Source organism: Humulus lupulus, chromosome 1, assembly GCF_963169125.1.
Source record: "Humulus lupulus chromosome 1, drHumLupu1.1, whole genome shotgun sequence".
Lineage (NCBI taxonomy): Eukaryota > Viridiplantae > Streptophyta > Magnoliopsida > Rosales > Cannabaceae > Humulus > Humulus lupulus.
The window spans coordinates 23,555,483-23,627,571 of record NC_084793.1 but is presented as its reverse complement, the minus strand read 5'-3'; the positions used below and the strand labels follow the sequence as shown (position 1 = coordinate 23,627,571).

The window sequence follows — 72,089 nt, the reverse complement described above, 5'->3', positions numbered from 1 at the left end:
GATTTGCTTGATTCACAAGAACAAATCTAGACATGATTATGTGCTTGATTTAATCGCTTAAATATCAAGCAGATTTTTTCATTAATGTTGAAAATAAATGCACTGTCCCCCTTTGAAGGCTATAAATAGAAGGTTTCATCTCATTGTTTAGCACACCATTCGAAAATCATTATCTCAATTTTTGAAAATTCTCTCTTCCTTCTCTTGTTTTGGTTTTGGGTTGAATCTCTTTTTGAGTTCATACCATGTGGTGTCGAAGCTCTCTTAGTCCTCCGTTAGATCTTGGTGGTACTATTAGACATTAGTACGTTTGTTGGGAGTAAAAGTAAGGTGTTTAGTTGTTGTTGACCATTTTATCCTGGTAGATGTTGTAGCAATCCTCTAGCACCCGCGTAATTATTTTGAAGACATGGTGTGATACACTATACTCAATTTGACTACAAAAGTAGTATTTATATTATATATTTTATTTTGTAACTATTATTACTAATAATATTTTCATAATATTACAGTTGATTTCCTTATTCATTTTCACACTATATGTTTCCGTCATTTTCTCTAATAAGCAATATTTCATGCATATTTTCTAATTTTAGCTCGAATTTTGGGGTACAACTATTTTGCATTTTATATCTTTTCTAATTTTTGTGATTAGTTACATATGAAGTTAAAATTTTAATTGAAAGGTTTTTTAAAGCAAATAATAAAGGATAATCACAAATATTTTTATAGAAGATAAAGTTTTACCGAAATCGATGGATGAATTTCTACTGGGCTTGTTGGTTCCCCTCGTTTAGTCTCTTTTTTGTTATTTAGTTTGACTACAATACTTGAGTACTGTTCATTGGTCTATTTCTGTATTGGTGCGACTAGCTAGGTACATGTTTCTTTTTTCTCTTCATAAATCTTTTTTCAATTATGGAATTTTAAAATTTAATACATAAAAATATGGCATTACCATAAATTTAACTTTAAGAAAATTAACTTTCAAAAATCAATAATTTTTTCTTCAAAATGCCATTAAAAAATATTACTTATTTGTACTATGGTACTCAAAGTTGGCTTAGATGAAAAACACATATGGTATATAAGTAAAATATTTTTATTAAAAAAAAATATACCAAATAACAAAACATATATACCACACCATAAAAAACTATATGCTATACATAAATGTTTACATACTAGTCAAATTATATATACCAAACAATATAATTAATAAAAAAATAAAGTTTAGGGAAATAGGTTTATAGGACAATTTTTCTATATGAGCTTCACTTTAAGCCCTATTGGTGGGCTCTCAGTGTTTCTCGACCCGTCAACAGTTTTTAGCGTGATTTATTTTATGACTGTATATTGTAACTATTTAGAGCATCCTGCAAATTTTCAAAAAATTCTGAATAATTTATAGTACTGAAAACTAAGTTCAAATATGTTTTCCACGCGCATAAAAAAAATTAGTCAAGCGTGCAACAACATGTTTGAACTTAGTTTTCGGTACTGTAAATTATTCGGAATTTTTTGAAAATTTGTAGGATACTCTAAATAGCTACAATATACACGATCATAAAAAAAAATCACGCCGAAAATTCTTGACGAGTCAAGAACACTGAGAGCCCCACCAGTAGGGCTTAAAGTGAAGTCCTTATAGAAGAATTCCCCTGTATTCATATATACTAATAGCCTTCACCAACTGAGAAGATTAACTAACTTTTTTTTTAAGAACATATACTAATACTCAAATAAAGTTTTATACATAGTATAAGATATAGTTTAAATATTTATATAAGTGGCATCAATCCAAGTCTTTTAATAATACCACCCCAAAATAAAACACAATCAATTAGAAACTCATGATATTCATAGCTGCACATAGCCACATACACACAACTGATGAGAAACTTTTTTTTTTTAAAATAAGGAATATATATGCCGAAATATCAAAGAAAAGGGGTAAGGGTCATTTGCGTAATTTTCATATTCAAAGTTTTAGTTGGGATATTTATTTAATTAATGACTAACTTTAGGGCCACTTGGCTTGTCCACCCTTTTACTTCTTGGATAATTTAATGTGAATGCCTTTTCCAAATCCTAAAATAGGATTTCGAGAAATAGTTCCTTCTTTGATTTTTGTCCACCTACATAAGTTTATTTAAACAAAAAAAAAAGAAATTACTAAAAGGTTCATAATAAGGTTGTTTAGTGTTTGTGTAACTACTCTCCTTAATCTAGAGAAGAAGAAAAAAGCAATTACCGAAGGAAAAATGTACCTATATTTGGTGAGCAAGACATGGAAAAAGGTTGCCATAAACACCCTACTATATTCTGCTCCTGCACATTGTCTCATTCCTCCCCCAAAAGGCATGAAATTCTTCGATACAACCTCAGAATCGAGTTCCTGATTTCCATCAAATATAGCAACTATATGAATACATTATTCTTTTAGTTTTTACCAGCCAAGGCTGAAATCAAGTTTATTTGAGAAAACTAAACATCATTGAAACAAAACCTTCCAACGCCATGGATTGAACTCAAGCGGATTGTGGAATGTGTTGGGGCTTAACTGCTGAGCAGAGGTGACCAGCATAATGGTCCAACCAGCTGGAATAGTAAATCCTATAAAACCATTTTGATCCAAAAAATTTCATCATAAATTAAACACTACAAAACTATATATATACATATACATGGAAAAGTGTATATCATCTACAAAACCTTTTACTGGGATATCTTTGATTGCTTTACGCAATAATCCTGGTGTAACATTTCCCAGCCTAAGAATTTCATTGATAACCTGTATATGTTTCCCCAAAATGAAAAACATGTCAAACTTAGGGCAGTTGAAACACTAATTTATCATATAACTTTGTCTTGATTTCTTTTGATTGTAAGACACACATGAAGAGTAAAAGGCATCGATTTGTATTCGTCCCATGTGAGTGAAGAGTTTGGATTTGGTCTGTTTTTGAGAATTGCTTCATGCTCTGCCTGATATTAAGAACATAATTAGCCATCATAAGTCATATATGAGTAATGCAAAAATGAGTATGTCAGTGGCTCAAGATGTAGTCACTACTTTTTATTCATTGTTTTGAAATATTTTATTCATTGTTGTTAAAATAAGTACATAGTCTAAAATGTTACACTTAAGTCAGTAAGATTTTTTTTTTGCGGCAAAGTAGTCAGAAATGTTACATTTAAGTCACTAAATAGTTTTTTTGGTTGCAAAAGTTATATGTTATACCAATTTTGTCTTGATTTTAATTAATTAATAAAAATCTAAAATATTACATTTTTAACTTTAAAAAATTATTAAAAATCTGCTTTAAAAATAAAAAATAATTTATAATTCTCACATGAAAAAATTATACAATTTAAATTGAATTAAAACTTAGTTTAATTAAAATTAAATATTTCTTTCATGTCAAAACTTTTAAAATATTTTTTATTTTTAAAAGAGATTTTAAATAATTTTTCAATATTAGAATTATATATATTTTTAGGATTTTATTAATTGAAATTAAGACAAAATTAGTGCAATCAAAACATTACTTAGTGATTTAAGTACAATAGGTTATACTACTTACTAATTTTTGTCACTAAAAAAATTACTTAGTGAATTAAGTTAAACCTTTTAGACCACTTCTTAACTTTTGCCACAAAAGAAAAAAAGAACTACTTGGGTGTTTGACTCCATAATTCAAAAACTGATTTTTGTTTTTAAAACCTAAAAATTATTTTTGGAAAATAAGTAGGGGTGTTTAGCATTATTTTCATAAAACAATTTTTAAAAACAAAGAGGGTGTTTGACACCTTAATTAATTATTTTTTTTAAAAGCTAAAAACTGTTTTTTGAGAAACAAAAAGTTGTTTTTGTTGTTCTCAAATTTTTTTTTGTCTATTTTTTTTTTCTCATATCACTTTTTTAATTATTATTATATAACATTATTTGTTGTCACATCATTTTCCCTCTTATTAGTTTCTCTCTCTTTACTTTCTCTCATATCACTTTCTATCTCCTTATTTTCTCTCTCATCACTTTCTCTCTCTTTACATTTTCTCTCTTCACTTTATCGATATTTTTTCTCTTCTCACTTTCTATCTTTGCATTTATCCTTATTTTGTCTTGCATCACTTATTATGTCATCATTCTCTTTCACCACTTAATTACTATATCCTCACTTTCTCTCTCATCACTGAATATATCCTCATTTTCTCTCTCATCATTTTTTTTCTCTCGCCATTTCCTCTCTTATAATTTTTTCTCTACTCACTTCTCTCTCTTCACTTTTTTTCTCATCACCTTCTCTCTCATTTTTTCTTGGATCAATTTCTTTCTTCTCAATTTCTATTTCTTCAAATTTTGTCTCCGTACTTTCTCACTCCTTATTTTTCATCATTTTTTCTTTCAAATTATTTATCTCATTATTTATTACAAACTTTTAAAAGATTTTTCTCTTTGTAAATATATTTGTTAATTTTTTATTTAAGATTTTTTAAAAATAAAACTAAAAAATAGTTTTTAGAAAACATTAACCAAACAGCTTTTGTTTTTTGGAAGGGAATTTTTAAAAAATATGGCTTTTATACCATCAATGTGCAAAAATATGAGAATTATACTTTTCTTAATTTGTATGGAAAATTTATTAAAGAAAAAGTTAAAGTATGGGAAATACAATTAGTAGCTAACTAAAATATGGAAATGTCACATTTTTTTTATCATAGTTATGTTTTCTTTGAGTTTGAAGGTAATTTTATTTTTATTTTTTTCCATCATTTTTTATTATTTTTCTTTTTTTTTCCTTACTTGTTTTTTCTTCCATTATTTCCTTTTTGTTTTTTTTTTCTACCAATTTTTTCCTTCATCTTTTTTTCTTTCCATTTTTTCATTTTTTTTTTCAGTTTTATTCATTTATCTATTTTTTTTCTTTCATTTGTATTGTTTTTTTTCTTCATATTTTTTATGTTTTTTTTTTATTCTATTTTTTCTTCATTTTTGTATTTATTATTTCTCCTTCCAGTTTTTTTTTTTTTTCACACATATGAGCTTTTTTTTTTCATTTGTTTTCTTCTTCCATTTTTTTTTTCATTTTTTTTCTACCAATTTTTTTATTCATATTTTTTTTCTTTTCATTTTTCCATTATTTTTCTTCTACTTATTTTCATTCTTATTTATTCATCTATTTTTTTTCATTCATCATTTCTTGTGTTTTTTTTTTCATTTTTGTACATATTCTTTTCTCATTCTATTTTTTTTTCACACATATATTTTAACATTACATAATTATTCCACTATTTTATTTATTTATTATCTTTTATTATTGTAATTTTTTTTATAGTTTTTTCCAGTATATGTAAAAAAAATTCAAATCAATTTGTTCAGCATTTTCTTTTTACTGTAACACTTATAGGAATACCAAAATTTGGAAAGAAAACTAATAAAAATATGAAAACGTGAATGGGTAACTGGTTACCTTCACATTCTTTGTGTGTATATTTTTTAGGGTAACTGATTACTTTCACGTTCTGGTGCGTGTATATTTATGGTTTCTTTATGGTAACTAGTTACTTATGTTCCTAAAATCATAGTTATTTCTTCATTTTTAAATGAAGTGTTCTTCCATTTTTTCCTTCAAATTGATGTTTCTTTTCATATTTAATATGACTAACTCGTCACCCCTCTTCGGTAACTGGTTACCCTTCTTATGGCAGAAAGTTACTCATATCAGGATAACTGGTTACCCCTCCTGATGCATGTTATTTAACCTAGCTCTAGGATATTTTTTTAAGATCAATCAAGTAACTGGTTACCCTACCCAAGATTTGAAAAAAAAAACGTACAATCTTAAAAAAAGCATGTTTATAATGAATAAATAATAATTTTAAAAACAATTCATATTACAAAATTTTTTTGCAAAACAACCAAAGAAAAATTTAATATAAAATTAGTAATATAAAAACAATATAAAAAAACAAATAACCTAAAAAAATAATAATCAAATTACAAACACACCCTTCCAAATTTAATTAAGAGTAAAACTATGGCATAAACCAACTTTTATACAAAAATATGGGAAAATAAACCCATAAAATTGAAAATTCTTAGAAAAAGCCATAGATTAACTTTTTTTTGAAAAAAAGCCATATTTTTGCACACTCTATTAAAAATCCCATATAAAATGTAATTTCCTCTTTTTGAAAATTACAAAAACTGTTTTCTGTTTTCATTTCTGAGAACACAACTTTGAAAACAAAAAACAGAAAACAATGCCAACCAGGCCCAAAGTTACAAAAAACAAAATATTTTGAGAACAACAAAAAATTATTTTTAGTTGTTCTCAATTTTTTTTGTCAATTTTTTTCTCACATAACATTTTAATTATTATTATCTCACATCACTTTCTCTCTCATTAATTTATCTCTCCTCATTTTTTCTCTCTTCACTTTCTCTAACATCACTTTCTCCCTCATCACTTCATATAATCTCATTTTTTCTTCCTCATTTTTTCTATCTTACAATTTTCTGTTATTTTTTTTTCTTGCATCAATTTCTCTCTTCACAATTTTTCTTCCTCAAAATTTCTTTCATTAGATGGTGTTTGACTCTTTAACCAAAAAACTATTTTTTGTTTTTAAAACCTATAAGCTGTTTTCTAAAAACAAATAAAGATGTTTGACATTGTTTTCATAAAATAATTTTTAAAAACAAAGTTACAAAAAACATAAAATTTTGAGAACAACAAAAAATTGTTTTTAGTTGTTCTCAAATTTTTTTTTTGTCAATTTTTTTTATCACACAACTTTTTTAATTATTATTATATCACATCACTTTCTCTCTCATTAATTTATCTCTCCTCACTTTTCTTTAACATCACTTTCTCTCTCATCACTTTTGATCTTCTTATTCTCTCTCATAACTTATTATTTCATTATTTTTCTCTCTCATCACTTCCTATATCCTCATTTTCTCATTCATTTTTTTTTTCTTGCATCAATTTCTCTCATCTCAATTTTTCTTTCTCAAAATTTCTCACCTTACTTTTTCTCCCATTATTTTTCATCATTTTTTCTTTCACATTACTTTATCTCATTATTTATTACAAACTTTTAAAAGCTTTTTCTCTTTGTAAATATATTTATTAACTTTTTATTTAAGATTTAAAAAAAATATAACTAAAATATTATTTTTAGAAAACATTAACCAAACACTTGTTATTTTTTGATAACTACAAAAATTGTTTTCTCTTCTTATTTTTTAAAACACAATTTTGAAAAAAAAGAACAAATACTTTTTAGATTACTTAATCATTTTTGCTCCTTAAAAATTTGGTATTGTAGAAAAAGAAAATTAAACTCAAACTCAAACTTTGTGTGCTTACCATCATCTCCTCCAATACTAAAGGATGGTGTGGAAGCAGCGAGAAAGCTAATGCAATCACAGCCGAAATTGACTCAAATGTAGCAAACAGGCCCCCAAAAATCAGCTGACTAATGAAATCTTCTGATAAGAACTTCTCCTTTTCCATGTCCTTACAAATCTGATCCAAGAAATCACCGTGATTCAACTCGGTCGAGTTCTGTCTCTCCTTTAGCATATCCTTCAACATGGATACTACTTTGTTTTGGTTCTGGTTATTCAAAACCAAGCCCAATAAATTAATACAAATGCTGCTATGTATAAATAACTACTGGTACAAAAAAGAAGAGAAAACTTGATTCTTACCTTTAGACATTGATGGTATGCTGTGCCGGGTATGTTCACAGGAAAAGACATGAAACCATTTATGATTCTACTATATGCGTCAGTTATATTTATAGGTGAAGTTTCAGCATCGTAACTTAAAATTTGCTTGGCACTAAATTCTAAAACCATCTGTGACAGAAAACAGGTTTGGTTATATATATCTAACACCATGAATATGAAGCCTAGTAAGACAAAATTTTGAGTGAATATATAGCATAGTAAAGCTTGAAACTTACAGCTGAAGCAACTCGTTTGATGTCAACAGAATCTTGAGTTGAGCATGAACTGAGAGTTTTGTAGACCACTTGTTCAATCTGAGGTAGTAGCTTTTCCTTTAGGCTACTAGCACCAAAGTGATTGAGAAATATGCTCCTCCCGTACTTGTGTACTGCGCCAACTGCGCTGGTTCGAGATTCACCTTCTTGTGCAAAGATCTTTGAAAAGGTGTCCATATACCAGAGCTCAACTAGCTTCCCTTCTTGTAGTAAAAGAAAATTGTTGAGTTCGGGATCGGCTGACATTATAACTGGTCGACCTGCTATGCTTGTTCGAAAAATAGTCCCATATCTGAAATAAGATGAAATTATTAACACTACACATGTTAAATCAATGACTATTATTAACTGATTAAGCTAGCTAGATTATTTGAAGCAAATTAATTATATATAACAACGACAGCCATTCCAACAACTTGGCTCACCTTTGAATTCTTGTTTTGATGAAGGGATGAAGGTCAAGAGAGTAACTGGGAATAATGAGAGGGAGAGTTTCTCCAATCAAAGGGAATCCCATTGAGCCTGGAGGCAGAATCCCATTACACTTAGGATTCCTCCATCTCCTAATCCAATGACCAACATATATTACCAGCAACCCTACTAGGCCAAATGCTGCAGTATTAATCCACATCTTAATTAATGTGTAAGCTCTATGACAAGTTAATTAAAGGAGGATAATTTCCTCAATAATATAATAAATATAGGGTAACTAATAATAGTATATATGTAGTTAGTTGATTAAATAGTTATACATTAATCAAGGAAAACCAATCAATCAATACATTATATATATAGAATTGTCACCATAATTTTCTTGCTACAACGAGGTTTTCTATAATTGGGATATATTGTCAACAATATATTACATTTTCAAAGTTAGTGTTCGATGTTATCACTTTATTTCAAAATTGTTATTTATTTCTTGTTCTTTTCATCTTCTTCCAATTTGAAAATGGATTTGTTTTAAATTTTGTTTATATATCTATATGTAGAATTGTATTGAATGGTATACTATGGGTTTTCCTTGGTTGTTGTAAGAAAATTATAATCGAGCATATGGTTTTATGTTGAGATTCATGATGCTTCAATTTAAAACCTAATAACAATGAATTTAAGTAACTTATAAATATGTTGATATTCTAGATATGAGACATTCTTGTATACCTTTCAAGATGGTGACTTTTTTCGAGAATTAGTATTGAGCCGGATCTTTAGGGATTATTTTGGAACCGAATGCTCATTTGAGTTATTAGACTTTTTTTTAGCTTGTTTGAGTTTCCCACATGAGCTTTTCAATCATGACATTGTCAATCAATGAGGTATGTGTTATATTATTTTAAATAATATAATGTTAGATTAAATAATGTGATTACAAAATATGATTTGTTGAACCTTGCAACATATTATTGAAAGTTACAAAATTGGACACATGTGTGTGCTCAAATGTAATATATTTTGGAGTTACAAAATAGTTATGAATTTGTAACTCCAAAATATTACCCAATAATGTGTAGATTATATATTACACATTTTAGGTTTGAATTTCTCAAAGTCATAAGTGATATGACTGTTATAGACATGATTTTAGCTATCATAATGTGTATGAATGTTACAAATAAGTCATGTGGGAAGATGATTGAATTGTTTGGAAATATAGAAGTTGAGTTTTGCTTAAATTGGAGCTATGGCCGCGACCAGGAACATCTCTAGGTGCGACCTGGGACGCTGGTAGCCAACTCCAACATTTTTTTTCTTCCCATAAACATCTAATTAAACACTGGTAACAACCATGGGAGTTGGTGTATTTTGAAATTCAAATAGTGTCTCAAAACTCTATAAATAAGAGTCTAATGATCACATGTAAGACACACAATTTTCTATTCACAAAAACACTTGGCAAGAAAATACACTATAGATGCTTAATAATTCCATATAACTATTTTATTGTGAGATCTCTTAGTGCTTAGAGAAAATGGGAAAATAAGCTTTTAGACTAAGGTTTTGAATATTTTTCAAGCTGGTAATTCCTACTACTCTACACTTTAGTTGTGTGAGAGTTTGTGTTCATTCATTTGTTCTTATTTACTTATATTATTATTGTTTTGAGCTTATAATATTCTGTTTATCTTTTTATTTGCATGTATTTTGAGCAATTAAGTTATAATATTACTTTTATCAAATATTTTATCTATTGTATACTTGCTTAGAGTTGTATTTTGTTTTTTCATATTTCCATCTAATATATTATATTCTCAAACAAAAAGCTCTAGAATTGGTTTGGAGATTTCTCACTCATGTTTCAACTTTTTCAACACATCAAGCTCGTTGAGAAAGGCTTTCGTATATTTCAGCTAGAGTTTATCAATATCATTTGGAATTTGGTTGGCGTTGAGGACAAAGAGTATTGAAAGTTTGTGGAAAAATTCTATTAAATTCATTGAAATCTTTCTCTAGTTTTAGCTCTCTGGTTAGGAGTTGGAGTGTTCTACTTTATCATTTAAAATGTTTTTTCAAAACACATAATTTTTTATTTTTACCTCTAACTTTTATATTATACTATATATAAACTTTTTTATTTTTTTTCTATATTATTTAAATATTATATTTTAAAATATTTTTTATAACTATCAATAATATCCATATATCTTTTAATATTTCTAATATCTACCCATATATAATATCACATAATTATATTATAATTTAAATTTATAAGAAAAATTAAAATATCAATTAATCTAAAAAAATTATAAATAAAAAATTTTATTATTCTCAAAGTATATTTTAAGAGTATTAATTGAATATATATATATATATAGAATATTTTGAAGATATTCTTTGGTAGAAGAAGGGAGGAGAAGTGAAAAATTAATATAATAATATTTTGAAGGATGAATAGTAGACACCTAGTTTTGTATTGTAGCTCTATGTAAATATATATGTAAAATGAATTATCCATTGGATGACCCTTTCACCCATTTTTAGCTATTTTTTTTCCAAATTAAGGTAATATAGTTCACTCATTGGGAGTGTTCTTCAAGCTTTTGTGTTACATGAGGTAAATTGAAATGTATGATTTATAATTTCTATTTATATATGCATACTCACATTAAATTGAAAATTTTTGAGGCCAAAATAAAACAAAATTTTTAATTTGGGGATTGTTTACTGAGTTTTTCGGAAACTAGAAACATGTTAAGAAACAAGAGCTGAAGAGAAAGAATTAGATATGAGCAATTTGAGTTTTTTACGTGGTTGGGGCATTAATGAGCTTTAGTCAACGAGTTAATAGTATTAGATTTTAGAGAACTTTTGACAATGAAGTTTTTTACAAGTTTTAGCAGAGTAATTGCTTGCAAGAGAAAATCTAGGATCTCTGCTATAGCGCACAATTGACCTTATTTTATAGGCAGTTAAACGTAGTGGGCTTGGGCCTGACTAATCTTGACCCAATAAGGATATAATCACAGTTTGCTCGCTTATGTAGTCATAATACAAAGAATGTTACATAATAACATATAGTTAATCTGGGCCCATTGGGCCGGCTTAGGCGTGGCCAAGTCTTACAGCTGTCCATTGTATGTTAGCTCGGATTGGTCCGCGTGGGCTTCTAAGGGGCCAGGATCTATCAGAGTAGTGGCATTACTGTCTCCTAGGAACAGTGTACGTTCCGTGCGTACCCTCTTCTGCAGGTTAGTTGAGGAGATCAACTGCCATATTTCATGGGGACAGGTCAACATTGGGGGTAGCTAGGCTTGCCCTATCTGGAAGTCCGGTCTGGGTAAGTTTATTAATGTCCCGGTTCACTTACTAGAGTCCTGCTTCGTTCACCAGGACTCAGGTGCATTTGCCAAGGTGGACATCGTGACACTGAGTATCTCCCCTGGATTCTTGATAAGGTCTAGCTCTATCGACTAGTTAGTCTGCCACCTCAGTTGGCATCCCGGAGGATATAGGTAGGTCGGGACTGGGAAGATGAGTCGGGCCTGCATCTTAGTCCCGGTTCCTTCATTATGCTTGCACCCATCGAACATTGTTGGGATCGATGATGATTGGGCTATCAGGGTTTCTTCCTTCCCCATTCATTGGGCTCAGGATAGGCCTGGACCTCTTTAAAATGGCCCACGGACCCATTGGGTCATGCCACATGTTACGGGTGGCAAACAGGGATAACAGAGATATTTATAAAACAACTTTATTTTTATTAAGGGTGTTTATTCAGTTCAATTACTTCTATCATTATAATTTAATATTTATTATCCAATAACCTTTATCAAAATTCATCTCAGATTCAATTTTATTTGTGTTTACAAATAATTTGGGATAAGTTTTTTAATTGGAGTTTAATAGAATTAATACTTCGTGTCAATTTACATGAATTAAAAATTAATCAAACAATCTATAGATTATATAATATTAAATATTGATTATTATAGATATGTTTTGCCCCAATATGCTAGAATATTTCATAATAAAATTCTATAATTTATAAAAAATATTTACGTATTTTTTATTAAAATTAAATTTAATAGATTCTAATAATATTTTTTAGAATGTCATTTATCAACGGATTTAATTCAATTAGAATTCAATTTTTTCATCCATTCTAAATATAGTTATATCTAATTTTTATTAATTGAATTGGATTAAATTATATAGGTTAGATATATTGATTTTATTTTTAGCCCCTGTAATTTTGATGTTAAAAGTCCACAAAAATTTGAGAAATTTGCATTTTTTTGGGTTAGAAAATGATATTTTTGATGGCATTTGTTATTTATTATGTTTTTGAAATCAGACAAAGATATCTTATTTTTTGAAATATATAATTTTTGAGACCGTACAAAAAAACATATAAAAAAGTTTATTTTTGAAAAGATCTCATGAAATTATGACATCAAAATGGGCCTCTTGTTCGTTGAGCCAGCCCGGCCCAATGAACCCAAACACAAATACCCTAATTCCTTAGAAATACTTAAGCCCCCCCTGCGTCTCACTCCGCCCTCTCACAGCCGCACCGTCATTCTCCTCTCCGGCCACCACCGTTAATCATCGTCGGTCTCTCTCTTCCTCTCAACGGGCACCACCATTCCTTCCTCCTAGCAGACACTTGGTACGACGCTGTAGCATAGTTCGAAGTTTTACAAAATCTTCCACCATAGCCGTTTTATGAATATTCCAACTCATTGTTATGTTATGCATACGAAAATCTGTACACATTTCCTCGTTTCAGAATGATTTTGTAGGTTGAATTAAGAAAGTGTAAATTTCTGTAATTGGTCTGTGTAAGCATTTGATTTTGTGTTGGAAATTGTAGATACATTCAACCTACATTTCGGGAGTCAAAATATGGGTTGGAAAGCAGCTGAAAAGCTTATCAGACATTGGAGGATCCTCAGAGGAGATAATGTATGGTAAATCCATGGTTTTTTATTGGGAAATAGTTAATTGGGTTTTTAAGCAGCTTCTAACATAGCTATAAGGGCTTGATCCTTGTTGTGTTGGTCTTTATCAGGTGATGGTAATTAGGGGTAAAGATAAAGGCGAGACTGGTGTTGTTAAGCGTGTTGTTCGTTCTCAGAATCGTGTTATTGTTGAAGGCAAGAATCTGGTGAGAATAGATGGGTGGTCATTTTCAGTCTTCTGCGAAACTTTATTTCTTCGGTGGTTGTTTTTCTTTTTGTCATCTGGGTATACATGTCTGATAAATGTTACTAAATGGGGTTGTGCTTGTTCTTATAGTTTTATTTATATTAGTATATAATAGGTTTCAGCACTCTTAAATTTCTAGAGTTTTTTAGCAAGAATAGTTGGATTAAGGTTTGAAGCAATCTTTTGAGTTGAAACATGCCAATTTTTAGTACACATGTTGGCTATACCTTCCATTTTTCTTTTCTTGGCTGTTCACTTATATCTGGATATTAAGGGAATGGTCAGGAAGATTAATTTGTTGGATTTTTACTTTTCAGAACCAATCCTCAATTAATTTTGTTTTTTGCTGAATGATTTATACTGTAGCTAACGGAAGAAGTTTGCTTGCTTATTTGTGTTTCATGTTTGTTTTCGTTGGTATTTGGAACTTTAAAGTGAGCTACCATTCAGTTTATATTTGACATTACTATGAAATTCTTTATACTGTGTTGTAGGAATTTATGAAATAATGCAAATTACATTCCTTGGTTGAAGATGATGCTGCATAATATGAAATGTTAATTTTTAATACGTAATGCTTGTTTGTGGTCATTTGATCTGTGTGGTGATGTTGTCTGAGTGAAGTTTGTGGATAAGACTACAGTGTTTGATGATGATGAACTTCTCTTGTCTGCAGGTTAAGAAGCATATCAAGCAAGGCCAAGGTCATGAAGGTGGGATCTTTACGGTTGAAGCTCCTCTTCATGTTTCAAATGTTCAAGTTATTGATCCAGTCACAGGGTATGTGACTGCCTTCAATTCTGTTTGAAGAATACTTCGGTTTTCGCTCTTCCATGTTTGTAAGTGGAGATTAGTGGTTTCTTTGCAGGAAGCCTTGTAAAGTTGGGATTAAGTATCTTGAAGATGGAACCAAAGTAAGAGTGTCCAGAGGCCTGGGTGCATCAGGATCCATTATTCCTCGTCCTGAGATATTGAAGATAAGGACTACGCCAAGGCCTACAGTTGGTACTTACTCAAATCTTTGACGCTCTTCTTTTTCTTTTTCCCTATAGTAAAATATAACTCTCCTCTTGATATTTTCCGTGTCACGAGGCATTTGAGCATGGATTCACTGCCTCAATTTTGCAATTGCTAAGATGTTGCATACTAAAAATATGATAGACTCAGGGCTGATATGGTTATCACTCTGCACATAAGCTTAGATTTAGAGCAAGTTAGCCAAAGTGTTTGCTGTCTATATATACGCATATATAATAAGTATCGAACTAATGTATCCTGTAATCAAAAGCTGAATTAAAGATGTCTAGATTGCTCCACGTGATCTTGTAGTAATTTATCATTCCAATTGACTTTGCCAGATTGTGACTCCAAGTTTGTTTCAAAGACCTCCAATTCATATCCTGCTGTTGACAATTTCTTTAACTTGTTTTTCAGCTGGTCCAAAGGATACTCCAATGGATGTTGTGATGGAGAAGACTTATGATACAAAAACAGGGCGAGGCATGCCTGAACTTTGAAAGACCTGTATTCTTATATAGTTTTGTCATGGAATGGAACCAGGGTAAAGATATTGCAGAAAAGTGGCCATCTCAAATCTCAGTTGTCGCCAAGTGACAAAGAAATTATCCAAATTTGTACTCTGCTTCCTTTATACCTATTCTTTAGTTGATGTTCCAGACAAGTGAATAATCAGATTGCTAATTTGGTGTCTGACCTTTTTTGGTTCAATGTGCTACATTCGCTTGCATATATGCTTTTACTGTGCTCTTCAGTAAATTGTATTTCCTATAAAAGTCATCAGCAAAGATTGCAGAGCGTAGGGTTTGTTTGCATTAATATGTTCTGTTCTATGGATAAGATTGGCTGGGTTATATTTTTAGGTCTATTTTTATAGATAGAAAATTCTCCATACATTAATACTAGTAAACTGAAATTATTTTACAAGTTATTTGGTTTACTAGTTTTGTTTTGTACGACTTAATATGTTTTTTTTTTATCAAGAAAAAGGAATTTTATTGATCAACACACAGATTACAGCCAAAAAAAAAACCAGAGCAAAACAGCCCTCAATCAATACAAATTAGGCAAAAATTGAGTCATTTGATTTGCTCTAGAAGCCATAGACTTAGATCTAAGCTTTAAGCCAAGTATTCTAGCTGAGACAGAGGATTTAATCAAACTGGTTACAGAAGAAACCATAAGACAACTACTGTCAAAATGGCATCTGTTCCGAGTATACCATATGTAATAAACTGAAGCTGCTAGTGCTACTAGAGTGATCCGGTCTTTGAAGTTCTTCCTGTCTGCCTCCAGCCAAATGCACCAATCTGAAAAGTTAGAAGGCCAACAAAGTCCTTGCAACCAATCAAAAACAGACTGCACTACTCTCCTAGAAAAAACACACTCAAAAAATAAATGAGAGTGATTTTCAGGCAATAGATCACAGATCGGGCACAACAAGGAGGGAAGAGAAATATGACAGTTGCTTAACAGATCCCTGGTTGCCAACTTTTGAAGAACAGCTTGCCAAAGAATGAACTTATGATTAGGCACTGAAATAGAACACCAAACTGATTTCATGATAGGCTTTGGGCTGCTAGACAAAAACAGTTGATACAGTCTAGACAAAACCAGATTTCCATTAGCTGATGCAGAAACCAGCAAAGAAAAAGAGAGATCTTTGCTAATCTTGATCAATTTTTTCCAATACCAACTGGCATCCGGATGCAACTTGTAATCCCAAATCTGAGTCCCCTTCAAGTAAATACAGTTAACCCATTTAACCCAGAGCAAATCCTGTTTAGAAGAGATAGCCCAAATGAATTTAGATAACAACAATCTATTCCAAAGAGGCCCCTCCTTGAAACCTAACCCACCATGACTCTTTGGGCAGCAAACTAGCTCCCAAGATGTAAGATGAAACTTACTCCTATTTCCTTTACCTCCCCAAAGAAATAATCTGCAAAGATGATCAATCTCCTTTAGGGCACTCTGAGGTAAGAGGAAGATGCTCATCTAGTAGTTCCTGATACCCAACAAAACAGATTGGATCAACTGGACCCGTCCTGCATAAGAAAGGTTCCTACTAGCCCAAACACAAAGTCTCTGTCTAATCTTCTTTAGAATTAAGTCACAATCCATTGCCTTCCACTTCGTTGGTCTCAAAGGCAGACCAAGATAAGTCAGGGGAAACTCACCTTCTTTCAGCTGAAAGATATGCAGCAAACCAGATTTTTCTTGGTCCGAAACCCCACCAAAATAAGCTCTAGATTTGCTTTTATTGATAAGCAGACCTGAAGCACCTGAAAACTCCTCTATTGTACGTTGAATAATTTGAATGGAGCTAGTATTGGCTTTACACACAATAAGTAGATCATCAGCAAAACATAGACTAATTAGATTTAAAGATTTACATAGTGGGTGAAATTTGAAACATTTTCCTTTAGCTGCTTGAAATAAGGATCGAGTAAGGTACTCCATAACTATAGCAAACAGTAACGGAGAAATGGGATCGCCTTGGCGAAGACCTTTGCCTCCTTGAAAGTTACCATGAAGGCGACCATTCAACATAAGGCAATAAGAGGCACCTCTCATACAAATCATGATCCATTTTATGAAGCGATCATGAAATTTTAAAGCTTTCAGCAAGTTTTCAAGAAAGTCCCAATCGATTGAGTCATAGGCTTTGCTCAAGTCATTCTTCAATAAGCACCGAGGAGAGCTATACTTCCTTTTGTAACCCTTTAAGAGATCTTGGAGAATTAAGACATTATGAGCAAGAGTTCTATCTTTTATAAACGCCCATTGGTTTTGGTTAACCAACTTTGGAAGAATACCAATCACTCTATGACAAAGCATTTTAGAAATGCATTTATAAAGAGAAGTGTAGCAGGCGATTGGCCTAAAATCAGCAGCTGTATTCGGGTGATCCATCTTAGGGATAAGGGTTAGAATAGTACTATTCATTGCTTTAGGAATATTCCCAGATTCAAAAAATTCAAGGATAGCCTTAGAAACCTCCTTCCTTATGTCTTTCCATAAGCTTTTGAAAAACCCAGCCCCAAAACCATCTAGTCCAGGACTCTTTATAGAGTTGATACTAAACAAAGCTACTTTAACATCTTTGTTTGAGAAAGGTTTGATGAGAGCCAGCTGGTCTTCAATACTCAAAACAGGACCCAAATCTGTTATAGCATAATCAACATTCCCTGTAGCCTTATTAGGACAACCCATGACTGATTTAAAATGGTTAATAAAGTGACTAATTACCTTAGGATAACTGTCCTCTACTCTACCATCTTCTGTTACATAAGAAGCAATCCTATTAGCTCTCTTCCGTTGCTTTATATAGGCATGAAAGCAGGAGGAATTTTCATTGCCGAATTGGATCCACTCTATCTTACATTTTTGCCTAAGGTAGCTGCCATAAATCTTCTCTTGCTGTTTAAATCTCTGAAATGATACTCTCTCTGCTGAAGCTAAAGTCTGATTCTGCGGATCAGAGAAAAGATCAGACCGAGCCTTTTGAAACTTAGCTTTACTGTCTTCAAAGTTCCTAGCCACATCCTCAATAATCTTCCAATTAAACTTCTTCAATTCATGTTTCAGTCGCAAAAGTTTCCAAGAAACTTGATCTAACCCACAACCCTTTAGTCTAAGAGCTTTGTTCCAATTAGTTAAGACAGTAGATCTGAATTGAGGGTCGCTTGTCCACATATTATAGAATCGAAAAGGAGCAAAACCCTCAATTGAAATACCAGATTGCTTCAGAATAACAGCACAATGATCAGAAGACACTTCCCAACGAGCAACAGCTATAACAGACAGGAAAATGTCCAGCCAGTCCTCATTGACAAAGACTCTATCTAGTTTAGAGTATATTCGATTATCCCCTTCTTGATTATTAGACCATGTGTAAAAGGTACCCAGTAAATTCATTTCTTCCACCAGACCAAGATCAAGCCAACTCCTAGCATCTTCAAGCACTTTTTTCAAAATACACCTGCCACCTTTTCTGTCATTTGGGTCAAAAGAAGCGTTAAAATCTCCCATGATAAGCCAAGGTTTAATTGGAAGAGGCATAGTAGACAATTCTGACCAGAGCAGCTTCCTAGTATCCAATTGATTTGAACCATAAACCACAGTAAAGCAAAACTCCTGGCCAGTGATACAAAATCTTACTCTACAGTGCAGAAATTGATAATGGTCTTTGATAACTTCCACTTTGACCCAACTTTCCTTCCATATCAAAAGAATTCGGCCCTCCACCCTTATGCTGTTATGATAGTTCCAACCCTGAAAACAAGTTTCCATTGCATCCTTCAGTTTATCGCCCTTTATTTTTGTTTCTAGGAAAGCTCCAATACCAATCTTATTTATCCGGCAGACATCCAAAACAGCTATCTGCTTATTCTTCTTATTTATGCCCCTAACATTCCAACTCATTATATTGAAATTGTCCATTCAAGTTCAATAATAATGAAGGGTCATTGAGAAATTTCTTCTGTTCTTGAAGAACACTGAAAGTATTCTTACTATTCTGGTCTATAACAGGGGACTTCGACTTCACTGTACCTGGGTTTTTCGGGGTAGACCAGCCTTGATCCTTAGGAAGTTCCTCATGTTGGGGTATCATCTCCTTTTATGATGGGGACTGGGGGGACTTAATATGTTACAAATGAAAAAAAAACAATAAATTTAATTTGTGAATGTGTAGAATTAATGAGTAAATTAGAGGATATGAACACCTAATTGAAAAATATAACAAGGATTCTGTGTGATCTGCATAAATTTTCTAGTAGCAATAAGTGAATAAACAAACTATTTCACAATAGCACAGCTAACAAAATTTCTTTGTTATTAGATATGCATTTACCAAAATAAAAATGATATAAAATAAATAAGGAATTGCAAACAAGAACTGAATAAAATTTGATATGAACACCTCATTTGATCCCTTCCAAAAAAAAAAAAAAAAAAAAAAAAACTCCTTTGACCTGTTTTCAAATAGAATAAAAAAAATTATAAAGATTCTATTAAATCTCCACAAAATGTGTAGAAGCAATAAACTCTTATTACATGTTTGGTTCTGCAACGAGCAAGTTTGACTCATAGGAAAGGGAATTATTATTATTCCTATAGAGTTACAATTCCACTGTTTAAAGGAATTTTTATTCCAATCCTCAACCATAGGAAAAAGTTTTCATTTCAAAATTGTTGATTAAAATTAGTGCTTACTATAATAATATTATTCTATTATCCTTATTGTCCGTTGTTTCTTTACGAGTAATTGGTGAAACTGACATTTTTTAAAATTATTTTGCACTATGGCTCAGTTTTGATATTTTTTTTTTTGTAAAATGGTCTCTGTCTAAAATTTCGACCAGTTTTCTGAATTTTTCGTCCAGCTGTCTGAAAAATTTCGACCAGTTGTTTGGACTGTCGGAGGTCATTAAGCAAAAGACTATCAAAACTATGCTAGAGTGTAAAATAACTAAAAAAAAATGAAAAATTACACCTAGCACTGTAAATTTCAAACAAATTTGAAAAATACGGAATTTTACAAAAATTACAAAATTACGGATAACAATTTGTTACGGTTCTGTAATCGTCTGTTACAATTTTCTATTTAGTCTGTAAATGTTGTTTTCAAAATTGTTACATATGGTTACAAATTTATTAATTTCAATTACAAATTTGTAAACTTTGGTTACAAAAAAACTCTATTGTTACAAATTTGTAAACTTTGTTTAAAAAATACTCTGTATTTGCGATTATGCCACTCCGTATTTTTGTAATTTTTTACAGATTCCATATTTTTAGTATTTTTTTTAAAAGCTTAGGTATTTTTGTGAATTTCCTCTTAAAAAAATGTCATTTTTCTAAGGGACCATTTCTTTAACAATAGTGTAGTACTTCATTTGAAATAGATTGATAATTAATTTCTCCACATTAAATATTGCATTTTTCCCATCATTTATTAAAATCTATCTAATCCTTAGTTATTTTAAAATTAATTTTTTTTAATAATGTAGATTTTAACACATGTAGATATATTATTTTATTACCTTTTTTTTTTTGTACAGAAGAGATCTTTCTCTTCATGTTATTAGTACACATCCATGATATCTCTTCTATATAAAAAGTGTGTAGATAATATAATTTTTTGGTTTTAACAGAATATTCTAAATATTTAACGGAATATACTTTTAAAAAACCCCATATTTTCAAAATGTTACACTTTTATACCCAATCTTTTTTTTGTGGTAAATATACTCAATGTCTTCAAAATGTTAAATTTTTATGCCCAAAATTTTTTTTGGTGGTAAATATACCTAATATTTTTAAAATATTACACTTTTATACCTATTTTTTAAAAGTATTTTAAGAAATAATAAGAAAGTGAAGAAAAAATATAGAATTTTAGTTATTTTTAAAATTTTAAATTATTTCACTTTCAAAATAAAAAAAATTAAGATTAGTAAAATTAATCAAAATAATTAAACTTATATATTTCCTTTACTTTTTTTAAAAAACTTATATTTTAATTTGATGAAAATATATAAGTTTTTAATTATTTTAAATTATTTTTATTAATTTTAATAAAATATTTATTAATGTTTAATTTAAAACAATTATTTTGAGAAAGAATAAGAAAGAGAAAATAATTTAAAAATTAAAAAATTATTAAAATCCTAAATTTTTCCTCCATTTTCTTATTATTTATCAAAATAATAAAAAATATGTATAAAAGTGCAACATTTTAAAAATATTGAGTATATTTACCGCAAAAAAAAGTTTGGGTATGAAAGTGCAACATTTTGAAGACATTGAATATATTATTATTTACCACAAAAAAAATTAGGTATAAAAGTTCAATTTTTTTAAAACATTGGGTATTTTAGCCGTCATTTACTCATTATATTAATATAATTTAAATTCAAATGTGGTAAAATATTATTATTATAATAATATATAATACAATTTCTCAAATAAATATATCTCTTCTATATAAAAATTGTGTAAATAATGGAAATTCTTGGTTTTAACAGTTTTTTTTTTCCGTTAACTTTAAATATTATTATATTTAATAGAATATTATTATATTTAACGGTAGATTGGAAATGTGACTTAAAGTTAAATAAAATTTAATAAATAATTAAATAAATTAAAATAGGATGTTTTTGAGATATTGACTTAAACTTAAATAAAATTAAATAAATAAATAATTAAACAAATTAAAATATGATATTTTTGAAATATTTTACAATGATAATTATTTAAAAAAAATAAAACCATACGTTTTATAACTTAATTTTTTAAATTAAACTTAAATTTAAACTTCACGTATTAGAATAATATCATATTAAACATATAATATAATATAATATAATCTACTATCAACTAGCAACAAACTTAAATTTAAAATCCATGTATAATATTAATATTATATTAAACATATAATATATAATCTCTTTTGTTACTGCCAAATTCAAAAACTAGAACAAACATAAAATTAAACAAAAATTAATTAACTAATTAAAATAGTTGATGCATGTATACTACTCTACATTATGACTTTTTCTATTCTTATTTTATTTATATTATTAATTTCTTTTTAAATATTATTGTAATTTATATACATATGTCATGTAGCCATGTAAATATATATCTATGTCAATGTTGTATTTAGATGTCATATATATAGAGATTAGTGATATAAATATTTATATATACTATAGAACTATAATTTATTCTATTAAACGTATATATATTTTTAAAAAAGTGAATCAATTTTTATTAAAATTATAGACAATATTTTGTTCTAATTTTTTTAATACATTTATGTCATATATTATGTTAAAATCTTTTATTTATTTTTATGATATTATTTATTTATTTGAAATTTATATGATAGTTAAAAAATATAATAAAAATAAATACATGTTTGAATAAGATAAAAATTGGTGGTTAGAGAAGGTAGAATTTATTGTATATACTAGTTTAAAATAGTGTGTTGTAGAATTATTTTCCAACAATAATAGTGGAAAATGAGTGGTGGCTGCTTCATTCTTCTTCCCTAGAAATACAGCTAGCGGTGGGGATGAAGACATAGCTCTGAATCCCGCGTAAAAACCATCGCCAACTTGATGCTTCGTTCTTCCAACATTAGCCATCGCCGACTTATGCCAATTCTCCACCATGGCTTCACTCACTTTAGAACGACTATGACTCCGCTTGCGGCGTCGTGACTTAGAACTCTTGGCAGTGATCATCGTTAGCGAATAAGTAATAGAACGGCCATTAAGAATTGTCATGGCCATTGAATCTGATTATTCTTTCCAAGCTAGGTTTAACCAAGTAATAGAATAATATATTATATGGTTATCACAAAGGAGTACTATATATGAATAGAATGTATTAAAATATGGCTAATATGGCTATTACTACTTACCGTAGAGATTCATATACAGAGATGAAAGTGAAGTCGATCTCTCTCAGCGACGGAGGGGGGCTAGAGGTGGCCACGGCACCCTTACATTTTTCTAAAAAAAAATTTGACTTATATATATTTATTCATATTATAATTATTATTTAATAAAAAAATAATTAATTTAGTATAAATAATAGAAAAGATATCCCAACCCAATAATAAAAGTGGAATTTACATGAAATATGGGAAGAATAAATAAATTTTGATATATATGACTTTTTTTGGTGTGTGCATTTTTTATGGTATTTTTTGTTGTTTAACTTTTTTATGAGATTTGTTTTCCCATATTTATCAAACAAATGATTTGATTTCCCATATTTAATTGTATAAGATTATTTATGCTAAATTTGAATTTTTGTGAGGACATTTCAAAAATTTTATGTATTATTTTTTATTTTATTTTATTTTTGTTCAGTTTTTTTGGAAAATATTTTTTTAACACAAATCAGTCTTCAGACGTGTTCTTTCTTCTGCATCCAGGTACTCGAGTACCTATATCTTCTATTTTTTGTAGGTTTCTTCGTTATCACGCTTTTGTATAACCCTCATTTTGTCTTACTCCTATCCTTCAGCATTTGCTTTTCTGATTTTTTTTTCTTCTCTTTTGTTCTGTTTTTAGGGTTTTATAGGTTTTCTGTTTGTGAATTTGTAGCTATTGTGTTGTTTCGACTCGGTGAGTACCTGGTTACACGGGTTTATGTTTTAGTTTTTTTAATGTATATATTTTGATAATTTTGCTTTGGATTATCTATTTTCAGTCGTGGGTGGTTTTTTTTGAATCAGTGTTAATGGTGGTTTTTGTTTTTGGTGCACGATTTGATTGTTAGTTTTTTAGTGGGGGTTTTGACAGTTTTTGATCAGTTGTTTTGGGAAAGTTTATGGGTAGTTATTTGTAATTTGTGCTCTATATATTTATATATATATATATCTATTATTCATTTTTCGTTTGTGTTGTTTATTTTTATTTTATGCAGTGCTTTGTGTATTTTAATTTCAAAGATTTATGATGGATCACTCTAGTGAAGTTGGTGGTGTTGTTGGTTCTGAGAATTTTTGAGTAACATTACTCGTTTGAAGTCTGTTGCAAGGATGAAGAGTAAATCCCCTTCCACTGTTAAACAAACGAGGGAATCCTGTGCATCTGGAGTTCACATTCGGGGGATTGTGTTTGTTTTATTTTTATGGTTGTGTTTTTTGTTTCTTAAAGTGTTTTGTTTCTCTGTACCTGGTTACATGTGCAACTTGTTACTTGTAGATAAGTGGTTTATTTTGCATAATGTTCAGTTTTGATTGTGTTTGTTTTATTTTTATGGTTGTGTTTTTTTGTTCTTAAAGTGTTTTGTTTCTTTATACCTGGTTACATGTGCAACTGGTTACTTGTATATAAGTAGTTTATTTTGCATAATGTTCAATTTTGATTGTGTTTGTTTTATTTTTATGGTTGTGTTTTTTTGTTCTTAAAGTATTTTGTTTCTCTGTACCTGGTCACATGTGTAATTGGTTACTTGTAGATAAGTATTTTATTTTGCATAATGTTCAGTTTTGAGTGTGTAACTGGTTACCTTAGTGAATGTATTTTTTTTTTTGATATTTCAAATATGTAAAAGTTAAAGACATATAACCGGTTTTATAAACGTAAATAAAGATCTATTTTCCATGTTTCTATTTTATGAAAGCAGTTACATGTTGTGTAATTGGTTTGTTTGTTTCTTCTGCAGGCTCATTTAAAGATCAATCCCTCTAAGAGGTTTGGAAGTAAGGTACAAAATTTCAATGAGAAAAAAATGTCATTAAAGACTTGAAAGCTAAGTTCACCAAAAGTAAAAAAGCATTATTTAAGAAGACGCCATTTGGGCACTTCTTAGAAGTTTCTGATATTCATTTCCAAACCCAACTTGCCCAACTGGTCTTGTTGAGAGAGGTGTCTCATGAGAGGGAGGATGAGGAGATGTGGTTTAAGTTGGATTGTAGGGTTTGTAGATTTTTTATTGAGGAGTTTTCCCTTGTTACAGGTCTTAAATGTGATGGTCTTTTTTATTTAAGTCCGTTGACCCTTGATTTGTCAAACGACACGGAGTCAAAATAACGACAATGAAACAAACAGAAATCAAGATTAGAATCAAATGGTAAAGAGATGACACAAATGATTTATAGTGGTTCGGCCCCAACAGTGTGGTAATAACCAACGTTCACTTAGTGTTATTATTGATGTTGAATCCTAATGCCGTGATCAAAGATCTAGGGTTCTTGAGTTTCACCAGCCTTAGAAGAATTACAACTTTTCGGTGGATAATCACACTATGCTCTTTCTATGAGTATTCAGATTCAAGGTTCAAAAGTCCCTACCTTGAGCCTTCTCCTTCATATTTATAGGCTCAAGGGGGTTACATGGGCCAATGGGCCTTAATTATCCTTAATATCAACGTATCAAGGCAATAAAGAGAAAATAATAAATGTAGTTATTACAAGATTGCATATCTTTAAAGGAAATAAACCGAAGCATGCGACCAGACTGGTCGCATCTAATCACGAGATCTGATGATGCAAGGAGCACCTGGTCGATTGCCGAACAACATTCCTTCATTTTGACGCTGCCACGTGCCAACCATATGTAATAAATTATTGCCACGTCATTAGGAGCCATTTTTAGGTAAACATTTGCCCCCCCAAGTTTATTTTACTGCGACCAGCATAAAGTAAACTTAAGAGACTGACTCTTTGCGTACCCCACCAAATCTGTCAGAGCCGCCCATGCCTTCTCGAAAAAGGCAACCAATCATGTCTTTTCAGTTTCCCAAAAGTTGTCTGACGGCTGTTGCGTTTTCCAATGCTTCGAAAAATTAATCCCATTATTACCTCTTTTACAATGCTACGATCAATATAAATAATCCCCCATGATCATTTTTCACTTTTTACTCTTCACTTTCTCCTCAAGAACACTGAAGATCAAGGCGTAGAAAACTTGAAACCCAGATGACCTTGACGATCCATAGAGTTTCTATTCAGCCAATCGACTTAGTGTCTCAGAAACTTGCTTCAATCTTTACCCAAGTAAGTTTATCAACCTTTTCAGTCGTTGAAATGCCATGCAATATCTATTTTATATCTGTTTCGTATCCTGAGTTCTTGAATGATCTTGAAAGAAACTGTTTTGGGGTAAATGGGCATATAGATATTAGTGTTGAATTTGGAAGGAAAATAACACTTTGTTGGGATGATGAACTAGTTGGGTAGTTAGGATTATAACTTTAGGGCACGAAATTGAAGTAAAAATTCGATTTCTAAGCTTGTAGAAAAAACTGGGTTTTTCCCGCCCTTTCAAAGTCGAAAAGTTTTTTCTGAAAAACCTTTCATTTCTATTTTTTTAATCCATTTTCCAAACTGTTCACTTGAAATGTGGTGTTTTTTGTCAGAATGCTGCGTTATTCCAAATTGTTCCAACTTAAACTTCCAAATTCATCCTTGTTCGCTTGAAATGTGGTGTTTTTTGTCAGAATGCTGCGTTATTCCAAACTGTTTGTCAAAAGGTCGTATAAAAGCTTAACTTTTATACATGAGCTGCGTTATTCCAACTTTTAAACATCATGATCTTTTTGGCCATTAGATTCTCATCTCCCCTTTTTCTGTTTGCAGACTTTCATGCAAGATCCGTGGGGGAGGTGAGAGGCCAATTGACGACGATCTGCTGGCCCAGCTACTCGAGGATGAAGAACAACTGTCGCTGCTAATTTCAGAGATCTCTTTTTCTCAAAACACCCCAAATAATCCTTTGACCCCACCTCAAAACATGGGTCGAGTAAAGTCTACAGCTTAGAAAAAGAAATTACCTAATCCTTCTTCATATCAGCCTGGTCCTCGGGCTGAAATTCCTTCGACCAGTGGTCAAGAAGAAAATACCCCTGATCCAGAAATCCAAAATCAAGCCCAACTCCGAAACGCCATTCGACCAGATGTCGAATGGTACGTTGCTCCTCCTAGCCAAATCTTGGTTAGGATGATATCCAATTATATCAGGAAGTACGGACTTCCTGGGGTAACCTTAGTCCAACCCACCAGAGACCAACAGGCAAACCTTCCCGGAGGCGCCTTCAGCGCCTGGTCGAGGTATCATATTGAGGCAGGAGCGATCCTGCCTCTCCATCCTTTCTTCCAAGGAGTGGCCAATTATTTTGGGGTCGCTCCTTTCCAAATAATCCCAAATATAGTTTGCTCTCCACACTCTATATCCTTTACAGTCATAAGAAGTGGCCTGTTCCTACGCTACACGAGGTCAACTACCTGTTCGACCTCAAATCCAACCCCAACCAAGAAAATACGGGGTTCTTTCATCTTTGCCACTAGGAAATGACCCGCACTTTCCTGAGTCATACCACCTTCAAATCCAATCTGGGGAAGTACCATCTAGAGTACTTTTTGACTACCAACATGGTCGCCAATAACCTAGCCTTCACCCAAGGAGGTAACTTCTTCATTTTTCTGCTCGTTTATTTTCCTTGTATTTTATCCGCATTCCCCTTAGAGAATTATCATATTTCAGGTCCATGGCTACGACCGGCTCCTACTCCAGAAATGGAGGTCTGAGCAGCGCTACTGGCCAGCATGACTAACGTAGAGAAGAGCGTCAAATAGCTGGTCACCGAATCCAACCTGAGACTGGTCGGGCTTTTGGCACCTCACAAGGATGTGAGGGAGTCAACGGCAGGGAGTGCCACCAGCAAGGAAATTCTTTAGTAGCACCCAGATGTGTCGCAACCTCAAAGGAGGAGACCAACTAGTGTGACAATCAGGGATCCTTCCAGCACCCCGTGAGCGGCCGTGCCCCCTGCCCCTTTGGGAAAGGGAAAAAATAAAGCTTCTGAACCCCTTGCACCTATCGACGAGTCTTCGGATGAGAATGGTACTGATCTCTCGCTCTTAGATAGTTTTCCAATTCCCTGTCACTTATTTGACAGGGACGACAACTTTAAGTACACTCCCACTTTAGATTCAGACTTCTTCATGCCAGAGAGTGAGTGTAACACTAGTCCAGTATATAATATAGCGACCAATAATTATAGCTCGGGTATTTTACTTACAATTGACTTTGTTTCCTTTTTTGACATAGCACACTCATTTGTTTATACTGTCTAACTGTTTGTGTATTTGTCTTCTTGCAGACATGCCATCCGAAGAGATGTTCGACCTCTACAGTGCACCTGATGCTCCTGCGAGCAAGAAGAAGGCAAGCAGGCGGCATTGCAGGGAGTGCAGCAAAGAGCCTCCGGCCAAGAAAACCCGCACTAAGGACCCTCCAGCAGCTGGTCCTTCAAAAAATACAGCACCACCTCCATCTCCCCTCGAGCAGCAAACTCCGCCTGCACCGGTCAAGTCGACCCCTTCCCAACCGGCTCCTGTCGATCAGACACAACCGGCAGCGCCTGTTCAAACAGGGGATGACATATCGAACCGTGCTCTAAGATCGGCCAAGGACAGGATGACCAGGATCCTGAGGCACGAGCGCCGGATCTTGAACCATGGCTGGGACAGAGTCAATGGAGGTTGACCAGATCTTGAACTGCGCACTAAACACGCTTGCCAGTGTAAGTTGTCTCTTCCTGTTGAGACTCAATCTCTTTATCTATTATAGTCATTTTAACTTATGTTCTGATCGCAGGCCATGCTGACCATGACTGCCGGTCGGCTCCGCTCGGGGGTCATCACCGAGCAATCCAAGGCATCCGAGCAACGACATGCGGAGGAGCTTAAGGTTGTTGAAGCGAAATATGCCAAGCAGCTTGAGGCGGTTCAGAAGGCAAATGCGGCATTGCTCGAGGAGAAAAATCAACTGGCTGAGGAGATGAAGGGAAAGCAGGCTGCCCTGGACAAAGCCCTCGAAGCCAAGGAAAAGTACAAAGAGTCTCACCTCATCAATTTTCGCGAAGCCAAAAAGCTCAAGGTAGACCTGATCGAGAGAAGGCAAGAGGCTGATAAGTTGGAGGATCGCATCAAGGATCTCAAAAAAGCCAACACCAGTAATCTGGAGAGGTACAAGGGTGCCACGTCCAAGTGTTTCTATGATTTTTGGAAACACAATCAAGGGGCCAATTTTAGCTATCTCCCCAAGCGCATGAGGCAAACTGAAATAGCCCGGTGCGTTGCTCGCATGGCGGAAGAAGAAAAAGCGAAGATCCCAGCCTCGCCCGAAATCTCTTTGGCCACTGGCGTTGAAGGCGTGGATAATGAAGCCGAAGCTGCAGTCAACCAGGAAAATCCACAAGACCCTCCTGCCTCATGACTATAACATTTTTATATTTTTTTGTTTTTGTTTTTTATTATTTATCTATACTTTAAAACAATTATTTTTATTGCTGCATGGGCAGTTTTAACTTTTAATCAGATAATTACATCCGAGTAGTAACTGCTCGCAGTGTAAAAGGTTTCCTTTTTGATATTATAATACTTGCATTTATTATAACATCTGTTCGCATGAATGAACTTAGCACAATACTTTGGTTTGATTTTACAAAATACAAAAATTTGAAAAATACTCTAAGTACCGTAGCATGCTTTCACTTATTTTGCTTGTGTGTTTACATACCTATCGATATGCTTTGCTTACTAGATGCCTTATATGCCCCCCAAGTGATTGAGGAGCTATAGATCCTCGGTCACTTGCCTTTACCAAAACCTGTTCGAACATTTCTGCTCGTAGTAGAGAATTTAAAACGATACTACAGCAAAACAACACACGTAATGAGAAATATTTGTAACAAATACAATAATTGGCAAGAATGACTGGCTGCGCATAGTCCTTTTTATTTCTCATAATAAATGGACAAAACATGTTTGTACAAGTGATCAACAAAATGATCTTACACTTATAAGCGACCAGTCACATAAAATGACCAACCCTTTTTCATAACTTGTAAAAAATAAAATTAATACAAGCCAATTCTTTAAGAAGAATTGTTTATTGATAGTACTTGCACTACAACAAAACCCCATTTCCATAACACAAAAATTTAACACTTTTAAAATGTGTTATAGTAGATAAATAAGTGTATAGGTGTAGGTGGGCCTTAATTTTGGCGCCTATTTTTCCCCGCCCCCCAAAATTTCACCCCCAAATTTCACACGGTACCAATATAATCAAAATTTATTTATAAAATAATTAAATAAAAAAAATATAATCTCTTTCTTCTCCAAACTAATCCCCAAATCTCTTTCTCTCTCCCTCTTTTGCTTGCTCTCTGCCAACCCACCGATTGTCACCGCTGTTCAAGCACCGTTCCCATTTCTCTGTAGCTTGGCGCCAACCTTCTACCTTGCCCTTTCCCCGTTGCTTGGTGCCAAGAAAAGTGTCTCTCGCCTGCTTCAAGGCCCCATTTTCTGGAGTGCTTCGCGTATAGCTTCAGGGGTCGCAACTCTCAACTGGTAAATAGCTTATTTGTGGGTTTCTACTTGCGGTGAGAGAATGGGTCTCTATTTATGGATTCTGATGTTGATTCTTGTATGGAGCTGCCCGACTTGTGATTTTTATTTGGTTAGCTGCTTATTTTCAGGATTTCCCTTAATGATGCAAAGAATATTTTGCATCATCTCCACAGCCAAACTTGATTTTTAGATTCTGATATTGTATTTTGTTTTCTTACATGAGAAAGATTATATACTTCATTTGCATCATCTGTAGCTTAGGTCTTTGTGAGATTTTTAGTTCTTATATGTGCTTCGGGTATTTTGAATGACTTTTCAGGGTTATGCTTGTTCGATGAATTTCAGGGTGTGTTTATTTTCTTAGCCTTCGTCGTCGTTCTTCCCTGCGAGCAGAAGCCTCCAAGTTCGCCCAGATGTAGTGGTAAGCCATCATTTTCTTTTTCACACTCTACTGATATTTATATGCAAGAAAATAAACATGGTTCCAAAAGAGATATCTATTACATGCACCCAGCTGTATTTTCTTTCCTTTTGGATTTTGGATTTTGGATTATGGATTTTGTGTTTATTTTTATATTTTTCTTTCCTTTTTTGTGATGCAAACCAAGTGTGTGTGAAAATGCCTCAATGGACTAAGATTGTGAAATTTAGTGAATGATTCTTCTATAGGCTAATGTAGTTGTTGCTTATTGTTCTCTAGGCCTTTTTTTTTTTATTTCAGTTTTAATACACATAGTCTATTAGATTATTCTTTTTCTTGGTTGATATTAAATGACGACAAGCAGGTGTTCTATCAGCGGGTAACAAGTGATTACCATTGTAGGAGTTTGACACTTAGTGTTATATTTTATTAGTGTTTTTTACTGCAGAGATGTTGGTTATTTAGCTCTCCTGTTTATGCATAGTTTAACATATTTTAATTGTCAGCTCCTCAGGAAATAGATGAGCATGAGCTCGTTGATCCTGTTGATATATTGGCTCCTTTGGAGAAGTCTGGATTTTGGGATGGAGTGGTCAGTCTTCTTTCTTCTCTCCGTCAAACTAGTTCAGTTTTTTTTTTGGTTGTAGTGATTTAATTTAGGAATATTTGGTTTTGATGTTCCTGTACTACTTTTAACATCTTGTGCCTTATGTCACAGAAACCAACCAAGTGGTCAGAATGGAAAGAGGCTGTTGCAGAGCTAACCAAGCTTGCTTCAACAAAAAGAATAGCACCCGGTGATTTCTCAGAAATCTGTCGGACACTAAAAAAGGTACATTGTCTTTTTATGTTTGGGTATTTCGTTTGCATCGTTTATACCTCTATCTATTGCCAATGATATTTTTAATATTGCATAGTTAAGTGTTCAATCTGCTCCATTAAGTTTTAACTTCATGCTTTATATTCTTACTTCTGTTATAAGTTTATACTTGCTTTTTGAGTTGATGAATAAAAATCATTTAATTCTTTTTCTGTACAGCTCATAACAGATGTTAATATCGCTGTAGCAGTCGAGACAATTCAAGCTATTGGCAATCTTGCTTGGGGTTTAAGAACTAATTTCTCTGCAAGTTCACGCTTCCTATTGCCAGTTTTGCTGGTATGTTCATTTTTTGCTAGCTAAAAAAATAATATTATATCAACTTAAAATGCAAACAGACTGTTTGAATGTAACCAAGCTGTTCAAGTGTTCATTTACTTTTTGCCAGTTACTTACAACTGAGCATGGTGGTATTTTTTTTTGGATTTTGACTTGTACATTCATTTTTCTTATTAATAAAAGTGCACTTAGTCATACGAGTAGATTCTTTTTTTAGAAGTTCAAATGATGTTGATCGTAGCTTTGATTTGTATATAAAGTGATTTTTTTATTCAATTTTACTTTTAATATATATTTTGATCTGGTTTATCTCAGATTTTTCTTAGAAATAATTTAATAAAGATTGAAGAAGGGATATTGGTTTATTGCATTTATCTAACTCCTTTGATTTATCTCTCTCTCTCTCTCTCTCTTATTTTTTTTTTATAAAGGAAAAATTGAAAGAGAAAAAACCTGCCTCTACCGAGGCACTAAATCAAAGTCTTCAGATCTAACTGACATTATGGAAGGCAAGTATATCTTTATCCTATGCTGTAGTTCTTTAATTCAGAATATAGTATTGTCATAGGATTCCTTACTATGTTTTTGGTTTAAGTTTTTTTTTTTATTAGAGATTAGATGACATAAATTCTTTGCATTTGAGTGTTTGTAATTGCTTTGATAGGTGGTAATTTTGATTTTGCCTAAACTGTAATGGATGTTGTCTATTGCAGATATTAAGACAGCTGTAAAAAATAAAGTTCCTCTTGTACGGTCATCAACTCTTAACTGGGTAACATTCTGTATTGAAACAAGTAACAAGGCTGTTATTTTAAAGGTGCACAAGGACTATGTGCCTATCCTTATGGAGGTAAGTGCATTTATGTTTGTAGTTGTAATATATTTCATATTTTTGAACAATCAGTTGAGTAAAATGTGCTAAACATTGCTTATTCCCATTTATTTTAGAAGACAACTTCAGTACTAGTTTTGATGAGTTTAGAGCACTAATTCATGGTTTGGTGCTCTTACTTTCTAATTTGTAATCTAGAAGACAAAGGGAAATAAAAAAATAATGGTGTAACCTATTTTTGACCATGGATTATCCTGTTCATGGTGTTTCATGGACTCTCTTATCTATATTATCGTTTCTTACTTTTTCACAGTGCCTCAATGATGGGACTCCAGATGTGAGGGATGCAGCCTTTTCAGCTTTGGCAGCGATAGCTAAGGTATCGTTTTATTTATTTATCAATTTTGTGCTTTTGCTGCTTAATTCTGAATTTTGATTATTGATGGTATGGATTTATTTCTTCTTTGCCCATTTTATTTAGTTGGTTGGTATGAGACCCTTGGAGCGGTCACTTGAGAAACTTGATGATGTTAGAAGAAAGAAGCTTTCTGAAATGATTTCAGGTTCTGAAGGTGGCACATCCACTAATACAAGCTTAGGTTTGTAATATCTTTATAGCATCAGTTCTTATATCACTAATTTGTTCAACATTCTTGTGAGTTTTTATAACCTTGTGTGCATACTTATTGTTGTGTGAGCAACAGTCCAAGCTTCTGGTGCAACCGTATCCTCTCATGAGGTGAGTTATTTCTTATATAATGGATTTATGGAAGTTAAAGAACAATGCTATGTTGAGAGGTTGCATGTAATGTTGCTATGTTACATGCTTTTAGTTAATATTCTTATGGATTACAAAGTTATTTGGTCAATAAACATGATTTTGCCACCTACCGGCGTGTATTTTTTTGTTTGTTAAGAATGATCCTTGAGACCTCCAACGAGAAAGGATAATTATTTACGTCTTTAATGTATGCAGGCATTAGATGCTTCATTTGTTAAAAAGTCAGCAGCAAGCATGCTTAGTGGGAAGAGGCCTATTCAAGCAGCTGTGAGTTCTTGACACTATTAATTATTTTTGTTCATAGGTTGTTGAAGTTATTTTGATCTTGATATCTTGTGATTGACGATATTTTCTATCAACCTACCAACAAAAAAGGGGCTTCTGCTAAAGGGGGTGTGAGTAAGAAGAGTGATGCACCTGCACAGAAAAAATCCTCTAAATCTGTTGAAACACCCGAAGATGTTGAGGTAGAGTGGTACACACTTATTGATATGTGAGTTGTCTAATTTTTACTTCAAATTCTACATCTTTTTGTCTCACTATTTTTCTGAATATTTGCAGCCATCTGAAATGGGTCTTGAAGAGATTGAAAGCAAATTGGGTTCTCTTGTACAAGCAGATACTATTTCCCAATTGAAGAGTGCTGTGTGGAAGGAACGACTTGAAGGTTTGTTATAATGATACTGTTTTTTTTAATAAAAAATTAGGTGATTTTTTATTTATTTAATTGTGATTGTTTCCTATTGGTTATGCAATCACACTAGGCATGGCTTCTACCTTTAATGTCATCCATTTCACTATATATTATTTATTTTTTGAAAATAAACTATACTTGAATTTTTGACGAAATAATACAAGGGGAGTGTGATATTAGTGTGCATACAATAACATTACAAATGTAAAATAAAACTCCACTACCATACCAAGTCTTAAAACGAAATATCATTGAACTCTTATGCATCATATAACTGAATGGCGATGCAAAATATCTATAAACCTTCCTCAACATCTGCAAATATTCTTCTATCGTGTTCCAGCCATATAGCTCAGTAGATAGCCATTGTTACAACAATATACATCTTTAACCTCTTGTCACCCGGAACAACATATCCCAAGAGATCGGAGCAATGTTGTAGCTTAGCTCACTGCTATTTTAAACTCTCTTTATAACTTAAACCACAACAATATAGAAAAATTATAATGCATAAACAAGTGATCTACTAACTCTGGCCTTTTTTCCTAAAACACATCATTTAGGACACAAAACTTAGTTGGCCTCCTTTTCGTAGCACCTCATGTACATCGAGACACCATGAAAGCAGTAACTATACAAAAATATTACTTTTGATGGTACTGAGCTTTTCCAGATATTTTACATTAAAGAATTGGTAGAACAGTGTAATATATTTCTTAGATAAAAGCCTTATGGGAATGGAATTGATATATCTTTTTGGATGCTTTAGTTTCTATTTACTTAAAATGACTTTTTTTGCAGCAATATCTTCATTTAAACAACAAGTGGAAGGTTTATCAGACCTAGACCACTGGGTTGAGTTATTGATTCGTTTACTGTGTGCTGTCCCTGGCTGGAGTGAGAAAAATGTCCAGGTATTTAAAGGTTTCATTGTCGCAGATATCTGTCTTTTTTACCTTTGTGGATATTTTTGGCTGTGAAGATAGTTATTTAAGGCATGGAGTTTGAATAGTGCAGGTTCAGTAGCAGGTTATTGAAGTTGTTACTTTCATAGCCTCTTCGTCAACCAATTTCCTAAGAAGTGTGTAGTGCTTTGCCTTCTGGGTAAGTGTTCCTTGGTTTTGGTTGATCATAAGTTTGGAGCTGGTATTTGTTTGCTTAAAACTGTGTAATCTCTTTTGCACGGGTATTTGGCTTCTTAGTTGTTTGGTGGTTGATTAGATAGTTCCTTATTTTTTCTTGTCATTATTCCTGAATTGACAGGTATAAGTGAGCGTGTCACTGACATTAAGACTCGTGCTCATGCCATGAAGTGCCTTACTACTTTTTGTGAAGCTGTAGGTCCTGGATTTATTTTTGAAAGAGTAAGTCTTACATTTAAATCATTTCTGTAGAGAAGTTTGTTTGCACTTCTCTTGTGAACTTCTGAAGCAGGGATGAAACATATTAGGTTCTAAATTGATTGGAACTTGTATTTCTTTTCTTTGATTGCTTTTTGCATTTTTTATAATCCAATAAAAGTCAAGGAATTCTGTGGTTAATATTGTTAATGATCTGATATAGCTATGAGATCTGAGGGCTCTCTAATAATACATTTGTTACATTTAATGGGTTGCTCTTGTTACTTCTATAATGAATTTGTGTTTCCTCAATGGTTGTTCACATCCATTACAGATCCTTAGATCATGTATAACTTGAGTTTGTTGATTTGTGATGACATTTTTACTGTGTCAACATCTTCACTGAGATGGTTCCTGGTCGCAATCCTTATGCTCTCTTCCTCACTCCTATACTCTTGAAAAATCATATGTAATGTCGAACTGAACTTAATCCATGATTAGTAACTAATGATGTCTACAATATAACTTATGTACTGATTTTTTATTTGTAAGCTGTAAAGTTGATCTTACTGTATTTTCCTTTTTAAAAATTCATTACTTGAATCAGGAGAATTGTAAAATCTTATTTCATGTGAATTGTTCTGAACAAGTGAACGAGTTGAATTGTTGAACTAAATTCAATCTGTGTATAGCTTAGTAAAATGTATTTGTCTATGTTCTTGTTTTAATGTTGAGGATTGTAGTTTCATTAGCCCAATAATGAAAATAGTAGTAGTTTCAAATAGGTCCATGATTTTTCATCATAACCGTTTCCATTTTTAGATGGTAACAAGATGATCTTTTTTTTGGCAGTAACTTGGTTGGCAACAACTTTACAATGAATGGCTCAAACAACAGGTAATTTTCCTCAGTATTTTAGAATAGCTTCCTTCATTTTTGCTCTTATTTGTACTGCACTTAATAAATATGTTTCAAGTGTCTTATTTTTGCTCTTATTTGTATGTTAAGTTACTATCTAATTTTTGGAAGACTTATCCCCCTTTTTTTTCTCTGTCTCTTTTCCTTTTGCTCAATCTTTATAAGGCTCCATGCAATGGTTTGAAGGAAATCTTGTGTTGAAGCTATTGTCTCCTAATAAAAGTTGCAATTCGTTCTATTGTTCTTTATGTTTTATTCTATTATAAATATTTTATTATGGGTGACTTGCTAATGTTGTTAAATGTGTCATCTTACAAGTTAGATTTTTTCTTGTTCTTTTGCATAATACATATGGTTAAATGATAGGCTCTATGGGGCATATTAGGCTCTATAGTTATCTGTGCTGTTTTTTAGTTTTTTCTACTGTTATTTAAATCTATTAAATAATTTGTGCCAAATTCTGCTTTGGCTTGTTTTGCTTGCTGAAACTAGTTTAATATGTTTGCTATATCTTTATATGCTTACTGAAACTGGTTAAATGATAATACATATATGTTTGCTAAAAATTTTAAACTAGGTTTCTTTGTTATTATTTGGATTTAGCCGATACAAATGGTGAATCATTGCGTTGTCCTTATTGACACTTTGCAAACAATAGCTTAAAAGTTGCTTTTTCTCTTTTGGATAATTATCTATCAGCACTGGTAGATAATTTTGGGTTATGATGAATCTACACTACATATATATAATATGGCCAAATGTGTTAAGTACTTCTACATATCTAAGCTTATGCTTTCTACATATACTCATGTGAAGTGATCTCGTGTTTGTCATTTATTCTTTTAAATTTCTATTGAGAGTTTAGCTGTGGAATAAAAGAGACATTGGTAACTATGCTCCCTCTGATATATTTTACTTGCACTAATTTTATTCCAATGGGTAACTAGTTCATATACTGTAAACTTTAGGATAGAAAAGTTCAAAAATTTCTTTACTCTGTCATTATTTTGTGCTTGACTAGTACTAGAGAAGGTGAGGCTTTTAACTATCCAGAAGCTGTAATAATAACTATTGTCCTTTCTCATTAAACAAACTGAAAAAGGTTGAATAAAACAAAAAAACATTTATACTCCACTGTCACAAAAATGTACAAGACTATTTCTAGATGATCAAATAGAATTAACTTAGATAATCTTTAAGTAAATGGCTAACTCATTAGAAGAGCAAACATTTCTCTCTACTAGCTGGACATGATACCTATGGGAACCAAGATATAGAAACATTTTAAAGTTAGATACTTATAGTCTAAAGAAGAAGAAACTAAAGAAAGCATTAATATTCATGCACAGAGTCATTTGTTACAACTATACTTGAAAGATATCTTTGTGATATTACATCTATACTTATACTAGAGAAAGTAGATTCATATTGTTTTATGCATAATTTTATGAAATATATGAATATTGCATCTGGTCTGGGATTTCTTTTTCTTCTGTTGTTATATGAATATGCCTATTGTTATAACCAGCCATGGGTAATGTTTCATGAGCAATTTTTTCTTCAAATAATGCTGTGTCATGTTGTTTATGGTATATCTTAGTTTCTTGTTAATTATTTAATTATTTAGGTTTCTTCCTCCAGTAATGGATGTGAGATTCTATCTAGTCTAGTATTGGTTATCTGCAAATCTCATCTTCTCAAGCTTAAGATTTTTTTAATTCATTTTGGTATCTTAGTAGTGATCACTGCAAGCATAACCGTTGTTATAGGTCCTTTCTTTCATTCTATCTCTCTCTCTGACCATTTCTAAATGTTGATGTTTGTCTGTGTTGCTCTTATAGATATATTTGTTATCTTGATACATTTCACAAGCCTTGTTTTAAGTTGCATGTTTTGTTGCTTCAGTCATTGTTTTGTATGGTAATACATCTTGCTATACCTTGCTGTTTTGTCAAGTTTTGGAGTTATTACAAATTTAATTTAAACTTTATATGCTTACAGGTGGAAACTAGCTTAAGTCTTATGTTCTTAATAATAAAATGACTTTCTTTTTACAATGTGCAGGTATATTGAAATGATTTCTTTGGAGCAATTCTTGACAACATTTGTAGTTGAGGCCTTTAGAATGGAAGAATGTATTTCACTAATTTTTGTATACATTTCTTGTTTTGTATTTAGTGATAAAGGAATCTGAATTGGGCATAAATTATGTTGTAATATGATTTCTTAAGCCTAGACTAGTAGACTAAATATTGTAATTACATTTGAGTAATTAATAAAAATCTATTTATGTTACTTTATTTGGCTTCAACTTTCATATTTGTTTTCCTAGTTTTGTGTAAGTAAAAAAAGATTATGCTTCTCTAATCTAATATAACACATGTGTTATACTAAAGTGTAGTATAACACAAAAAATGTGTTATACTAAAGTATAGTATAACACAAAAAAGTGTTATACTAAAGTGTAGTATAATACAAAAAAAGTGTTATACTAAAGTGTAGTATAACACAAAAAAAGTGTTATATAATCGACTATAAATAACATAATTCAACACTTATCTATATATTAAAATAACACAGAAATTCTGTTATCGTTGACAGTACAATAACACATCTGTATAACACTGATAAAATGTTATGTAAAGTACCCTGACCTACGATAACATAGTCGGTCTTAACACATCAGAAAGTGTTATCGTATGTTTTGATAACACATTTTCGGTGTTATTAAAAGCATTTTTTCTTGTAGTGTTGCGCAGGTATTCTCCATTCCAATATCGAGGAATGAGATCTCCATTTAAGCGAGCAAGTTTGTAAGTGCCTGGATGGAGGACTTCTACAATTTGGTACGGTCCTTCCCAATTAGGTCCGAGCACTCCAGCAGCCTAGTTGTGGGTGGTGAGGAAAATTGTTTGCAGTACTAAATCTCTGACATTGAATTTCCTTTCGCGTACTTTAGAATTGAAATATCAAGTGACCTTTTGCTGGTAAGTTGCTACTCGGAGTTGGGCTTGATCTTGCTTTTCATCGACTAAGTTGAGAGATTCCATCAATAGCTGGTTATTAGAGCCTTGATCGTATGTTATTCTTCGATGCAATGTCGGATCTAACTCACCAGGCAGCATAGCCTCATATCCATAAGCTAAGGAAAATGGGGTATGGCCTGTTCCTGTGCAATGGGACGTTCTGTACGACCAAAGGACTTTAGGCAATTGCTCTGGCCATGCCCCTTTTGCTTCTTCAAGTATTTTCTTCAGAGTATCTTTTAGCGTTTTATTGACTGTCTCGACTTGTCCGTTGGCTTAAGGGTGAGCAACTGAAGAAAAGCTCTTGATAATTCCATGCCGCTCGCAAAAATCTGTGAACAAATCACTATCAAATTGGGTGCTGTTGTCTGAAACAATCTTTCTTGGCAATCCATAGCGACACACGATGTTCTTGACTACAAAATCCAGCACTTTCTTGGTCGTTATGGTTGCAAGTGGTTCAGCTTCGGCCCATTTAGTGACGTAATCGACGGCTACTACGTCGTACTTGATGCCGCCCTTTCTTGTGGGCAGAGATCCAATTAGATCTATACCCTAGACTGCGAACAGCCACAGACTTTGCATCTGTTTTAGCTCATTAGGAGCTGCTTGTGGAATTTTTGAGAACCTCTGGAATTTGTCACACCTTCGCACAAATTCCATCGAGTCTTCATTCATTGTTGGCCAAAAGTATCCTTGCCTTAAGATCTTTTTTGATAAACTATGCCCCTAGCATGATCCCCACAAAAACCTTCGTGGACCTCTCTCATTAATTCTTTGGCCTTCTCTTTCAAAATACACCTGAGGAGTGGCATTGAGTATCCCCTCCGATACAAAATTCCATCGACCAGGATATACCTAGCAGCCTGCCGCTGAAGGGTCCTGGCTTTGTTTCTGTCCGTTGGAAACACACCCTTCGTTAGATACTCTATGTAAGGTGCCATCCATGTATCCACCGCCTGAATCACCAAGGAGGTCTCTTCTGCTCGGATGCTTGGTGCAGATAGTCGTTCAACTGGCACTATGTTTAGAGTGTCAGCATCCTTGGCACTTGATAACTTGGCCAAAGCATCAGTGTTTGAATTTTGGTCACGAGGTACTTGCTGGAGGGTGTACTTATCAAACTGCGCCAATAGAACCTTTGCTTTATTTAAGTAAGCAAGCATTTTTAAGCCTCGGGCCTGATATTCTCCAATGATTTGATTGACCACTAGCTAAGAGTCACTGTAGATATCAAGTGACTTTATGTGCATGCTTCTGGATAACCGTAATCCTGCGAGCAGTGCTTCATATTCGGCTTCATTGTTAGAGGCAGTGAAGTCAAATCTGATTGCGCAGTGAAATCGATGCCCCTCAGGCGTTATCAAAATCACTCCTGCTCCTGCGTGGTGCTCATTAGAAGAACCATCTGTAAATAACTTCCAAGAAGGAGTTTGGCTTTGAGACTTAGGTTCTTCATGCCCTTCTGGCTGCTCGCTGTCTGGAAGCCTAGTGAGTTCTACGACAAAATCGGCCAGAGCCTGTCCTTTTATCGCTGCTCTTGGCAAGTAAGAGATATCAAACTGCCCAAGTTCGACCGCCTATTTCAATAATCGGCCTGCGGCTTCTGGTTTCTGCAAAACTTGCCGTAGAGGTTGGTCGGTCAAAACTGTGATTGGATGAGCTTGGAAGTATGGCCGCAATTTTCTGGAGGCCAAGATCAGGCAATAGGCTAATTTTTCAATATGTTGATACCACAGCTCTGCTCCTATTAGCTTCTTGCTTACATAATAAACAACCTTTTGCACGCCATCCTCTTCTCTTACTAGGACATCACTAGCAACGTATTCTATGATCACCAAGTAGATGAACAAAGTTTCTTTATCAACCGGCTTTGATAGAATCAATGGTTGCGACATATGAGTCTTTAAGGCTTGAAAAGCCTGTTCGCACTCCTTCGTCCATTCGAATTTCTTGTTGCCTCTGAGTAGATTAAAAAGTGGGACTCATTTGTCTGTTGATTTGGAAATAAATCTACTGAGAACAACAATTCTCCCGGTCAGGCTTTGAACATCTTTGATTTTTGTTAGCAATTTCATATCGACCAGGGCTTTGATCTTCTCGGGATTGGCTTCAATTCCTCGCAAGTTTACTATAAATCCCAAGAATTTCCCTGATCCAACTTCGAAGGAGCACTTGAGGGGATTCAGGTTCATCTGATATTTGTTCAAGACGTTGAAGCACTCTTGCAAATCCCCTATGAGTCCTTCTGCCTTCTTCGACTTGACCAACATGTCGTCGACATAAACCTCCATGTTTGTTCTGATCAACTCTTTGAACATGTGATTGACTAGTCGCTGGTAAGTTGTGCCAGCATTTTTCAAACGGAAGGGCATTACCTTGTAACAGTAAAGCCCTATATCAGTCCGAAAGCTAGTGTGATCCTCGTCAAGGGGATGCATACTGATCTGATTGTATCCGGAGTATGCATCCATGAATGAGAGAATCTCGTGCCCTGCAGTGGCATCGACCAGCTGGTCGATTCTAGGGAGTGGGATACAATCCTTAAGGCAAACTTTATTAAGGTCTGTGAAATCCACACACGTTCTTCATTTTCCATTCGGCTTTGGAACCAGTACGAGATTAGAGACCCAGGATGGATAAAACGCTACCTGGATGAATCCATTCTCCTTTAGCTTCTCGACTTCTTCCTTCAGAGCTTTTGATCTATCTTTGTTGAGCAACCTCCTTTTCTGTTGCACTGGTGGAAAACTCTTATCTATGTTTAGGACATGGCTAATGACTGCAGGGTCTATTCCAACCATGTCTTTATGCGACCAGGCAAAGACTTCCTGATTTTTCCTCAAAAATTCTACCAGTGCTTGCTTCGTTGTTGTCTCTAAGTTTTTACCGACTTTCACAACCCTGGTTGGATCTTTTTCATCGAGTTGGACCTCCTCAAGGTCCTCGATGGGTCCTATCTCTTCATCAAAATCTCCAAAGCGAGGATCTAAATCTCTGTCCTCACTTTGGGCAATGCCCTATTTGGTGACATCATCACCTGATTGGGCTTGTACATCAATAGCCGTTTGCAACTCTTTTCCGGCAACTTCCCTCGATACACCTTTCTTTGCCTTAGATATCGAGGTGTTGTAGCACTCCCTTGCTTCCTGCTGATTTCCCAACACGCATCCTACCCCTACGTCGGTTGGGAATTTCATGTAAAGATGCCATATCGAGGTAATGGCTCGCAGGTCGACCAAAATTGGCCTTCCAATGACAACATTATACACTGAAGGACAATTAACTACTATGAAAGTAGTGAGTAATGTCCTGTTCGTAGGTGCAGTTCCTGCTGTAACTGGGAGCCTAATCGACCCAATTGGGGCAAGCCCTTCGCCAGAAAAACCATAAATGGTTTGGTTGCATGGCTCCAGGTCCTTGACAGACAATTTCATTCTTTCCAGTGAAGACTTGTATCAGATGTTGACTGAACTTCCTGTGTCAACCAACACCCTCCTAACCATCATGTTGGCTATTTGAACGTCAACGACCAGCGGATCAGAGTGTGGGAATCGTACGTGCTGGGCATTGTCTTCAGAGAAGGTTATCAATTCCTCCTCTGTTCGAGCCTTCTTTGGTGCTCGATCCTCTGCACTCATGATCTCGATGTCCTGGTCGTGGCGTAAGGTCTGAGCGTTTCTCTCCCTCACCTTCCCACTGTCCCCTGCAAGGTGTGGGCCGCCACAGATGGTGAGTAATGTACCTGCCACAGGAGTTGGCTGTAAAGGTGGCGAGTGTTGGTGTGCAAGCACCTGCTCATTGCCACCTTGAGCCTCTCACTGAGACCCTCCCGCGGCTCGCACATATCTCCTTAGACGTCCTTGCTTGATCAGGAACTCAATTTCATCCTTCAACTGGTTGCACTCAGTGGTGTCATGTCCGTAGTCGTTGTGAAAATGACAGAATTTTGTGGTATCCCTCTTAGGGATATTCTTCCTTATAGGTGCTGGTCGCTTATAAGGGACATTGGCATTGGTCGCCTGGTAGACCTCTGCTCGACTTTCGACAAGGGCCGTATAGTTGGTGAATCTCGGCTCATATCTATTGCCTTTGGGGCGTTTATTCTTAGACGATGATGACTCATTACTCGCCCTTTTTCCACCATTTCTGCCATTTCCGTTCTCGTTTCCATTGGGTTTGTCCGACTCGTTGGTGGCCTTGGCGAGATATTCCTTCAGTCCCTTATCTTTTGTAGGCGATTTCCCCTCGTTGGCAATCACGTCCTCGAGCTTGATGTATCGATCAGCTCGATCCAAAAAGTCTTGGGTACTCTTTACCCCCGTTCTTCCTTAGGCTGTTCCAGAGGGGAGAATGGCGTCTGACCCCGGCAGTTAGGGCCATCATCTTTCCCTTGTCGCCCATTGTTTTGGCTTCAGCTACTGCTCACATAAAGCGCTGGACATACTCCTTTAAGGGCTCTCCCTCCTTTTGGCGTATCTCGACCAGCTGGTTGGCCTTAGTGGGGTGTACGCGACCAACATAGAATTGTCCGTAAAATTTCTTCACGAACATTTCCCAGAATACTATACTAGCAAGAGGGAACTTAAAGAACCACTCCTGAGTGGTGTCAGATAGTATGGCGGGGAAGATCCTGCAGCGGGCATCATCCGACACCTTCTGAATATCCATTTGTATCTCAAATTTATTGACATGAGATACTGAGTCCCCGTACCCATCAAAGTTTGGTAGTACAAGCATTTTGAATTCGCTGGGGGTTTCTGCTACAACAATCCTCTTTACAAACGGAGTGCCTCTCCTCCGGTCGTACTCTATGTAGGATGTTCGACTCTCGACCAGCTGCTGTACTGCCTAGTTTAGAGCATCAATTTGAGCGTCAATCGCGTTTAGGATCGCTGGGGCGGCTGGTGCCAAAGGATCATACTCATCGTGCCTTTCACGCCGGTCATTGAGTACGTCCCTCAAGTCATCATCTTTGCACTTTTGCTCCCTGGCGCCCAGCCGATCAAAGACATTGTGTTGTCGGGGTTGCCCCCCAGCGTTATGGCTCACAGGCCTATTTTCTCTAGGTGGGGGGTTTCTGTCTCCACCTCTTTCTTCATTCCCCCGACCAGCGTTTCTCCTGCAAGAGTCGACCTCATTATATTCATGGCCGTCTCTAAACTATGGCCGACTGTGGCGCGACCGACTGGTCACGCTATTCCTCCTCAGGCTGGCATCTCCCGAGCGTCAGGGGGAGGCCTGCGCTGGTCGTTGGGTGCCGGTGCATTATTATGCCATGGGGGGCCCCTGACTGTAGAGCCTGACTCATTATGCCTTCTGTTGGCAGAAGGATGTTGCCCCCTGCTCGGTGGATTTGGCTCTTCGTCCCCTGGGCGTCTAGGGCTGCGGGGCAGCTGCATGGCCCTATTCTGCCTCTAGCGCTGCGGATTGCTGCGACCAGCTTGAGATGGCGGCTGCTGCTCAGGATCCCGAATTGGGAGATCATCCTGAGCGACAGGTGGCTGCTCCAGCCGTTGAGGGCTCGCTGGCTGAATTGGAGGACTCGGATTTTGGGCCCATTGTGGTGGTGCATTCGGTGGCTGATCCGGTTGTGAGGCCAGCGCAGCCTATCCTCGGGCCAATTGATAGGCTGCTTCAAGAGGCCGTGGCCTCTCTCTGCTAACGGTCCATGTCCGCCTGCTGCTCCTTCAGCTCCTGGCGCTGACGTTCAATCTCCTTTTGTTGCAGCGCCAAGGTCTCTTGTGCATTCTCCTGATTGGCCCTCAGATTGACCAACTCATCCTGCAACACCCCCAGTGTTGCCTCAGTGTTTTCGAATCGAATTCCTCCTCTTAAAAATCTAAATGTGGTTCATTCTCAGCCACATTTGGAGGAGGAGTTTGAGATGACGCAGCGCCAGCAGCCTGTCCGTCTCTCTTGGATGTCTTTGCCATTTGATTTTCTTAATGCTTCTTGAGTTCAACTCTCAATGAAAGCACCGGAATGTTGACCATTGATTTGGCCAACGACACGGAGTCAAAATAACGACAATGAAACAAACAGAAATCAAGAGTAGAATCAAATGGTAAAGATATGACACAAATGATTTATAGTGGTTCGGCCCCAACAGTGTGGTAATAACCTACGTCCACTTAGTGTTATTATTGATGTTGAATCCTAATGCCGTGATCAAAGAACTAGGGTTCTTGAGTTTCACCAGCCTTAGAAGAATTACAACTTTTCGGTGGATAATCACACTATGCTCTTTCTATGAGTATTCAGATTCAAGGTTCAAAAGTCCCTACCTTGAGCCTTCTCCTTCATATTTATAGGCTCAAGGGGGTTACATGGGCCAATGGGCCTTAATTATCCTTAATATCAACGTATCAAGGCAATAAAGAGAAAATAATAAATGTAGTTATTACAAGATTACATATCTTTAAAGGAAATAAACCGAAGCATGCGACCAGACTGGTTGCATCTAATCACGAGATCTGATGGTGCAAGGAGCACCTGGTCGATTGCCGAACAACATTCCTTCATTTTGACGTTGCCACGTGCCAACCACGTGTAATAAATTATTGCCACGTCATCAGGAGCCATTTTTAGGTAAACAAAGTCTTTTTCATAAAAAGAAAGTTCATTTTAAGAAAAAATATTTGGTCGTTTTGTTGGTAAAGTGTCAAAGGCAGAATTGTGAAATGCTTTCAATAGTAAGGAGTTAGTAGATGATTATGATGTTGTGAAGTTGGGGATATTTCATGTTTTAGTAAACTATTTGTATGGATATACTAGTGAGAAGTTGGTTGATGACTTTTTTTTTGAGATGGTTGATCATGATCTGTCTGAATTAGGAAATATTAGTTTTGGGAAGTTTGTTTGGGATAGGACTTTTCGTTATATGAAAATTACTTTGAAGGGTGGTAATAAAATTTTTGATGGTGTTTTTGTTGATGGGAAGGTTGGGCTTCATCCTTATAAACTTCTTGGTTTTCCAGTTGCTTTTCTAGTTTGGATATATGAAACTGTATCTGATTTGAATCCTGAGTTTTGTCAGAGGGTTGGGAAAAAGTATCCCCGTTTGTTGAATTGGAAGAGTTTTGATAATGCTTTCTATTCAAACTTGGTGACAAAGATTTTTAACAGCAAAAATGTATAATATTTTATTTTGTAACTGGTTACTACGTAAATTTGTTTTAATCATTTAGGATTTTTGTTTGTGTAGCTGGTTACGGAACATGGTAGCCAGTTTCTTGGTTTTTTTATGTATATTTTTTTATTTATTCAGTTGACTATCTTGGATGTTTATCCAAACTCTGGGGAGAGGCAGAAACCAGTAGTGAATAAGTTTAAGTTTGAGCCTATATATTTGCCCAAGGAGTGTGTTGACAATGGAGATGATGGTTCGGGTTCCCAGGTATTTGTTAGTGTTGGTGTTTGTTTTAGTTAAGAAAAAATTATTTTGTTTGAAATTTATAGGTTTGTTTTTATTTTTATTTTTGTTGTTTTGAAAATTATTTCATTATATTTTTTTTCAGGTTGATAGTAAAAAATTGAGATTGATTTGTGAAACAATATCTTCAATAAAAGAGAGCCAACTATCTATTATTAGTGATATTGCAATTATGAGGTCTGAGTTCATGGGGAAACTCTGTGATTTGTCTACAATGATTGGAAGAATCGTTGAAAAAAATCCAGAAAAAGTTGGATGTTCTAACGATGAAACTGCTGGATTTAATGAAGTGACAAAGCCAGCGGATTTTGATAAAGTATCTAGCCCCATTTCTCCTGATTCTAAGGTAACTTGTTTGTTCTATGTTTTATTGTTTTTTAACCATTTTTTGTTGTAACCAGATTCTTTTTTTTTTTGGTCCAGGTTTGTGGGATGGATTTATGTGAAGATTTTGATGGTAGTAAGGTAACTGGTTTATGTTTCTTAATAGTATGTTGTTATTTGCAAGTTTATTAGTGTAACCTGTTATTAGTGTATCCAGTTTCACTTTTTATTTTATGGTGTTGGGAAGGATTTAAGTGAAAATTTTGATGGTGTTTATACTAGGTTGAAGTTGTCAAATGTTGTGGGTGGAACTAAGGTATTGAAATCAATTTTTCTTTTTGTTTCTTTGTATTATTTTATGTAAAATTGAATTTTTTGTAACTGATTTTATTGTTCTTCATTATAGGATTATTCAAAGAAGCCTGAGTTCAGTTTAGAAGAAATATATTTGGGTCCAGAGATTTTGAAGGTTATTGATAAAATTGTGGAGAATGCAAAAGGAGAAAATAGATTTAGTGGGAGTAAGGATGATTGGAAAGTTGTGATGGTTGGTGATGTTGATGAAGTTCCTGTTGCTATTGAAAAGAGGGAGTTTAAACCTAGTAGTCATGTTAAATCTCCTTTTGTTACTGAGTTTGGTTCATCTGAAGTAAAAGAAAATGTGAAGAGGAAGGTAGAAGAGGTGTTGATTGTTAGAGGGTTGCTTCCATTTAAAGATGAAATTGGACATAATGTTTCAATGAATGAATGTATGGATTATATTACATGGATTGAGGATAAAATGATTTTTAAAAATAAGTATGTTTTTTTTTTATCTTGTTTGATATTATTTTTTTTGATAAGTAAATGTCTATTAATATAATTTTTTTTTGTTTGAAGGAAGAAGAAATTTTTTGATGTTAATAATATTATCAATCCACCGATGGATTATTCTTTTGTTAAAATTTATGATAAGATGTGGTTTTACAAGCTTCAAACTTGTGGGGAAGAGCTTATGGGCACTGTAAGTAACCAGGTTCTTGGTATAATGCTTTGTAACCAGTATTTGTTTGTTTAGATGTTTTGTTATTTTTGTTGATGATGGTTAAGACAAGTAACCAGGTTCTTCTAGTATTGTTTGTAACTGGTTTTGATATTTTTTTTACAAGTAACCAGGTTCTTGTAGTATTGTGTGTAACTTATTTTGATTATTATTTATTGGTTAGTAACTAGGTTCCTGACTTTTCTTTGTTTATTTATTTTGTGTAGCATATCAATGTTTGTTTTTATTACTTGAGGAAGAAGATTAAGTTGAGTGATAGTTTGAACAAGAGGGTTACAACTACAGACTCCTAGTTTGATGCAACTATCAAGGGTTTGTATGATAACTTTTTGGCAGCCAAATGTGATCAAAGCAGCATTCGTTTTGATAACCTGGTTTCATATTATATTATTAGTGAACATTTGTTTTGTAACACTCCTTGGGTGGATGCGGATCATGTTCTTTTTCCTATGCATGTGAAGGTTCAGTTGCATTGGATTTTTATCCACTTTTCCATAAAGAGTAGGATGTTAATTGTCTACAACTCTTTGGCGGGGAAGAAGAATGAGAGTATTGCTTTGCCATATGTGAATGCTTATTCTATTGTTTTACCATATTTTCTAGACCTTCTTGATTCTTATGTTTCTAGGAAAGATCTGGACTTGAATGTTGGTCCATATTTTGTTGGGAAGAAGGATCCAAATTGATTTTAACTTTGCCAAAGACTTTCCTTCTCAAGAGGACAAGTAAGTAACTAGTTTTTGTAATTTGTTGTTTATTTTTTTATTATGTTTATTTTTTTAATAATTACATTTGTTGTTTTTTTGTTTGTTTTTTAGTGATTGTGGAATATTTGTTATCAAGTATGCTGATTTGTTTATCCATGGGAAGATTGATGACATCCCAAAGAACATGGTTGCCAAAGTTGCTACATATCGCGATTATCTTGCCATTAACTTGGATAGTCATGGGAAAAAGAAGCAGATTGGTGGGTACAAGACAGAAGATGATAGTCCATCAAAGAAATCAAAGAGGAGGAAGAATAGTAAGTAGAGATTTTTGTAGTTTTTTAAAGTTGTATTAATGACTATGCCTTTTTTAAAAGTGAAGTTGTGGTTTGTAACTGGATACTGGTTTAGTACTGTACTTGTTTCTGGGTATTTTGTTTTGTTTTGTTTTTTGGTCAATGTAAAGAACTGGTTTCACCTTTTGGCTTAATATGAAGTTTTTTTTATTTGTATTTTATATTAATGTGTATGTTTTTTTTCAATAGAGTTGCTGATTTATTTAAAAGTTTGAAGATATTGTTATGTACATGTTTTTTTTTTTTTGTAAAAGTTTCAATTATTTTTGGAGAAGTTTGTGTGCTAATGGATAACTGGTTATTGTATTGTTTGAAAATATTAGTCATACGTTACAGGTAACTGGGTACAATTTTTTATTTTTAATTTATGAATTATTTTTTGTTAAATTATAATAATTTTTTATTCATGAATTTTTAATGTTTTTGAAAGAGATATTTCATTATGCAACTGGTTTGTAAATGTTATTTTTTTTTTGTAAATAGGTTTGTACGAGGATGGTGTAACCGGTTACTTCAGTTTTTGATAGTGAAAGCCATATGTTTCAGGTAACTGGTTATGGTTTATTTAGTTTTCATTTTTATTATTTTTAAAACTTTTTTGATATATTTATGTTTTTTTGTGTGAAAGATATGTGATTATGTAACTGGTTTTTTAAGTCGTTTGTTACATGTATATATAGTCGTTTGTTAAATTTATTTATAGTAACTGGTTTTTTTGATTAACATGTGTTGTAACCAGGTACTTGAGTCTTCATATTTGAATAACTTGTGTTGTAACCAGGAACTTGAGTGTCAAGTTTATAAAACGTTAAATGCTAAAAAGTTTGTAGTTTTATTGAAGTGGAAAACATTAGGATACAATTTTATTATATAAATTGAATGACTTGTAATTGTAGTCTATCTACTCTTTACAAATTTATTTGTCTAATTTTTTTCACTTTGTTGGGTTTTGCTGCTTTGGGATTGGTTCATTCCTGCATGTTTTTTCTATTATGTCCTGGTTTCCCACATCGTCCACATTTAATCTGCACTGTTGGTTCTCCTCTAGATCTGATTCTTTTCCTTCTAGGGCGGCCTGGTGGATTTCTTGATTTTGTTGGTAGGACAATTTTGTTTAAAGTCTTTGGTAGTGTCCATTCACTTTCACTTGGCAATGGATGAACAGTTGACTTATATGTTGCTTTCATAGTTGTAGTTTTGTAGTAATCAACAACATAATCATATGTTTTTAGCCGTGTTTTGGCAAATACTGCTATTGCATTTGCACATGGTATTTCATCTTGTTGGAACCTTTCGCACTCACATGTTTTCTCCATTAGGTTGACCAAAAAATTTCCTTTGTATTCTACCACAACTTGGTACAATATATTGTTTACTGGGAAGACCTATTTATTTTAGTAGAGGAATACATGTTAGAAATTGGTTACTATGGTAATTATTAGTAACTGGTTACCGAATGTTTTGGTAAATAATTTTAGTGCAGTATATATGTTAGTTACCTGAAATTTAATGGCCCGAATAAAGTTTTCTCTGAGCATAGTTTCAGTATCTATTGTTACTTGTGTGAATGTTCCGTTTGCTTCGTTACCATTTTTCCATACTCATTTTTTAACTAAACTTCGAAGGCCTTCCATCATTGTAGTGATTGGCAACGTTCTTGCAGCTTTCAATGCAACATTTATTGATTCGGCTTTATTTGATGTCATCATTGTATATCTTCTTGTTGGAGCATGGCATTTAGACCAAGTACGATATCCAATTTTTTTGTAAATACAGTCTTATGCGAGTGTCAATCTTGTCTATTTCGTGCATGTAGTGCTCAAATGATTGTACCCTGTATGCCTTTGCTGCTTTCACAAAGTTTATGTTTAAGTCCTCCCAATGGACACCAAAATTGACTTTGATGTTGTTTAGGAAGTGGAATGTGCATGCTCCATGGAAAGCTTTAGGGTATACATTGTCTATAGCATTTTCTATGCTTTTGTGCCTGTCTGAAATGATTGCTGTGCCTGTCACGATGAATTAACTGGTTATTGTGTCCAAATTAAGTAACTGGTTTCATTAATTTATATGACTATTATTTTTTAAATTGTTTTTACTATTATATTGTTGAATTATTATTAAATAGTTTATTTTATGTGTTTAGTTTGTTTGAATAAGAATATAAAAAAGAAAACGGTACCTTCTCTTTCTCCATATGTCTCTTTTAGCTTTGTGAAAAACCATAACCATGATGAATCATTTTCAGAGTCTCCTATTCCAAAGGCTAATGGAAATATGTTGTTGTTAGCATCCATTGTTGAAGCAGTGAATAAAGTTCCTCCAAATGATGTCTTCAAGTAAGTTCCATCTATCACAATGACTGGCCTACAATGTTTCCATCCTTTGATGGAATTTGCAAATGCTATGTACATATATTTGAAGTGATCTTTATTGTCTGTAACCAGGTGCGTTATTATACCTGGGTTCGAGACTTTTAGCCTGTGAAGGTAGATGGGAAGTTTTTGGTATGAATCATCTTAGTTTCCTCTTGCCAACTCTAAAGCTTTTTCTCTTGCTCTCCAGGCTTTTTGATACCTGTAACAACCCAAATTTCCTAATAAGGCTTAGGGCTTTGATTAGGGGGACAGGATAGAAAATTATAGAATTATATGATTATGTGATATTTATGTGTATCATTATGTGATATGGGAATAATATCATAATATGACTTGATATGCATGTTTAGGTGTATTAAATATGCACGTGAGCGCATTTTTGTATAATTGGGCAATTTTCATAATTTGGCCGGTTATAGGTATATTTGGCATATATGTGGTATGGGTGTGGTACTTCATTATTATTTGGTTATGCATGAGTTACTCAGCACGAGACGATCCTAGCGAGCAAAGTAGCAGTTTAGTCGTAATGGGGTCAAATACCTGGCTCGGGGCGAGCTTAGGGGTAATTTGGTAATTTAGTACATTATCGGGAATGAACGGGTAATGGGATATGATTTAATTATTAATTAAGAATATTGGGAATAACAAGAATTGGAGGACGTTAATTATAATTAGCAGGATAGGTGGGAAATGACTGTTTTGCCCTTGGTGGCTTAAAAAGGGATTAAATGGACATATGGGCATTTTGGTCTTTTGACCAAGGGATATATTTAAACTTAGGTGGCTGGTTGTAGAAGGAATTAGACAGCCAAAAACAGAGTTCTCTTCCTCTCCCATGATCCTCTCTTCTTCTTCTAGGCTTGAAATTTTGAGGAAAGATTAATGATTCAAACTTGGGAATCAAAGCTTGAGGTTTTAGGCTAGTGATCAACCATTGGAGGGGAATCAAACCTGTGTTTAAGGTAAGATTTCAGTATTCATATGTTTTGTGTGGGAGAGGTAGTATGTTTTCATGGGAATTCAAGGTCCATCTTATCAGATGAAGACTCTATTATTACTTCTAAGTTTTGGAAGGGTTGCAGAAAGTGATGAATACACAGTTGGAATTTAACACAATTTATTACTCTCAGATTGATGGTAAATCAGGGAGAGAGAGAGAGTTTTCCAATTATTATTGGAAGAACATCTTATAAGATGAATGAGATATTATATTTGGATCTTGAAGTAGTTCAGGGGAGCATTGAGGTTATTGAAAAGGTTAGAGCCTGGATGCTCACTTCTTAGAGTAAATGAAAAAGTTATATGATTTGAGATGGAAATGGGTGAAGAGTTAAGGGCAAGTTGAGTCCTAGGTTAATTTGACTGTTTGAATCCTGGATAGGATCAATCAGGTTGCCTTTGGATGGGCCTTAGTTTTGGCACTGTCAGTTGTATGCAGTGTATTTTTATATTTCCATGTTGAGGACATGGGTCAGAAGGAAACTCATGAGTTGAGTTATGAGAATCTGGAGATTGAGGCTAAGTTATCCTGTAAGGAATAGCTAGTTCAGATATGAGACAGAAAGAATAAAGTTCTTAGGAACAAAGTTATACCTTGAGTCAAGGTAAGGTTATAGAGACAACGAGATCGAGGGAGCGACCTGGGAAATAGGAATCAGTTTTGTGGAATTCATATTCCGGTCAATTTAGATAAATTTCGAGGACGAAATTTTTGTAAGGAGGGGATGGTTATAATGTCCCAAAATCCCTAATAAGGTTTAGGACCTTGATTAGGAGGCCAGGAGGGCCATAATTGATTTATTATGTCATTAAATGGTTATATGCATGTTTATGTGAATTATATTATTATATGATGATAGCATGCATATGGGCCCACATTTCATTATTAGGGCATTTTGGTAATTTAGCCCGTTAATGGCGTAATTGTGTATTTTCATGCACGTGGGTGAATTTCAAATAATACCACATTATATGTGGATTTGTTCGAGCCATTCGACATGAGACGATATTTGAATGCAAGTTTTCGCTCTGGTCATAACAGGGTTAATTTCGGGGCTCGGGGTGAGTCTCGGGCTGATTTGAGGATTAGAACATTACTGAGAATTAAAGGGTAGTGGGATATGATTTATTAGCATTTGAGAATGTTGAGAATAACGGGAATTGGAGGGTGTTAATTATGATCAGGGAGATAGGCGGGAAATGACGGTTTTACCCTTGGTGGCCTTAAGAGGACTTTAAATAACCTAGGGGCATTTTGGTCTTTTGACCTTAAGGATATATATCATTGAAAATCTGTAGAAAGCTTAAGAAAAATAGAGCATAAACTCATCTCTCCTGTACCTCTTTTTCTCTCATTCTTTCTTTCTAATCTTTGAACCCTACTTGAAGAACCAAGCTAGGAAATCAAGGTTTGAGGCTTAGAACTTTGGTTCATCCATTGAAGATGACTCAATTCAAGCTTGAGCTAAGGATTTAGCCATGAAATTTTGGTTATACTCTATTTTTCATTTAGTTTTCAGTTGAGAAATTTGAAGTGAGTAGTTGTGAATTCATGGAATTTTTTGAGAAAGTTTTCTTAGGGTTTTGATGAGGTTGTGGTATGGATGAAGTTTTGGGGTTAAATGGCATGTTTGGATGATGTTTGGGGTTGGTTTGGAAGCATGGTTTTCAAGGGAAGTCGCAGGGGTGAAGACCAGAAAAAAACTGGTCTGTAGGTGGCGCCCCAGCGCTTGGCAGGGCAGAGAGTGGAACTCTCTCTGACTTGGGGCAGCGCCCCAGCGCTACCTAGTAGCGCCCCAGTGCTAGGTCCTTCTCAGCAAGGCATATTTTTAAAGCTCGGGATGACTTTGGGGGCTCGGGGGTTGGTTCCACTACCCCGTTTGGGTGGATTAGATGTCCTAAGAGCTCGGGATTAGTCCCGGAAGTGAGGTTTTAGATTGTGAACCTTTTATTGATTTACTATATTGATGGATTTCATATTGGTTATGAATAGGTGACTGCTAAGGGATCAAAGGATTGATTGTTCTCAAGGGTCTTTTTATTTGTTATTTCTCGCTCGAACTAGAGGTAAGAAAGCTGCACCCCATATGTGACATGCATGGCTATTATTGAGGCATGTTGATTGTTTAAATGTGGACATGGATTGCATATCAAATGCTTAGCAAATCTTGCTTACTTGTGAATGGAACTGACTTACTAGTCAGAATAGACAATGGTATCAGATCCATCTGTGAAGCTGTGACTTACTAGTCAAGTTCGATAGCGGTACTGAGCACTGGTCATGTGTTACTGACCTATGAGTTAAGAGCGGCATAAGCGTCATGAACGCAGAGCCAATAAAAGATTAGATCTAATCGACATTTGCATTGGATGACTCATCATGAGCATTAATGCCGGACCGACCTCAAGTTTGATGAAAACTAAAAGCGCTTGTCTAGTCTAAAGGTTAGTTACTTAGAGCCAGAGTCGGAAAGACTAAGGTGACCTACATGTCACATGGCTAGGAGGGTATGGGACCTCAGAGATTGATTTACTAGTCATCTGACCGAGATTGACTTACTAGTCATCTATCTCAGAGTGAAAGACTTATTAGTCATCTACTCAGAGCGCAGGACTCCACAAACATTTATTTGTAACTACTTGCATTCGTGATTAATGCTATTAATATTAGACATGCACATTATGATTTGATGACATGTTATTACTGATCATGAGCATATTGAGTTTTCTTGCTGGGCTTCGACTCACGGGTGCTATGTGGTGCAGGTAAAGGAAAAAGAAAGATTGACCATCCTTAAGTTGGAGAGCGTAGGTGACGATTTGTACATAAGCGGCTGCTCAGCCGCCACGACCGAGGGTTGAAAGAGGAACTAGGGTTAAACCCTGTTTTGCCGCTTAGATTAGTTGGTTGTAAATATTTTCTTGTAATTAAACTTTATATTATATTTTTGGGATCCCATTGTATACAGTAGACGTTCTAATGAAACGTTGTATCTTAACCAAAATTTTTAACCCTAAATCACTAATCATACTTAGTTACACGATTATGGCCATATGACTCGATTAGCGAGTTTAGCACTGTTTAAAATGCACACCATAACGGTCCCTGGAGTTTAGGATGTTACAGGTGACGATGTGTACATATGTGGCTGCTCGACCACCACGACCGAAGGTTTAAAGAGGAACTAGGGTTAAACCTTAATTTGTCGCTTAGGTCGACTGGTTGTAAATATTTTATTGTAATTAGCTTTTTAAAATATATTTTCGGGATCCCAATCTATATAGTAAACGCTTTAGTGAAACGTTGTATCTTAACCAAATTTTAACCCTAAACCATAGTCATACTTAGTTACACGATTATGGCCAAATGGATCGGTTATCGAGTTTATCATTGTTTAAAATGCACAACGTAATGGTCCTTGGGTAGTAGGGCGTTACAATACCCCATTGAAACACCATAATCATCTAGCAAGTCGTTGATTATGTCATTTGGTGTGTGTACTCTCTTTATTGACATGTATTTTGTTTTTATTAGTTCTCCAATCACATTGCAATTTGCATGCATGTGGTCTTCCATAATGATGTCCAAGGAGCAGGTGTGAGTTTTTACATACTTTCTGATTTTAAATGTTTCTGTTTTCCTGAACATTGAAGCTCTAAGTAACCAGTTACAATTGTCATCCACGCAAGTTACCATGTACTCTCTTGGTTTAGATCTTTTCGCCTTGAATTGGATGTTGTGAATCATAGCATAATAACATAAAGCAGATTTCAAGAGCTTTTTGTCCTTATAAATTTGGCCTTCTTCAACTTTGAAAACTTTATGATCAATTATAATTTCTGTATCTTCTTCTCTTTTTCTTTTGTTTTCTTCTGTTCTCTCTATGATAAAATCTGCTACATTATCAGCTATGTTTGTAATGTTTGGGAAGGTTTGTACCTGGTTATTTGTCATGCATGTTGCTTCTTAATATTGTAACTCTGTAACTGATTGCTGGTTGTTTAGTTGAAGAACTAGCGTTTCTAGACCCGTGTTCTATATTTGTGTTTCTTCTTCATATGTATTGTGTTCAATAGTTTCAACTATTGTTTGATCAAAAGTGGTGATGCATAGTGGTAGCTCTGTTACTGCATTTTGCTTCTTTTTCAGCTCAATGTAGAATAGGGCTGAATTGTCATTGAGTAATTTCATTGGTGGCATACTTGGTGATAACTGGTAACTCAGCTCAATATTTTGAATATTGCATTTTATCTCATTTTTCGCTAAATGAACCAAATTGTTAAGAGAACAATTTTTTGGTATTAGCAGTCCAGTCATGGTGTAGTCATCATACTGATATTTGTCTGTCCATTTTCCTCTAAAATAAATCAATGTCATTATGGATTCCATATTTGCAATATAGCACAACATAATTTTTAGTGTTGTTGCTTTATTAATATTCAAATGTAACTGGTTATGTTAGTGAATGCCTTTTAACAAATGTTCAAAATATATCATGTAACTAGTTTCATTTATGTAAATCAAGATCTAATTTCCAGGTTCTGTGATAAATTATTATGCAGAGTGTTTTTTTTTTGCGTGTGTAACTGGTTGCATTATTGAAGTGTTGTGTTGTTTTTTTTTTTGTAATATTTGAATTATGAAAATGTTCAAATTATGTCATGTAACTGGTTTCATTTAAGTAAATCAAGAAGTAATTTCCAGGTTCTTTGTGTAATTATTTTGCATATCGTATATTTCAAATTTTTTTTGCTTTAGTTTAAATGCTACCTGTTTGAGAAATCGGAGAAGTTGATGGATTTGTGTTTTTGTTGATGTGAATGAAGCTAAAAGTAGATGATGTTATCGAAGAAGAAGATGTGATTATTGGAAAAGAATCCAAAACCAGTTTCCGTCGCCGAAGAAGAATAGTAGGTGATCAGAATTTGAATTCTACGTTAAATGTGATGACTGGAGAAGAATGCAGAATTAGGTTCAGTCACCGGAGAAGAGAGATGGTGTGATCAGAAATTGGAATTCTTGATTGGAGAAGAAGATGTTCAGGTGTTGTTGCCGGAGAAGATAATGTGATGATCGAAAACTATGGAAAATGAGTTGCAGTGGCCGGAGAAGGGAGATTCAGTGATCGACTATTTCGTTTCTTGATTGGAATCTTGTAGTCGACAATTTATATGAAATTTATAAATGTTATGGGAATTTGGTTTCTTAGTTTATGGGAATTCCATATTTTATATTTTGTTTTAAGTGTGTATTATTATATTTTGCTTAATTATTTTTTTGTCCATATATGTTGAAAGTTTAGTTAGTTTTCCCATATTTACATAAAGTTCTCATAATAAAAGAAATGTGGCCCATTTAAATTATATATATTATATGGGCCTTTGGTAATTGTACTTGGTTTTGGTAGAAAAAACCTAGCTTCTTCATCAAGTTTGTCATCTCATTTCAGCAATCAAAATTTCTTTTGAGCTGTACTTTCATATTCAGTCACTCAATTTTTTTTTTTACAGGGAACTCGGGAAGTTTTATCTATCTAAAGGCTAAAGCTCTCATCTTTGGTCATTGTAACTGCAACAATTCAACAAAGTCCTTTATTTTTCATCATCAAGTAAGTTACTCATCATTTACAACTTTTATTCATCAACCTTTAATACAAAAATTACTCATTAGTCATCAATTTCCCTGTCATGTGTATTAAGAAATTTCATAAACTATCTTAATGTAGATGGAATGAATGTGAAATGATCAATTGTTCTTATAATTGTTCCTTTTCTTTTTTAAATAACCAAATATAATTTGAGCTAGGTTGGAAACACCAAATAAATTATACAAGAAAATTATCACTTTATTTTGGGAGTTGCTATTGGAATTTGTAATACCCTTATGAATAATATATAGTTGATGCATTTGAAATTATAGATATTTTGGTATTGAAATTTTTTATTTACCTTTCGTACTTATAGTGTGTATAGATAAAAACTCTCACAATATAATTTTAGGTTCAACTTCAAATACTCTTCATGGTGGGGGAACAAAAAATTGATGCATTTTTCAAAAGAAAAATTATTCAAGATCAACAATTTGGAGAAAAGGATCAAACATCTATTCCAAATTTTGAAGATTCAGTTCCCACACATCCAAGAAAGGTACAAAGAATTGAAAGTGAAATGATTGATATTGCCTCTTTGGAGCATGATCCTGGAAAACGTCCCCCAATTTGGGAATATCGAATTAATCAACAAGATGAAATTCGTTGAGCTTATATTAAAGCCGAACCATATCAAATCAAACTTGAAAACTATCCACCATCTAGATCAAAGGCACATCCTCGATATTTTTGTATCTCTTGGTTTGAATTGTTTCGTTCTTGGCTAGAATACTCTCCATCAATTGATGCAATTTTTTGTTTGCATTGCTATCTATTTAGTAAGCCACATGGATGAGTGGAATCAAAAAAATTTGTTCTTGGAGGTTTCAAGAATTGGAAGAAAGTCAACAATGGAAATAATTATGCTCTCTTGTGACATGTGGGTAAAAGTCCTAACTCGGTTCATAAAAATAATGTAAAAGCATGCAATGATTTGATGAATGATTCTACACATATTAGAGGTTTTATTGAAAAACAAACTTCTGAGCAAGTTGAGAATAATCGATTAAGGCTTCAAGTTGTAATTGATGTTGTCAAATGGCTTGCCTTTCAAGCTTACGACTTTAGAGGACATGACAAAAGTAAAGAATCACTTAACCGTGGAGATTTTCTTGAACTTATGAATTTATTGGCATCTTACAATGAAAAGATATATTTTTTTTTTCCATATTACATATATCATTCTAAAAGTTTTGTATTATTATTTTTATTTCTTATCTCTTTATATTCTTTCATAAAATAATTTGTTTACTCAAAACTAATGTGTAGGTTGCAAGTGTTGTTCAAGAAAGTGCTCATTCAAATGTGTCATATACATCGCCCGATATTCAAAATGCGATTCTTTATGTATTCTCTAACAAGGTTAAGAAAGAGATTCGCCAAAAAATTGGAGACTCAAAATTTTGCATCATAGTAGACAAAGCACGTGATGAGTCCAAAAGAGAACAGATGGCTCTTGTTTTGGGATTTGTAGATAAAGAAGGGTTCATTCGTGAATGATTTTTTGGTGTTGTTCATGTACGTGACACTATGGCATTGACTTTGAAAGAAGGTATATTTTTTTCTCTTTCTCATCATAATTTAGCTATTTCTAACATACGGGGACATGGGTACAATGGAGCTAGTAACATGAGAGGTGAATGGAATGGCTTGCAAGATTTAATTTGTAATGAATGTCCATATGCATATTACATCCATTATTTAGCCCATTGCCTCCAACTTGCTTTAGTTGCTGCTTCTCGAGAAGTAACTCCAGTTCATCATTTTTTCTCTAACTTGGTTTTCATTATCAATATTGCTAGTGCATCTTGCAAGCGTAATGATGAACTCAAGGAGCCTCAAGTTGTTAAACCTGCTACTAAGACTGCTAATGACGAAATTGAATCAGGGAGAGGGCTCAATCAAATTGGCACCTTAAAGCGAGCTGGAGATACTCGCTGGGGTTCTTAGTTGGATTCTATTTCTAGCTTGCTCAAAATGTTTAATTTAACTTATGTGGTTTTGAGTAAAATTACAAATGAAAGAGTTTCATATTCTCAACGTGGAGATGCATACTTAGCTTGCAATCAATTATTATCTTTTGAGTTTGTTTTCATATAGCATCTTGTGAAAGAAATTCTAGAAATTACTCGTATGCTTTGTGTAGCATTACAATGCCAATCACAAGATATTTTGAATGCTATGCATCTTATTTCAAGCACAAAACGACTACTTAAGAACTTTCGAGATTCAGGATGTGATGCTTTCTTTATAAAGGTTAAATCATTTTGTGAGCAACATCAAGTTGATATTCTAGATATGAATGCTCAATATATTGCAAGGCGTGGAAGATCTCGAAATCAACAAGATAAGATTAGTGTTATGCATTATTATCGGGTTGATCTCTTTATTACTACACTTGATTATCAGTTGCAAGAATTAAACTATAGATTCAATGAACATTCAGTAGAGTTGCTTGTTCTTAGCACTACTTTGATCCTAGAGACGGATTTAAATTGTTCAAGATTGATGATATTTGAAAACTTGCAGAGAAGTTCTATGTTGATGATTTTTCAAAGCAGAAGTTGGTGGTACATCTAAGAATTGAGCTTCAACATTTTGAGCTTGACATTCCAAATCATCCTGAATCGCAAAATTTATCTAGTATTTATGAATTATGTCAAGGCTTAGTGAAAACAAAAAAAGCCACTGTATATCCTCTTACTGACAGGTTACTTAGGCTTGTTCTTACTCTTCCTGTATCAACAACAACTACAGAGCGAGCATTTTCAATCATGAAAATTATCAAGACAAAGCTTAGAAACAAGATGGAAGACAATTTTTTGAGTGATTGCTTAACAGTTTGTATTGAGAAAGAAATTGCTGCAAAATTTAGTAGTGACTCCATTATTATAGATGATTTTGCATCTATGAAGAATCGTAGAGTGCAACTTACTTTTAATAACATAAATTGAAGTTTTCAGGTATATATGAATTTAGCATAATTATCATTTCTTCTATTAATACCATTATAATGTTATTTGAAAGCTTATAATTTTGTTGTTTTCCTTTACTTACACATTTTATTATATACATGATTATACAGTACATTTTTTATTATATAAACAAAATTGGCTTCCCATCTCGATAATTCCCGGCTTCGTCACTGGTCTCTCTTCTTGATATATCAAATCTTTTTAAAAAAAAATAAATTTAAATCTTTTATTTTATTTTTATATATAAAGATAGTTTTTTTTACGTTTCTTTCATCTATTTTTATGCTTATAAGTAATTAAATAAATATTTTATAATATCTTATACTTAAAAAAACATATATTTTAAGGTAAATACCAATCAACATGAAACTCAATCTGGTGGCACATATTAAAGCACATTGTTAATATCTTATTATTATTATGTTAATAATTTAGATTAATTTATATATATTAAGTGCAAGTAATGTACAATGTACATTTACTTAATTTGAGAATTGTGACATTGAAAGCTGGATTCATAGTGAGTGAACTCGTAAAGTCTGGAATATGTTCGAAATCTAAACATCGAGCCTGCGAAGCAGAGACGACTTCGAAGATGGTAGCCTCGAAATTCTCACAAGCTCGAAAGAAAGGCCCCGAGGTGCATCTATTATCAGGGATGACCTCGGATCAGGGGCTCCGAGCCTGACACGCGTACGAGCTCGAAGTCATGTGGCCTCGGGAGATGTTATAGCTCGAACGTCAATAGGAAACCCGGGAGAATAGGGTCTTGGTGGTATAGGATAATAACTTTGAATATCCTAGTAAATCACCAACAACAAGACGCGGTCTACATTTATTACTGTAAATCCCCTGCAATTAGGGGATATTATTTTATCAGTTATACGCCCCCTGGTCTTCAGGGGACGTTTCCTTTTATATCGGATTACAGGCATTTAATGCCATTTAATTTGATAATATCGAGTAACTACCCGAAATATGTGGGATAGTATTCTAAAATTTTCTCTATAAAAAGAGAGGTCATGCACCATTGTAAATGACCGAATTTTTGTGATCTTGAGAGAAAACTCTGAAGAATTCATCCTTGAAGAATTTTCAGAGATCATCTTGAGTTTAATAACAAGGACTCGTGGACTAGGCAGATTTAACTGCTGAACCACGTAAAAATCGTGTTTGTATTATCATATTTTTATTGGCCATTACTGATTATTGTTTACGTGCTTTTCTTTCACTGTTGACGAAAAACGACGTCAACAATATTTATTAAGTTTTTATGAATGTCATATAAATTTTAAATAAATAAATAATATTATATGTATAAAGAAGGACATAAACATATTAAAAAAAATTTAACCTAAACATTATTTATGATTTAAAAAAAAAATATATGATATTATTTTATATCATAAACTATACTATTTAATGTATAAAACATTCATCATATTATTCAAATCATACATTTATAATTGGAGAAGAAACTTATTTTTTCTTGATAGAAAATAAATGTTATTTTAATTTATTATGTATTATTATAATAATAATATTTTATAATATTTAAATTTATATTAATATAATTAATAAATATCTATTTTTAATAACTTTTAAAAATTTATTCCGTTAAAATTAAAAAAAAAAAAACCTTTAAAGCCAATAACTTTTGTTTTTTCTATCACTATTTATATAGAAAAGATACTTATATTTGGTTAGTATGTTAGCTTATTTCTTAATTTCAGGTGATTTTTAGAATTTCTTACATGTCAACATATTAATCAAGAATTAATATTCATATGATCTAACAACATAAAAATCTATATAAATTATACAGATATTTGGTTAGAATAACTAGCTTATTAACTTTTAAGTCTTTATTATATAAACTTTATCTAAAATATCTATGTTGTGGTTGTTATCTTATTTAACGATATATTTTTTTAATTCATTAAAATTGTTTTAATTTAAATAATAACATTTTTTTTTTACTTTAAGGGATTAAGAAAATATGTTTTATTAAGATGGATGAATAAAAATTTAATTTATTTCTTTGTACATTTATATAATATAATTTTTATTGTTGGGTTATATAATATAAATTTGAATTATCTTTGTGCATAATAAACTTATATTTAACGCATGAAAATACTAAAAAAAATAAAATAAATGTTTAATAACAAACTTAAAAATTACATAAGCTAATATTACTAATAAAATATTGTATATACATATATTATTATAAGAATGATATTTTATAACATTTGAATTTATATTAATATAATTATATAATATCTAGTTTTGTATTAAATATTATTATATGATATTTTATAATATTTAAGTTTATATTAGTATAGTTACTTAATATTTATTTTACCAAAATTTTATAAACATTAGGATTATGTATTATATATTATTATAATATAAATATTTTTTTTTTATCACAATTGAATTTATTTTAATATAATTATTAAAATATCTTTTTGCAAAATACCCGGTTTGCTCTAAAGAATGGGTCTGAAGAAATTTTTTGAGTTATCTTCTCCTCCAGCTCTAGTGACAGCCATTGCCAGAGCAGCTAACCTTCCTAAAACAATCAAAAGTCGATTCCGATAATGATAATGGTGGCAGCCATTGCCAGAGCTTTCCTCCTCATGTAGAAAATCTGAAGATTAGCAAAAAAATATGGTCATTAAAGTTGAAAACCTGATAATGATCATCATCACTAGCTTCTTCATTGCAATATAAATCAAAGTTTGAGTAATATTGGGATAAAGACATAGTTATAGTGTCGTAAACATTGTTCGGCTCTCACATCCAATGAGAACCGAACCTGCAACCTCATCCTTCACCTCAATCAGCCCAAAGATTCCAGTCAATAGAGCCCTAAAAGATTGCAATTAACTCCTAAAAATCGAGAATTAAACATTTAAAGCACCAAGAAAATCTGGGTTCTTACATCAACCCTTCTATATATTATTGATGATTATTCTAATCATACTGAGAACTTAATAATTATGTCTTAACGTTTTACAACGAAAGGGTTTCATGGATATAAATATAATGAAAAAAAGGATTGTTGTTACGATTAATTGCCTAGAAATTTTATGCAACATCCTAAGTACAATTCCCATAATTGGAGTAAAAAAATTCCAAGTCAAACAAGTATAATTAGAGAAATGAGTTGTTGTGTCCAATAAAGGAACAATTAAAACAAGGAAGCAAAATCAGTCTAATTAGAATAGTAAAGCTCAACCCAATAAAGAAATTGAGCAGAGATCCAAAATACTAAAACAAAAAAGAATGGGTACCCACGAAAGAAAATAAAAGCAGACATAAAAAAATCTTACCTTCATCTTGTTAAGCAGTCATGGCATTCTTATATAATATAATTATATGCATTGACGCTGTAAAGAATGTGAGGTGTAAAATAGAGAATGGCCAAAATAGTACCAGTTAGTAGTGTTTTGGTATAGCAGAGACTCTTCAATAATAGGTGCCATTTAAGAATGATGAAATTTGCAAATGATTTTTTTTTTTAAAGTTGTTTTAGGTTGCATGAAGTTCCATTAAGCTTTCATTTGAGGTTGTAGCGGGTTGCTTGAGTTGCATAAATGAGTTTTCATGAGTTCTTTTAAATTACCATGAATTGAATTGGGTTTCCTTTAGTTGCACGAGCTAGCATTTGAGATTGCAATGAGTTCTTTAATTTTTCAAAATTGCATTTGAGTTGTTTTAGGTTGCATTAAGTTGCATTGTGTTGCATTTGACATTAGAATTGGGTTGAATTGTTTTAGCCTGCATGAGTTGTAGTGGGTTGCTTTAGGTTGCATTAAGCTTGCATTTGAGGTTACATTGAGCTTAACATATGAGTTTTTAAGTTTTCATGAGTTGCATTGAGTTATTTTAGATTGCATGAGGCTGCATGGGGTTGCATATGGATGAAATTAACATATAAGTTTTTATTTTTCCATGGGTTGCACAAACTTACATTTGAGGTTGCAGTGGGTTGCTCTACGTTGCAGTGGGTCATATGCAACATTTTAGCAATTTATGTAACATATTCAACCTCTGTTGCAACCTTTATCAACATCTACAAAATTGCATTGGGTCACACGGGTCCGCATTTGATATTGCATGGGGTCGCATTGGGTTGCATTTGAAATTTGCAAATGAGTCTTTTAAAGTTGTTTAAGGTTGTATTTAAGATTGCAGTGGGTTGCTTTACGTTGCATTAGGCTTTTCATTTGATGTAACATTAGTTTCATAAAGATGAAATTTGTTAATGAGTTTTTAAAGTTGCTTTAGGTTGCATAGAGTTGAATTGGACTTTCATTTGAGGTTGTCTTGGATTGTTTGAGTTGCACAAGATCAAAACTAGCATATGAGTTATTTTAAGTTGCCATGGGTTGCAATGAGTTGCATGAGGTTGCTCGGGATTGCATATGAGTTTTCAAATTGGGAAGAGTAGGTTTCACATGGTTGCTTTGGGTTTGTATTTGAGAATGCAGTAAGTTGCATTTGAGATTGCAATAGGTTGCATTTGAAATTACATTGGGTTGCATGGACTTCCATGTGTTACTTTAGGTTACATAGGATTGCAGTGGGTAACATTTGAGATTGTAGTAAGTTGCATGAGTTGTGTTATCACCAAAAATTGGAGTCCGATGACGTGGCAATCAGAAGTGACAAGTGGCAATGATGGTCAGTAAATGGAACATTAATAGTCAATAAATGTGTTGGCTCTTCGGAGTTGTGATAAAGTGATCTGACCGATCTGATAGAATTTCTGTTCGATCGGTGAAGATTTTTGTCCGCCCAGTCAAGTGCTTGTCCGCCCAGTCAGGTGCTTGTCCGCCCAGTCAAGTGCTTGTCCGTTCAGTCAGGTGCTTGTCTGACTAGTTAGGTGCTTGTCCGCCCAGTCATGTGCTTGTCCGCCCAGCCAAGTGTTTGGCCGACCAGACATGTGTTGGCCGACCAGTGAAGTGCTTTGGCCCTTCAGTTTTCCTCCTGGGTGTGGTGTGGACCGACTAAACAGAGCAGGGCTACGCAAAAGATCCCAGTAACGGCATCAACAAGAATCGGTCATACCTGCGCGGGAATCTCTCAGATATCCCGGAATAATAGCCATATTGTTGTAATATTAGATTTATTTATATTTTATTAATTAAAGTCTGTTGGAAGAACCAAAAACCCGGTAAAAGGGAGATATTTATGTACGATCCATGAGCCTATAAATAAATGGCTCATGAAATCATTTAGGAGGATCTGATCTTTTTAGACGGAGAAAACTCTCTAGTTTGGAGACTTTGGGACTATTTCTTGGGGCATTCTTGGGGCATTTTTTGAGAGGTTAGAGAGATAAAGCTTGTATTTTCTAGAGAGAGAAACTCTATATTTTTCTACTTGCACTTAAGAAACTCAGTTGGCTCAAGTTCATCTGATCTTAAGTGTAGGCTAAATATATCACAACTCCAAGTGGATTAGGCTATTACCAACACATTGGGGCTGAACCACTATAAAAATTGTCTGTGTCGTATTTTTCTCTTGAAGGTTCATTGTAGTTTTGACGTCTACTCATCGTTGGCCAAAATCGTGGTAAACATTTTGGTGCTTTCATTGAGAGCCTGAAGAGAAGAAACACACGACTATCATATCGAAATGGCGCCCAAGAATACCAATGTGGCATCCAAAAAGTCAGGCATGTCAAAAGAGCCTGCTAGATTAGAAGATCTTGGACCGCAGAACCCAGAGATTGAGCCCAGGGTGTTTCTCGAGGAGACCACTCCAGATGTTGAAAAACTCCAAGAAGAAATAGGCACTTTCCAAGAGGAGATGATGCAATTCAATGCTCGACAGGAGTCTTTTGCTGAAGAGATGGCCAGGCAGAGAGCTGCATTAGAGCAGCAAAGGCGCGATATGGAGGCCAGAAGCGAAGAGCTCAGACAGCAATAGAAGGAGGTAAACTGGAGACATCGTGAAGCAGCACTTGCTCTAGAAGCGGCTACCCAATTGGCCCAAGCCAATGCTCAAGCCACAACACAAGCAGCTGCCCAGGGAGCAGGAAATAATAATGCTGGTCGGAGGACCACTGACAGAGCCGATTCTCAGGGACCGGACAAAAGCAGGAGTAACCCCCCTGGTCGGGAAGATGATGGAGATCGATCCAGAACTGCCTCGACGCAAAGGGAGCACTCTAGAACCCCCTCCAGGAGCCACTAATCAGAGACTTCTAGATAAGGGAGTCACCGATCGGGCAGTAAAAAGACTCCACCCAGGCAGGATCAGACCAAGACTCCTCGAGATAAGAGGACTTCACAATTCAAAGATGGGCATGGTCGTGATGAGGCTGATAGTCATCACACTGACTAGTAAAAGGAAAAGGAGGGCAACGACCAACAAGGAGGAAAAAACTGCCTGGGGCGTACCGAAAGGCCTCCATTGCACCCCGGCCAGCAGCGTAATGGGAGAGCACAAGTCCCGCGTAGTAAGCCCTCTGAAAAATCGAAAAGTACGGTGTTCGATCGGGCAGGAGAGCATGCTTCCCGGAAGGATATGAGGGATGTTATCACCAACAAGAGGAGGACCGTCCCGGTCGAAGGGCAAAATCTGAACCGCCCTGCTAGTCAAGTAGAAATACTTGACGACAGTGCACCAGATGGTAATGCCCGACCAGGTGGTAAAGACCTTGGAACTTCATCAGTTGCACCAGCCATCCAAGCCCAGCTTGACGTGCTAACAGCTGCAGTGCAAGGTTTGTCAAAACGACCTTCTGGTATAGATGCGATAGACCACCGGAGTGGCAGCCCATTTTGTGCCCGGATTAGAGCAGCCCAACCTCCAGCAAAATATAAAGCACCGGTTCTGCCAGTATATACAGAAAAGGTAGATCCCATCAGACATGTTGGGAAGTTTGAGGACTAGATGGAATTGCTTGGAGTAAGTGATGATTATTGGTGTAGAGTTTTCCCGACTACTTTTTCAGATACCGCCCAAGAATGGTATTGGAAGTTTAATTCAAACTCCATTACCTCTTGGGAAGCATTCAGGAAGGAATTTTGTAGACAATTCACAATGCCCGGACTCCACCAGTTTATGCTAACCACTTGGCAGATATCAAACAAGGGAAAGATGAGTCTTTAAAGAATTATATACAGAGATTCATGAGAGAAGCCAATAGAGCAACTCCTGTAGGAGATGAGGGGAAGATGGTTGCCATATCTGCTGGGATAACTTATTGAAGCCCTTTGTGGGATAGTATACATAGAAATCCAATTTCAACACTTCAACAATTTCTTGACCGAGCAGACAAGTATATGAAATTGGATGATGAAATTGAGAAAGAAGAGAATGGCATAAACAATCCGGGCGGATCAACTGAATCTCCTAATAATGGTAGAAAGAAACGTGGACGGGTTTGACCACCATGAGGAAAAGAAAGCAAAGTTGAGTTCAAATGAAAAGCCAACCAAGTATGAGCCTCAGTTCACTAATTACACCACTCTCTCGACCAGCCGAGCGGAGATATATCTGGCTAGTCATGAAGAGGTTCCCTACAAGAAGCCTCCCCCCATCAGGAAAGAGATGAGGAAGAGAGATATGAATACGTTTTGTCGTTTCCATGGAGATTATGGTCATGACACGAATGAATGCAATCACCTCAAGGACGAGATAGAATTTCTTCTCCGGTCGGGCAAGTTGAGGAAGTACCGGGCAAAGACACCTCAAGGAGAAGGAGGCAGCAGCAATCCTGGTTTCAAACGACAAAGATCTCCACCCTTGTAGCCTAGACCTGTGGACTTTACCTTAGACACTATATGTGGAGGTCCACACTTGGCTGAGGAAAGCAATGAAGCAAAGGAGAAGTATGCTGAGTAGGATCAGGAGCCACTAGAACGGCGAGCGTCTGTGAATATATTATTTCTAAATACTGCTTTCAGAGTGGTAGTTTAATTTCAAGTTGTTTAACTTGTTATTTAAATTTGGTTTATGAGCTGGTTATTTGCTGTCCAGTCATCTATTTTTGAACAATTTTTGTTGTTTAAGACTCGATATTAGACACGTTTTGTCCTTTTTAATTTACGAGTAATAAAAGAGACTACGCGCAGCATGGTCAATTCTTGCTACAAATGTGCATGTGTGTTAATTATTCGAATAGTGTTCAACTGGTCGATACATTCCAGCAGTGTTCAACTGCTCGAATATTTTCAATATATTCTATGTGTTTCACGAGCAATTAACTGCTCGAACAGATTCGGTCAAGTAGTAAGTGACTAAGGATCTTTCAACCCTCGATCACTTGGGGGGCACATGGGGTATACTGGTATATAATTTAACACAGGCAATAAGAGCACGAGTTAAGATGTCTGTTTTTAGGTTGACTTGTAAGTTTTCGAAGTCCAAAAAGGCCATTAAGCTAACTTGTTTGACAAAGCTTAAGTAACTTGGAATTTTTTAAAATTTCAAGTTAGAAGCGGATATTCGTGTGAAAATAAATATTATGCTCATAAAATGTTAGAGCAATAAGAGTGTGAGAAAGTATACTTAGTACGGACTTATGAAATGTCTAGAATTTCAAAGTTAGAAAATTAAGTACTCATGCGAAAATATAAGACATACATCAGAGTGACTTTACTATTCACAAAAAACTTATAACTTTTTAAGTCTAAAAATGACTTAGAATGTTTTAAGTTAATAAAGAAAAGTAAAGTATAAATGCCAATAGCTCGGCTGTACGAGAAAAATATCAGAATTGCTGAGCAACAGTTGTCTTCACAAGAATAAAGAGTAAATTACTAGCCAGGTACAAGGTTTTGTTGATCAGGTGCAAAGTTTTCCTGGTCGGGAGAGCAGATACAACTTCCCTGGTCAGCTAAGCATATATCACTAGTCGAGTAGGAAGCTCTGTTGTTGAGCATGACTAACAACGATGAGTCCCTGGAGTGAATCAAACAAACATGAACAAATGCATGCAAAGTAAATACTACATAGTGGAAAAATGTTTTTGAGAAGAGAAGTCAATTTTCCCCAAGATTGACTGAGAGAAATCAATCTCTCAAAATACTATGAGAGATGCACACAAGTTGTTCGAGTGATTCGAACGTGTGTCTAAGAGGCTGTGCAATGCCCTAGAGCGGCTGTGCCGCTTGCCCAAACGGATGAAGGAGTCTCGTGTCTGAGCGGCTCAAGGCGCATGCTGAGGGGATGCGCATTCGAGGAGATGCACGCCCGAGCGGTTGGGGTGCATGGCCGAGCGCCTGGAGGGTGCGTCTGAGCGGATGGTGTTGCATCCGAGCGGCTTAAGTGAGTGTTCGAGTAGCTGGGCTGCATCCAAGCAGTGTGGGGGGCATTCGTCCGAGCAGCTGGGCTGCATCCGAGTGGTGAGGCTACATGTGTCCGAGCGGCAGCGTGCGCGGCTGAGCAGCTTGGGGTCTGCATCCGAGCGGCCATGCGCGCGTCTGGACGGATGGTGGTGTGCGTGTCCGAGCGGAGCATGCGTGTCCGAGTGGTTTAGACGCGCATCCGAGCAGCTTGGGGCATACCCATTGTCCAAGCGGTTAGATGAAAATGGCCGATTAGCCATACACATATTTTCCAACAAACCATTTATCACGTATGCATTCAAGGGCCAAAAAAAATAATGACCAATTGCCTATAAGGTCCGAAAGGAAAATAAATCTCAAGGGCATGGGGCATAAACATGTTTTCTTACTCGTGATCGATACTACAACAAGATCAAAAAATAGATTTTGAAGAAATGAAAAGACAAGTTCAATCTTGGGTTTACGTGAAAGTTATCGACCGGATGGAAGCTTTTGGATGACCTCAGAAACATTTTGCTAGAAGAAAAGTTTATCATACGAGTAAATCATATAATAAACTTGGGGGGAAAATGTTATCCCCAAAAATTGGAGTTCGATAACGTGGCAATCGGGAGTGACAAGTGGCAGTGATGGTCAGTAAATGGCACATTAATAGTCAATAAATGTGTTGGCTCTTCGATGTTGTGATAAAGTGATCTGACCGATCTGATAGAATTTCTGTCCGACCGGTGAAGATTTTTGTCTGCCCAGTCAAGTGCTTGTCCGCCCAGTCAGGTGCTTGTCCGCCCAGTCAAGTGCTTGTCTGCCCAGTCAGGTGCTTGTCCGCCTAGTCAAGTACTTGTCCGTCCAGTCAAGTGCTTGTTCGACCAGTCAGGTGCTTGTTCGCCCAGTCATGTGCTTGTCCGCCCAGTTATGTGCTTGTCCGACCAACCAAGTGTTTGGCTGACCAGACATGTGTTGGTCGACCAGTGGAGTGCTTTGGCCCTTCAGTTTTCCTCTTGGGTGTGGTGTGGACCGACTAAACAGAGCAGGGCTACGCAAAAGATCCCAATAACGGCATTAACAAGAATCAGTCATACCTGCGCGGGAATCTCTCAGATATCCCGAAATAATAGCCATATTGTTGTAATATTAGATTTATTTATATTTTATTAATTAAAGTCTGT

The 72,089-nt window shown here is 34.4% G+C and overlaps 5 protein-coding genes and 1 long non-coding RNA gene across 6 annotated transcripts; 4 read left to right on the top strand and 2 right to left on the bottom strand.

Moving 5' to 3' along the window:
* Positions 1-2,050: 2,050 nt before the first annotated feature.
* On the bottom strand, positions 2,051-8,650 carry LOC133799283 (beta-amyrin 16-alpha-hydroxylase CYP87D16-like). Its single transcript, XM_062237322.1, has 9 exons — positions 8,445-8,650; positions 7,981-8,311; positions 7,724-7,873; positions 7,380-7,628; positions 2,899-2,988; positions 2,716-2,794; positions 2,510-2,616; positions 2,271-2,398; positions 2,051-2,138 (listed from the first exon to the last, which is right to left on the bottom strand). The coding sequence occupies exons 1-9, from the start codon at positions 8,648-8,650 to the stop codon at positions 2,051-2,053; spliced, it is 1,428 nt and encodes a 475-aa protein (XP_062093306.1).
* Positions 8,651-12,976: 4,326 nt separating this feature from the next.
* LOC133789123 (uncharacterized) lies at positions 12,977-15,415 on the top strand. The gene is made up of 6 exons (XM_062226857.1): positions 12,977-13,129; positions 13,334-13,425; positions 13,532-13,627; positions 14,345-14,448; positions 14,537-14,673; positions 15,103-15,415. The coding sequence occupies exons 2-6, from the start codon at positions 13,366-13,368 to the stop codon at positions 15,183-15,185; spliced, it is 480 nt and encodes a 159-aa protein (XP_062082841.1). The 5' UTR covers positions 12,977-13,129; positions 13,334-13,365; the 3' UTR covers positions 15,186-15,415.
* Positions 15,416-15,738: 323 nt separating this feature from the next.
* Positions 15,739-16,683, bottom strand: LOC133799133 (uncharacterized). The gene has a single exon (XM_062237282.1). The coding sequence runs from the start codon at positions 16,681-16,683 to the stop codon at positions 15,739-15,741; it is 945 nt and encodes a 314-aa protein (XP_062093266.1).
* Positions 16,684-30,408: 13,725 nt separating this feature from the next.
* Positions 30,409-32,070, top strand: LOC133789121 (uncharacterized). Its single transcript, XR_009873494.1, has 3 exons — positions 30,409-30,574; positions 30,894-31,827; positions 32,035-32,070. It is a non-coding gene; the product is annotated as an uncharacterized LOC133789121 (long non-coding RNA).
* A 755-nt stretch (positions 32,071-32,825) lies between these two features.
* On the top strand, positions 32,826-34,046 carry LOC133798718 (protein MOR1-like). Its single transcript, XM_062237207.1, has 5 exons — positions 32,826-33,004; positions 33,300-33,365; positions 33,468-33,585; positions 33,691-33,725; positions 33,963-34,046. Exons 1-5 carry the CDS (start codon positions 32,852-32,854, stop codon positions 34,044-34,046), a joined length of 456 nt encoding a protein of 151 aa, XP_062093191.1. The 5' UTR covers positions 32,826-32,851.
* A 26,121-nt stretch (positions 34,047-60,167) lies between these two features.
* On the top strand, positions 60,168-61,591 carry LOC133798644 (uncharacterized). Its single transcript, XM_062237104.1, has 2 exons — positions 60,168-60,579; positions 61,167-61,591. The coding sequence occupies exons 1-2, from the start codon at positions 60,168-60,170 to the stop codon at positions 61,589-61,591; spliced, it is 837 nt and encodes a 278-aa protein (XP_062093088.1).
* The last annotated feature ends 10,498 nt before the right edge of the window (positions 61,592-72,089 follow it).

Bases quoted from the DNA above. Each gene is read 5' to 3' on its own strand.
- LOC133799283 (XM_062237322.1), bottom strand. From the start codon at position 8,650: ATGTGGATTAATACTGCAGCATTTGGCCTAGTAGGGTTGCTGGTAATA. The intron at 8,312-8,444 runs GTGAGCCAAGTT...ATCTTATTTCAG, and splicing joins ATCAAAACAAGAATTCAAAG to ATATGGGACTATTTTTCGAA. The intron at 2,139-2,270 runs GTACATTTTTCC...AAACTTATGTAG, and splicing joins GTCTTGCTCACCAAATATAG to GTGGACAAAAATCAAAGAAG.
- LOC133789123 (XM_062226857.1), top strand. From the start codon at position 13,366: ATGGGTTGGAAAGCAGCTGAAAAGCTTATCAGACATTGGAGGATCCTC. The intron at 14,449-14,536 runs GTATGTGACTGC...GTTTCTTTGCAG, and splicing joins GTTATTGATCCAGTCACAGG to GAAGCCTTGTAAAGTTGGGA. The intron at 14,674-15,102 runs GTACTTACTCAA...CTTGTTTTTCAG, and splicing joins TACGCCAAGGCCTACAGTTG to CTGGTCCAAAGGATACTCCA.
- LOC133799133 (XM_062237282.1), bottom strand. From the start codon at position 16,683: ATGAGCATCTTCCTCTTACCTCAGAGTGCCCTAAAGGAGATTGATCAT.
- LOC133798718 (XM_062237207.1), top strand. From the start codon at position 32,852: ATGTTGTCTATTGCAGATATTAAGACAGCTGTAAAAAATAAAGTTCCT. The intron at 33,005-33,299 runs GTAAGTGCATTT...ACTTTTTCACAG, and splicing joins ATGTGCCTATCCTTATGGAG to TGCCTCAATGATGGGACTCC. The intron at 33,586-33,690 runs GTTTGTAATATC...TGTGAGCAACAG, and splicing joins ATCCACTAATACAAGCTTAG to TCCAAGCTTCTGGTGCAACC.
- LOC133798644 (XM_062237104.1), top strand. From the start codon at position 60,168: ATGGCATTGACTTTGAAAGAAGGTATATTTTTTTCTCTTTCTCATCAT. The intron at 60,580-61,166 runs GTTCTTAGTTGG...GAAAACTTGCAG, and splicing joins AGCTGGAGATACTCGCTGGG to AGAAGTTCTATGTTGATGAT.